General features: G+C 28.2%; 4 protein-coding genes and 1 pseudogene across 4 annotated transcripts in view; 4 read left to right on the top strand and 1 right to left on the bottom strand.

Moving 5' to 3' along the window:
- Positions 1-4,829, top strand: part of LOC145833565 (DNA-directed RNA polymerase III subunit RPC1-like) — a 5,514-nt gene extending 685 nt beyond the window's left edge. The window contains exons 1-3 of the mRNA XM_082940733.1: positions 1-3,128; positions 3,427-3,564; positions 4,527-4,829. The exon at positions 1-3,128 is cut by the window's left edge and continues 685 nt beyond it. Coding sequence (XP_082796859.1) covers positions 1-3,128; positions 3,427-3,564; positions 4,527-4,829 — 3,569 coding nt within the window. The remainder of the gene's footprint in view (positions 3,129-3,426; positions 3,565-4,526) is intronic.
- A 7,729-nt stretch (positions 4,830-12,558) lies between these two features.
- On the top strand, positions 12,559-17,171 carry LOC145834525 (UDP-N-acetylglucosamine transporter-like). The gene is made up of 3 exons (XM_082941971.1): positions 12,559-12,706; positions 15,553-15,703; positions 15,998-17,171. The coding sequence occupies exons 1-3, from the start codon at positions 12,606-12,608 to the stop codon at positions 16,745-16,747; spliced, it is 1,002 nt and encodes a 333-aa protein (XP_082798097.1). The 5' UTR covers positions 12,559-12,605; the 3' UTR covers positions 16,748-17,171.
- A 15,444-nt stretch (positions 17,172-32,615) lies between these two features.
- LOC145834293 (pendrin-like) lies at positions 32,616-47,822 on the top strand. Its single transcript, XM_082941689.1, has 17 exons — positions 32,616-32,680; positions 33,607-33,875; positions 35,607-35,791; positions 36,409-36,519; positions 38,643-38,807; positions 39,182-39,294; positions 40,065-40,187; positions 40,454-40,601; positions 41,245-41,358; positions 41,951-42,124; positions 42,541-42,717; positions 43,433-43,553; positions 44,195-44,264; positions 45,373-45,502; positions 45,823-45,877; positions 46,601-46,716; positions 47,216-47,822. Exons 1-17 carry the CDS (start codon positions 32,658-32,660, stop codon positions 47,237-47,239), a joined length of 2,118 nt encoding a protein of 705 aa, XP_082797815.1. The 5' UTR covers positions 32,616-32,657; the 3' UTR covers positions 47,240-47,822.
- A 16,937-nt stretch (positions 47,823-64,759) lies between these two features.
- Positions 64,760-66,245, top strand: LOC145833564 (glutathione S-transferase class-mu 26 kDa isozyme 51 pseudogene; annotated as a pseudogene).
- Positions 66,246-68,342: 2,097 nt separating this feature from the next.
- Positions 68,343-69,332, bottom strand: LOC145833563 (chymotrypsin B-like). Its single transcript, XM_082940732.1, has one exon. The coding sequence runs from the start codon at positions 69,330-69,332 to the stop codon at positions 68,343-68,345; it is 990 nt and encodes a 329-aa protein (XP_082796858.1).
- Between the last annotated feature and the right edge of the window lie 2,757 nt (positions 69,333-72,089).

Below are 72,089 nucleotides of genomic sequence, written 5' to 3'. Positions count from 1 at the left end.
AAGCGTACCTGCTTCTCAAGCAGATAAAAACTGAAGACCTCAGGTTCATCCTGTTCGATCCGTCGGGTCGGCCGGAAGACCTCATCGTGAACAACAGCGTGATTGTTCCTCCCAACACCATCAGGTCCTCCGCCCCTTCCATGACCGGCAAGGGCACGACCGAGGACGACATCACCGTGAAGCTGGTCGAGCTGGCCATGATTGAGACTAAAGTGTACAAGATGGACAAGGAGAAGGCGAACCCGAGCAGGAACCACGACGCCGGTTACAAGAGCAACGCGGTGCACGCAACCCTGATCAACGGAGCGCCGGCCGGGGTGCCATTCCACGTCAGGCAGAAGAAGCCTTCCAGGGGCGTGGTTCAGCGGCTGAAGGGAAAGCAGGGCAGGTTCAGGCAGAACCTGAGCGGGAAGCGCGTCAACTACACCGGCAGGACCGTGATCTCGCCCGACCCGCACCTGGGCATAGACGAGGTCGGCGTGCCGGTGCAAATGGCCAAGATACTGACGTACCCCGAGGTGGTGACGCCGAAAAACAAGAAATTTCTGTCCAAGCTGGTTGAGAGAGGAGACGATGAGTGGCCGGGCGCCAAAAAGGTCAAGATCTTCAAGGACGGCAAGGCGGAAATTACATACTTGGATTTCGCCAAAAAACACAGGAGAGAAAAGATCGTCAGGGAGGAGCTGAAGACGGGAGACATCGTGGAGAGGCACATGATCGACAAGGACCTCGTGTTGTTCAACCGCCAGCCCTCCTTGCACAGGATCAGCATCATGGCGCACCACGCCCGCATCGGCACGGACCACCGCACGCTGCGCTTCAACGAGTGCGTGTGCAACCCGTACAACGCGGACTTTGACGGCGACGAGATGAACGTCCACTTCCCGCAAACCGAGGAGGCCAGGGCGGAGGCGAAGGTGCTGCTGGGAACGAAGAACAACATCTGCACGCCCAAGGACGGCTCGCCCATCATCGCCGCCATCCAGGACTTCATCACTTCGTCGTACCTGATGACGTCAAACGTCGTGTTCCTCAACAGGACCCAGGTGACGAGGTTGATATCGGCCATTATGGACTGCGAGAACAACAAAATTGTCGACATTCCGTCACCCACCATTCACAAGCCGGAAGCGCTCTGGACCGGCAAGCAGATTTTCAGTCTGATTTTGAGACCGAACATGTATTCCGAGGTCAAGATGTTTCTTGAGACCGTAACAAAGACGAACAACCAGAAAAAAATGAACTTGGTGAAACCTGAGATCTGCCCGCAGGAAGGCTACGTCATAATCCACAACTCCGAGCTGCTTGCAGGTAGAATGGACAAAGTGACTTTGGGAGCAGGTTCTAAAAACAATCTCTTTTACACTTTGAAAGTTGACTACGGTCCGCAGTTCGCCGCTGACGCCATGAAAAAGCTGGCCAAGCTGTCTTGCGCGTTTCTTTCCGATCGTGGATTTTCCATCGGCGTAGGGGACGTGACCCCGAACGCGGCGGTGAAAAAAGAAAAAACTGAAAAACTGCAAAAAGGATTTGAGAAATGCGAGATGCTTATGGATGAGTTTAATAATAACAAGCTTACGGCGCTACCGGGTTGCACGGCCGAGGAAACTCTGGAGCTGAAGATGCTCGGCGAGCTGTCGAAGGTAAGAAACGACGCGGGAGACAGCTGCAAGAACCTGATGCCGGCCACGTGCGCGCCCAAGATCATGGCGCTGTGCGGCTCCAAGGGCTCCTTAGTCAACCTGTCGCAGATGGCGGCGCTGGTCGGCCAGCAGGCCATCGGCGGCAAGCGCGTCCCTTTGTGCTTCGACTCGCGTTCCTTGCACTTTTTCCTGGAAAACTCCAAGTCGCCCAAAGCGGGCGGTTTCGTCGAGAACAGCTTCTACTCCGGCTTGACCCCGAGCGAGTACTTCCATCACACGCAGGCTGGCAGGGAAGGTCTTGTGGACACCGCGGTGAAGACGGCGGACACCGGCTACATGCAGAGGCGGCTGGTGAAGTGCCTGGAGGACAACTCGGTGCAGTGGGACGGAACGGTGAGGGCGGCCGACAACCAGGTCGTGCAGTTCGAGTACGGCGGCGACGGCTTCGACCCGCTGTTCATGGAGGGCAAGGGCGAGCCGGTGGATTTCGACAGGGTGCTGAAGATGGTCAAGGTCAACCATCCTTTTAACAACAATGAAAAAGCGCTGTCTTCGGTAGAAATAGGCGAGCTGACCAAGTCCGTTTTGGAAAAGCAGGACGTTGTTGGTAACAAAAACAAGTTGTATTCTGAACTCGAGGGCTACATCCAAAAAGAGATAATAGAAAAGGTTGTTGCTTTTGAAGCGAGCAACGGCATTGCCGAACACCACAAGTGGACGATCACCACAACGCAGCTTGAAACGTTCATCAAAAAGGTTTGCGCCAAGCTGAGAAACGCCCTGATCGAGCCGGGCACCGCCGTCGGGGCAATCTGCGCCCAGAGCGTCGGCGAGCCTGGCACGCAGATGACCCTCAAAACTTTTCATTTCGCCGGCGTCGCATCTATGAACATCACGCAGGGAGTGCCGAGGATCAAGGAGATCATCAACGCCAGCCCGAACATTGCAACTCCGGTGATCCTGTGCGATTTGGAAGACCCGTTCGACCACGACAAGGCGACGATCGTGCAGCAGAGGCTGGAAAAGACAAATCTGAAAGAAATACTCGTCGGGCTGTCTATAAGGTTGTTTAGAAAAGACGCGATCGTTTTCATCCAGCTGGACACTGAAACAATGAAAGGTTTGAACATCCAGTTGAGCGCGGAGTCGATCAAGAACAGCATAAAAAGTCACAAGAATCTGAAGGAAATGCTGAAAAACGCCGAAGTGGAAGTAAGGGCGAGTAACCTGATTTCCATCAAGATCAAGGGAGGGTCCAATAAGTCAACTTTCGATCAGAATTTCAAAGGATTGCTGTGCAACTTGGGAGAGGTTCAAGTCTCCGGTCTCGCCAAAGTGACGAGGGCGGTGGTGGACAAGAAGCAGGAGAAAAGCGATGGTGAAAAGGAGCAGTACCAGCTGGTGGTTGAAGGCACAGGCCTTTTGGATGTGATGACCACTAGGGGCGTGAAATCACTTCAAACCATGACTAACCACGTCATGGAGGTGAGAAAAGTGTATTGAGTATAAAAGATAATAAAGTAGTTTTAAATTATTACAACTTTGGATATGTTTAGATATTTACTGTTTATATTTATTTAAAACTTTTATTTTTGCTAACTTGTTAGTAGAATATTGATGATTATTTAAACGCTGTAATTTGGATAAATAGTGTTGTTTTAACCACTAGGACATATATTCAGTAGATACAAGTGCAACTTTTCATTTAATTATAAAAGTAAAGTCACTAAAGCTTCTAACAATCAAAATACTAACCTTAACATTAAAAAAACAACCAAAAAAGGTGTACGAGGTGCTAGGAATCGAGGCTGCGACGACGACAATTTGTAAGGAGATCAAGTCATGCATGGATGAGCACGGGATGTCGATCGATCCGCGCCACTTCTCGCTACTCGCCAATACGATGACGTACACGGGAAAGGTAGTGTCTACTTTATACTTTTATGGTTTAAGTTGTAAGTTCCTTATGTTTGTTTTTAAACTTTTCTCTAATTTTTGTACATATTTCCAAGAGTTAGTTGATGTTTTTAACACTGTAAGGTACTGTTAATGCCACGTGTAGATGTCAAAAATTCACAAAGATTTTTTTGCACGAAGGGTCATTACTGCACGAAGACAATTTTGCAAGGGGTCACTTTTGCACGAAGGGTCAATTTTATTCGAAGAAACTTTTGCAAAAGTTAAAACTTTTTTTTTTATTATAACTGTTACCCCTAGCCATTATCCTTAGACGATAAGTTTTTATATCTTAATCTTCTTTTTATTGATATTTAATTTTTATTATCACTGTTACCCCAACCCTTACCCCTGGTCGATTTTTTCTTTTCCTTTTCAATGTTTTTTTTTGTTTTTAATTCTTTTTTTTCTTTTAATTTTTTGCTGTCACTGTAACCCCTAACTCTTACCCATGGTCAGTGATTTTTTTATTTATTTATATCTTATTAATTTATTTTATTCTCATTTTAGATTGTCACTCGTGCAAATTTGACCTTCGAGAAAAAAAAATCTCCGTGCAAAAGTGTCTTTGTTGCTTTTTTGACCCGTCCCCAAACGTCTTATCTGATTCTTAACTGTCGTTAATAGTAAACATTTTTATTCGCGGCAGTTAACATAGTAATACTGTATTATACTATATCTTATAACATTATTATCTGCAGTCAATATAATTGACATTAAGTATTTCAAAGTAACAAATTAAGTTTTTCTGCACTTTTTTAAATCTAACTGCAGCAGCAAAGCGGCTTGTTCAGAAACTAGCAACCATTAAAACAACTCTAACTTTTTTCCCCAAATTTTGAAGCATATATTAATTTTTAACACTCTGTGATGTTCAGTAGATTTTCTGCAGCATGGTAGCTTTCTATCAAGTTAACACTTCCGCAGGTGAACGGCTACACGCGCACCGGCCTGAAGAAGACCAAGTCCTCGGTGCTGAACAACGCCGCCTTCGAGACCTGCCACAAGCACCTCTTCGAAGCCGCGTTCAAGGGAAGACGCGACTCGCTGGCGGGCGTGAGCGAGAAGATCATCACGGGCAGCAGGCTGGACGTCGGGACGGGCAGCATCGGGCTGATACTGGACCAGAGGGATGAGGCGGTCGAGTTTCCCAGCACCCCGCTGCTCTTCGACCAACAAGAGTTTCATCCCGAGCTGGCAACTTTCAAAGCTTTGGAGCAAGCGTGTTGATTTTCGATGCAGCAACTATGCTAATGTAAAATGTTGGGAAAAACATAAGCTACTTTTATTTTTAAATTGACTAAACGATTAATTTTTTATAAAATGTATTTTGAAGAGTTTTTAATAAGTCTAGGTAAATTAAATTTATGAAATATTATTAGGTTTAAAAATCTTAATTAGATAGAAAGGTATTTTCAGATAAAACTTTTGGTTTTCGTTTCTGGCTTCTGTCAATACTTCAGTAGTTTTTGTAGCGTTTGGTAGTTAATACTCCAAGTATCATGGCTGTAGTTAGATTTACAGTTTGAGCTACTTTTCACTGGGTGCCAAGCTACATATAAACTGTGTTTTCGACTATAGAAAATCGATGTGCTTTTTTCTTTAGTTAACGACTTCAATAAACTAGTAATGTTTAATATGCGTTGTAATTTTTTATTTAAACTTACAATTAAAACTTAAATTTGTAGTTACATTAAAACTGATTACACCCTAAAGCTATCTGCAAGTATGATCTTTAAAGAAATTAAGGAATTGTTTTATATACAACACAATACGAATACAATAACTGAAACAAGAACAGTTTAAGAAATTTCCGTATACATTATGTAAATAATGTAACACTAAACATTTAAATTACGCATAAATAAATTCTATAACTGGTTTATAAGTTTTGAAAGTAAAACCGTTTTATGGCGCGTGTTATGTTATCCTTGTAATATGATACACGTTTTTTAGTTTACTCAAGAAATACATTATTTTATTGTAATAGATACCTTATGAAAGAAAAAGGAAAAGAAGTTACTTTATGTAGAATGTAAATAATTGTATGTTTTGTATATGTACAGTAACCTGCCAAACTATGTACGCACTTGCTAGATACTAACTATTAGTATGTTACAAACTTTTTAGCCGAAAACGTTAATGCAATTTTTATTTGGTTTGAAACAAAATAAATTATTTTATTTTTGTTTTTCTCGTAAACTTAAACTTATTTTTGTAAAAAACTCTTGAATTATTTTTTAAATAAATTTGCACCTAAAATTTCCTTATAGTTAACTAAGTTTATTTTCAATTTAAATTTGAATTGCTAGAATGAACTGTTGTAAAACCCTTAATTTTTTTAAAAACTTTTTAAATTAAGTTCTTTATTCGGTCTTTAGCTTGATGATCAAAATGTCTTTCTAATAGTCATAATGTATGTTTTTTTCAACGTTTTGTTTACAGATTAAAAAAATAAACATTTATGTTATTTAAAAAATTCATAGAACTTATAAATATTTGTGCTGGTTTAAGAAATCTTATAAAACTTTAATAAAAACTTAAAATTTACATAAAAACTATTTTCCTTTTTAAATTAGAACAAATTAATTTTTATCGCTTTTGATACTTAAATAAAAGGTTATTCACAGAATTTTTACTTTTATTAAAAAATAAAAACTATATGTTTTTTTTTTTGTTTGTCTATATCAAGGTCGGCAAACTGCAGCCAACGAAGTACTTTTCAGCTCAAAAAGTACCTTGTTTTAAACATAAATAAGGAAAGTTTATGTGGTAAGAGCTTTTAATTAGGCTCTTCTATTAAAAATTTAATTTTGTGCTTGACTAGTACTTATTTTATTAAATTTTTGATTTAAATTAATAATCTTATGTTTATTACTGATTTATCTTTTTAAAACTGCGGCCCAATGAAGACTTTTTACAAACTATGCGGCTCACAAGCAAGTTCTTTTATAGAAATTAATCCGCGACTTATAAAAGGCTGCCGACTCCTGGTCTATACGTTATAAGCTGTCTTTAAATTAATTTAATATTGTTTAGGCTAAATATTTATTACAAACAAGGTTTTGAGAGTGACTACTTATATTTAATTTTTAATAAAACTGTTCTTAAAAATTAAACTTTCTAAATTGAATAACCAATGTTTAAATTAATTCGCTTTGAATAACTTTTAGATGTTACTTAAATTAACGTCTTGGATAAGACATAAAAAGGTATCGGTGTGGAACTCGATAACCGAAAGGTTTTTTTGTGCACCAGGTCTTAGGACAAAATATTCTAAGCGTCTTTATAGTCTTTCAATAAATTATGTATATATGCAAATTATAGTTTTATTAATGAGTTTGAACATGATAGCATATCACATATTATACATATTTTTTAAACTTAAATGTACAAATTAAATTTTACTTTATAAGCTCGTCAGTCGTCAGAGATTAAAAAAAAATTATGGAAATTCAACTGTTCAAAGCAATAAGTATAAATGTGAGCAAAAACAAAACTTTAAAATAATAATGAAAACGAATTATTACTGCAGGGTAAAATCTAAGCAACTTACTAAGTAACTCATCACTTTTAAAATAAGAGCTATAAGTTAAAGTCTATAAGACAATAAAGTAATAAATCTTAACATTATGCGTATAGTTACGGTTTCAAAAAGTTAATATAACTGCTTTTCTTTAAAAACATAAACCATGTTACCAAAAATAAAGTAGAATCTTTAAAATCTGCCTAAAATTTAAGGTAGTTGTGTGTTTTGCTTTATAAGTTAAATTTAAATCAAAACTTTTTAAACAAACCTATACTAAAATTAAACACTAACATACATTAGCCTTAAAATATTTTTTTATTTGTTTAAATAAAATTTTATCTTCTCGTTTTAAATAAGATAATTTTAGTGTGATTTTTTTTCTTTTGTAAGGCTATGTAAACAAAAAATGTATAGTATCATTTAAATTAAGGAAAATTAAAAAGTAAGTTACTAGCATAAAATGATTAAAACTTCTTTTAAAACACAAAAATAAACTAATGAATTCCATTCTATATTTAGGTATTTATTTTTGTAGTTCATACATACTTTCGAGTTTCGACTACTTGGGTTTTCTTACTTAAATGTCCCTGGAATGTTTATTTATTGGAAATCACCTAAGTCGAACAAATCTTGATTATCAATGATTATCCATAACAAAAATGAGTGGAATAACATATTTGTAGTTCTCACAGAATTTTCAAGATTTACTAGTTATCAGTTAGTCTGCAGTAGCTTACTAATTATATAATTCGTATAACATTTCTTATGTGAGAAATGTTTTGAAGGACGTTCTTGGTTGCTGTTTTGCTATTATTTAAAAGTTACTCTTGAAAGATGAAAATGAACATTTGTGCTTCCTTTTTACTTTTGGAAATAAAACATTTTACCATTTCATTTATTTTAAATTAACTTTATTGTTATGACTCTTAAAAAAATCACTATAATCACAATAAAAATATATAAGGAGAAAAAATAAATTCTAGTATAATAAAGATCAAATAACTTAAGATTTGTAATCTAGATTTTTTAGTGAAGTATATAATCAAGTTTAGTTTAAGTTCATCAGTTATTAATTTATTTAAAAGAATTTTAGGTTACATACGAAAGTTATGGAAAAAAAACTGGATTTCCCTTATTTTTGTGTGCTTTATTCTCAACCACCTTTTTAACATATACAAGTGTTTATAAACAAATTGATTATTGAAATATACATAGTATATTAAAACTTTGTGTTTTAAAAAAAAATAATAAGAATTTAGATTTTGTACAAATGTGGTAATGTAGAGAAAAAGTATGAAGCAGTAGTGATGTTTAGTATTTTTTATTTAAAGAAGTGGTGAAAACTTTTAAATTTTTGAAAACCCTTAAAATTGATATTTAAAAAAAAAGTAAATAAATAATGTCAAATAGATAAAAGTTGAATAATTATGATTTAAAAGTTTAAATAAATCAATACAATAAACTGTTTGTAAATAAAATCAATTTCAACAGAACTATAATTTTGTAAAAGACTTTTAACATTTTTTGTTAAAGTGTCTGCTCCAATGCTCCACCCAAGGTAACACACCTGGTTTAAAGTAGTATCAAGCTTCATTTAAAGGGATCAAAGTTTTTAATGTCTAGTCCAGTCTCACTATATCATTAATAATCATCTCTATAACGTTAAATTACAGTGGTTTTAGATATTGATTTTTAAACTTTGAATGACTAAAAATAAAATTAAGCCTTTTATAAATGATTAATGAATCTTATAGGGTTAGAAAAAACCCAGAAAACTGGAAAAATTAGAAATTTGACATGTTAATAAAAAGAAAAAATTGGAATTTGAGAAATGTTTGTAAAAAACCTGGAATTTTGAACAAAAATCATTAAAAAAGCTAGAAAAACCTGGAATTTTAAATATTTTTTACATGTAAAATATTGACACTTAGACCAGATACCCAAAATCTATCATATAAAGTAAGTTTTGTTTCTATTATTTAGTTATTGTTTAATTATAGAACCAATTTATGTAGTATTACAGTATCTTTTCAATACTTTTTTACATTTAAGACTTAAACTTAATTTTGTCCTAGGGGTAGGGAGTACTTGGGTGATGTTTGCTGGACTAATGAGTACATATGATTTGGATGAGTTTTGGCTTTATTAAAAAGAATCTGAAAAAAAATTTCAAATAAAAATGTTTGCCACCCAAAAATCACATACTTGTCGATTTTTATACTTTAACAGTAATAAAATCACTTAAACCTGTCCTAGACTTATAATTTATGTCTTAAATGAAAGGTTATATTTATTAACATGTATTTAAAGATATATTAAATTCTTTTGATGTATTACGACATCATAATTACCTTTAATGTGCAAAATTTGTCTTCAAAATGTAGGGGTAGGGAGTACAGCACATTTTTTGGTCATATTGTTTTATTCATTAAAATACATATGTTTCAAATGTGTCTTTGCTTAGTTGAAAAGAATCTGAAAAAAAAAATTGCAGAAAAAAAAGTTGATTCCAAAAAACTGATTTCAGCCCCAAAATCATAAATTTTCCATTTTTTGACTTAAACAGTAATAAAATTACTTATACATGTCCTAGACTTATAAATTATATCTTAAATGAAAGCTTATAGTTATAGGCATATATTAAAAAAAATTCAACTGCTTTGTTGTATTATGACGTCATTATTACACTAAATATGCAAATTTTGTCCGTAAAATTGTAATTTTTTTTCTACTATAGAAAGCAAGTTCTTCTGCTTTTTTACTTTTAGTTTTTTTGATTTAGAATATAAAATGTGTCAAGTCAGCTAGGCAAAAAGATATTTCTGATGTAATGTCATTTCAATTGCATGTTAATATATTTATAAAATATATTTTAAATCACTTTCCCTTATTGTAAATTATGATTATTGAGAGCATTTTATATAAGTAAATACAATAACAATTAACTGATATGAATTAAAATTAAAAAATATTTGATAAAAAGCTATAAAATTAGAGAATTAAAACATTTAAACAAACTAACAAATTAAATTTTAATTTATTTAGATGTACAATACTTTTAAACTTTAATAATAGTAATTTGAAAACAATAACATACTTAACCTGAAAAAATTAATACAGGTAAACATTTATTGTTTAATTATATAAAAGGTCTTAAATTTAAAGAAAATGTTTACTTAATTTAATAAATTTATATGTGTTTTCTATGATATATAAGTCTAGATCTTTTACTCTTAGACAAGTGCTCCCAATAATCATAATTTCTAATAAGAGAAAGTGTTTTAAAATGTACTTAGTATATATATATATACATGCAATTGTAATGACATTACATCAGTAATATCTTTCTGCCTTGCTGACTTGACACATTTTATATTATATTTTTTCGACACTTTAAATCTAAAAACTTAAAACAAAACGACAGAAGAATTTGCATTTTATAGTAGAAAAAAAAGGACAATTTTACAGACAAAATCAGCATATTTAGTGTAATAATGATGTCATAATACAATAAAAGCAGTTGAAATGTCTTTAATTTATGCCTTCAACTATAAACTTTCATTTAAGATATAAATTATAAGTCTAGGACATGTTTAAGTGATTTTATTACTGTTGAAGTTGAAAAATCAAAAAATATGTAATTTTTGGGGTTGAAATCATTTTTTTAAGCAGCATTTTTTTTTTTTTGCAAAATTATGATTTTTTTAAAGTAGAAAAAAAAATCAAATTAGCTTTTGAGATATGACCAGTCAAATTTGGGGTGCATAATAGGTTCCCTATGGGAAGGGAAAACTAAAACAGCAAAAAAAGACTATTTTATTTCAAATCTATCTCCTCCTACATTTTTCAAGCAATCTTCTTCAAACTTTTACAGTCTAATAATTATACCATAACAAAAAAAAAGGTTAGTTTGGAATTAAAATACTTTGGAACTTAAATAGAATTTTTTTTTTGAAAAAAAGGACTTTTTTTATTTATAAAATTTAAATTTTAATAAATAATTAAATTTCAAAAGTAATGTTATTTCTTTTAATATAAGGAACATTTAATGAAAATTTAATGAAGATTGCTTAAAAAATGAAGGAGGAGATAGATTTTAATAGATTAAGTTAAAATTTCCTAGAAAATTGACCCCAAAAAATTTGCAACACACACACTTGTATTGGAAGTTTTTTACAAAAAATTAAATATCTCAAAAGTTTATGAAATTTTTGAATTCTATAAAAACTTGCTTGTAGTTTGTACTTAAAGCTTTCATATAAAAGTCAAAAATAATTTCTGTAAGTAAAAGTGTTGGACCCCCTCCCTATGGTCTTAATCAGTCATAAATTGTTATTGAGGTTTAGGATGGTGCTTATTATGTTGGAAGGTATAAAGCTAATCTTTAAAGTACTTTTTTACCTTTTCAAAGTTTGGAACTAATTTACTAATTATGTTCTGTGTATAAATTTACATCTTCAATTAAAACCAAAGGTGACTTCAGCCACGGCCATGAGAAAAAATGACTTAATTGGCAGTAGGCTGTTTTCACAGACTCATCAACAGCTACTGAAGTTTTTTTTACATTTGATCATTCTGATTGTTAGTAGAAGCTTCAACTGTGAATATTTTTTTATTGAAAAAACTCTTTATCACTCTGCTTTACCAGCCTTCACATTTTTAAGAAGAGTCTTTGCCTAAATAGTTCTTTTTTTGCTTTAAGACAGGTTTTAAGTATTGTATCGTTCTTAACTTCTAGAATAGCAGTTTTTGATAATTCTTCAGTTTGAAGTCACTTTCATGTTTGTATTTTTAGCAATATGTTGTAATCTATTGAGATTACTTTTTACCCCATATCTAGACAGCTTTAACCATCTTCTTTAATGGAGCAGTGCATAGTCTTAATAACTGGACAGTCTTCAGATTTACCAAGATTCTAAGATTTTTTACATTTTGTTAAATGTAAACTGATGATTTAGCTATTTTCAACAGCTAAATAAACTAGTTGTCCCAAGTGCAATTTAAGCTAAAGTGTTTTTTCTATTTTGCTCAATCTATAAAAGTTAATTTGTATACTTAAAGTAGATGATAATTTCACATTAAGAAAATTTAACAATAATAAATTATCTTAAACCCAAGGACTTTGAAAAAAAAAATTGTATATCTCATCTACACTATGTGTAAAAGCTAATATGTATATATCATGCTCCAAATAATATTTTTCAGGTCAAAATGTAAATGTTTTAGATAAAAGATGAGTTTTAATATTTTATGCTAGTGTCATTTTATTTCATTTTGAACTATTTTTTATATTATGTTCAGAATAGCTTAATTTTTAATTTAAATTCATTTTAACATTACTTCAGTTGAAAAGTTCTGCAGTGTTTAAAATTTTGTTCTTGTTAAAGAGTACTATTAAATTAGATTATAAATAATCATTTTACAGAGTTTTTTTTGATTACTTTTTGTCATAATACCACATCAGCCAACCCTTCACAATGAAAATGCGAGTTTTGATGCCAATACTTCTGGCTGGCCAGACTGCCTCAATGATTCTGATGACCAGATACACCAGAACAGTGCATGTTGAAGGACCAAGGTATTACAATAACTTGAAATGTTTATAAACTAAAATCAGTGTTACCACACACTCAGGCTTAATCAGTCTTGTTAAAAGCTATTTTAAGCTTAAGCTAAAGTTTTTTTATTTTTCAATTTTTTTTATATTTTTATTATTTTGCTAAATAACATGTGCTTTTAAATTTAGTATGATATTTTAAGTAATCAAGGTTGACTAGTGGTATTTTCTCAGTTTTTGACTTTTACTACCTGTTTTTATTTGTTTACAAATTCAATTATTGTCAGACTGGCATTTTTGCTTCAAAACCATGTGAAACATAAGGTTAATGAAAATAAAGAATCAGACAATTCAAGTTCTTAAAAAAATTGTTTAAAAGACCACAACTCTAAAAGTTGTACATGTTTAAAAATTAAAAAAGTGTTGTAGGTCTTATTAAAGGAAAGAGAAAAATATTCATTAAAAGAAGACTTTTATAAATGCTAGAAATTGCTATATTATAAAACATAATCTAGCAATTTCTCAATAATGAATTTTAAAAATTTTGCAAAAAATAATAAAAGGTTTGATGAAATCATTTACCTCCACATAAAATTTAAAAATATTTTCAATTATATATTACTTTTTAAATTGTGCCACTTTGTGTATTTTTTTAGAATCTGTATAGGTTGAATTCGAATTGTCATGCACCCAAAACACAATAAACTAAATAGTTATGTTTTAAATCCAGTTTTTTAATATATATTGAGTAATTTACTATATTTTGAACTATTTTTACATAATGTTAAGGTATACTCTAAATTTGTACAGCTTCGTTTTTAATTAAAACAAGTTTTAACATTACTTTATTTAAAGTGTTCTGTAAAAATTCTTGTTAAATAGTACTGTTTTATTAAAATCACTTACTATCAGATTAGTTTAAATAAGTAAAGTATAAATTGACAGATATATAGTTAGAACAAATACAGAATTGTTATTATATTAAAAATAAAAGTTTTGAAAACACATTTAAAATATTTGTATGTTTAGTTGTTCAAAAAATTACACTTAAATAATAAATCACTAAAAAACCTCTTTTAAAGTAAAATACATTGCCTAAAAAGTTCAACTCAATAGGTACCTAATCTTATAAGGAGTTCATGAAAAGAGACTTCTTTTAATGTTGTTAAATCTGTAAAATAGGTATACAAAACTAAAAAATTTGAAAAGTTCATAAAGTTATTAACAAATAAGATAATATATTTAAAGTTTAGGTATCATATAAAAGTTAAAAAAATTAAAGAAGTTGATTTAAATCAATTAACTTTAATAATAAAACAATATAGTATTTTTTAACTGTTTAAAACTGTTAAATTTTTGTTTTAAGCTTATTAAATGACGAAAGTGAAATGAAAAAGAAAATACAAAGTTAGATAAAAATATGTTGAATCAGTTAATTCTTTGTACATGTAAAAAATTAAATTTAAAAAAAATTAGATTTCTTGTTATGTTATAATTTGTGATGGAAAATCTAACCAAATTTTATATAAGTTCACTAGTTTAAATATTTTAGCTAAAATATTGTTTAGCATGTTTATATGTAATCTGAAACCAGAAATGCATTCTATCATGTAGTAAAAGGATAAAAAAAAGTTATTGTGCTAAAACAGTTTTACAAACTCACGTAAAATATTTAGATATCTCTATTTTTATTTGAAAAATTGTATTCAAACTTATTGAATAAACCAAGTGCAGTTTAAAAAACTACATATAAATTGTTTATTAAAACCTTCATATAAATTAGTGCAATAAAGTTTAAGGAGCTAGTATATAAGTTGTTATTTATTGCTTTATGTAAAAAAAAATTTGCCTTATTTATATACCATAAGTCTTAAAGTTTTTGAAAAACTTGGTAAAATTATTTTTGATTTTTTTTGAAAACATAAGATAACTAATTACATTACTACTTAATAACTAAATTAAGGCCATAGGGGGGGGGGGGGGGTAAAACATGTTTTTTACAAGTTGATCTTATTTTAAAGAGTATTTTCTAAGCTTGAAGATGCTTTTTATCGTTTTATAAAATTCAAATTATTTTTTGAGATATGACCAGTCAAAGTCGGGCCGCATAACAGGTTTCCTATAGGAAGGGAAAAATAAACCAGCGAAAAAAGACTATTTTATTTAAAATCTATCTCTTACTAAATTTTTCAAGCAATCTTCTTCAAACTTTCACAGTCTAATCTTTATACAATAACAAAAAAAAATTACTTTGGAATTAAAAAAAATTGTAAAAATATAATTTTTTTGAAAAAAAAACACTTTTTTTTAAATTTTTGTGATAAAATTTTTATTTTTTTACATTATTTAAATTCTAAAGTAACTTTTTTTCCTTTTAATATAAGAAACATTTCCTGAAAGTTTGAAGAAGATTGCTTGAAAAATGAAGGAGGAGATAGATATTTAGTGAATTTTTAAATTTCCGAGAAAATTGACCCCAAAAAATTTGCGGTCCATACGTTTGTATCGGAAACTTTTTACAAAAAACAAAATATCTCAAAAGTTAAATGATATTTTTGAATTCTATAAAAACAGGCTTGTAGATTGTATTTAAAGCTTTCATATAAAAGCCAAAGTTAATTTTTGTAAAAAAAAAAGTCCGACCCCCCCCTATGGCCTTAATTGATCTCATTGATATTAAACACAATATCAATAAATAAGATATTAAAATTAAGTTTTTGACAGTGAAATAAGATAATATATAAACTATAAAATATATAATATTAGTCTTCAGAATAATTAACAGCTCAACTAGTTTTTTATATGAAAGCTAAATCACCTATTGTTATATAATAATTGTTGAATTGACTACTACTTTTCAATTCCAGGTACAAATCGAGTTGTCTTGTGTTGGTGGCTGAACTGATAAAGCTGATTGCTTGCCTCGCCTGGGTCTTGTACAAAAACAAGTTCAACTTTATACTGTTCAAGAATGAAATAAACGACAAGATAATCAGGAAACCTCTTGAAACTCTTAAGGTTTAAAACTTTTAATTTATTAAATGTTTTAAATAAATAATTATTTTACAAATATGTTTTAATTTTTTTAACTTCATGATTGATTTATTTTCTAATAGTTTTTTACTTTCTAGATAAATCAACTGAAATATACTAGCTTGGACTTATTAGTTTTAGTGTTGATTATTTTTATAATTCATTGTAATTATTGTTAAATAGTTACATTACATAGTTATTCTAAACATAACTGCCATACAGCTGCATGCATATTCGACCAAGTTTTATCATGTTCACTAAAAGAATATTGTTTCAAAGGTTGCCGTCCCCAGCGGAATTTACGCCCTTCAAAACAACCTGCTCTTCGTGGCCATCTCCTACCTGGACGCGCCCACCTACCAGATCACCTACCAGCTGAAAATCCTCACCACGGCCGTGTTCTCCGTAGTTTTGATGAAGAAGCAGATCACCCGCAGGCAGTGGTTCTCCCTCACGGTTTTAATGGTGGGCGTCATGTGCGTGCAGTACCCCTCCGACGACAAGCCGACCTCCTCTGCCGGGAGCGAGGACGTGTCCCAGAGGATGATCGGGTTCGTCATGATCCTCCTCGCGTGCCTCACCAGCGGCTTTGCCGGCGTTTACTTCGAGTTCATCCTGAAGTCGTCGCCTCTATCGCTGGTCCTCAGAAACGTCCAGATGGCCTTTTTCGGCGTCATGTTCTCGGGCGCGGCGGCCTGCTACAAGGACGGGGCCAGCATAGCGAAGCACGGCGTGATGCAGGGCTTCAACGCGCCGGTGTACGTCGTGCTGACGTTGCAAGCCTTCGGGGGGTTGCTGGTGGCGTCGGTGGTGCAGTACACCGACAACGTGGTCAAGGTGTTCGCCGCCTCCCTGTCGCTGATAGCGTCCAGCCTCGTCTCCTACTTTGCGTTCGACGACCTCCACCTGAGCGTTCTGTTCGTCGCGGGAACGTGCCTGGTGCTCCTGGCGACTTTCACGTACGGTTACCAGCCTCAAGGGAGCAAGAAGGGCCCGTTTTTGCCCGGGAAGAGCGCGAAATCTGCCTAGTGACTCTTTTCAAGTGTTTGTTTTGTTTGCAGTTGCGAGTACGTGTTATTTAAGTTAGTACATAGTTTATTGGGTTGTTTGTAAAAGTTTCAAATATTTTGTTCATATGTTTAACTAATATTAGTACAGTTATTTTATTATTTTATTTCATTATACTATAATGCGAAATGGTATAATATTTTAAACGTTGAGTTCATAACGAAATTGAGTAAGGTGTTTTTGTTTTTAATTTTCGCTTCAACTAAGTTGGTTTTATTTACTCCAGTTTTCTTAGATGACTAAATTTCAGTTACTGAAAATACAATTTAAACAAGTTAAAACTATGTCATTCATTTTTGTGTTCGATATAGTTCTAAAATAATTAAAAAAGTTTTATTTAATCTGAATAGTTTACTTAACTGTGGTTTCAACTATATGTAGTACTTTTTCTCACTGTTATAAATAAAAATAATAAGTTATGATAAATGTTTTATTAAATAATAAATTGTGAAAGTAATTATCTTGTAAATAGTATTAAGCATTGTTCTAAAATTTATTCGTATTCTTAATTTACTGTAAATGTTTAAATCATTCAGTTTTATTGTATAGGCTTTATCTTAAATTCTTACATGCAACTATACAAAGTTATTGATTTAATATTAATCTGTTTAAATAATACAATATATTTAACTAAATGTAATACGGTTTTTGTTAATTCAAGTGACATAATTTGTTCGTACATTTTACTCTGGTGTGCTTTGGTGCAATAACTTACACCTACAAATTTTATTATTAAAAAAATTATTTTTGTTTTTTGTTGAGCATTATTATTTATTTTGCTGCTTTGAATTTAAGCTAATTTGAAAAAAAAAAATTGTAATGTAAAAACTTATGCTCTGTTTTGAAAGAAAAAATAAAGTTTTCTTTTACAATTTTTTTTTGTTACAAAAATTTTCCTTTGTTTTTAGTATCGCTTTAATCGCTTATGTTTTTAAAATAAACTGACTAGGTTTTTATTAAAATTAGTTTCGTTGTATCCAAGTGTGTTGTTTTCTTATATTTAGTTTTCTACCTTCTACTTTTTTCTAATATTTTTACTTCTTATTTATTTATTAGTACATGTACTTATCTTTTTGATTTCTATAAAACAAAGAATTATTAGAATAAACAAACTGAAATAGTAATAATTTCCGAATGATTTCAATCCCTGTTTTCTTTACTAGTTTGCAAAAACCGCATATTTTTTGGTTTTATGAGATTTTACGTAAAAATAAACTTTATTAGTCCAAAATAAACATTAATTGATATACTGTAATTTGGTTCTTTTAATTAAGTTTTAAATATCGAAAGAGTTGAAAACAAACTTTTAAAACAAAACTATTTTTTCTTAAACTTTTACATGTACATATTTAACATAATATAGAAAAAGATTAAGCATGAAATTTACTCAAAGTAAAACAATGCTACTACTATAACACACAAACAAAAACAGTGAAACCAGACAAATTTTTTGTTGATACTAACTGGTACTTAATATTTCAAATATACAATTTTTCATTGGTTGTCAACTTTTTATTTATTTCGAGAACTATCGTTTTAGAGTATAACTAATAATATTTTGTTTAAGTTGCTGAAAGCTTGCTGTATCGATTTTCATCTGGTAAGTTGGTTAATTTATTAAACATAAATTTAGTTCCTTTAGTTTCCTTTTAAAAATTATAACGAACTTAAATATAAAATTAATCAATATCTAAAATTGAAATAGTAAATTAACCATTTAAAAATCGGTTTAATAAAAGAACTTTACTTTTTAATTAGCTTTTCAAGACATGAAAATTGTTTAGTGATAACTAGGCAACTTAAAAAAAAAACTCTAGCTATTTTTGGTAAATGTTTGTAGTGAATGAATACTAGCGTTGGGGATATAAAAAATTTATGTTACAAAAATAAAACCCATATATAGTATAGAAAGTTATATAGACATATATGAAAGTTGTTGTTAATTTGGTTATTTTGATGTACACTCCATTTAAATTTCATATAAACGTCTAAGTTTTAAAACCTAGATAAAATACTTGTAGTATGTTTTGTTTAATACTTGTAACCATTTGCTAGTACTATTTCTGGTATGATTAATGTTTTTTAACATTTTTGTTTATTTATAAATATTTCAAAGTTATATTCCCATACGTTAAATATTAGTTTAGTAATTAACTGAAGCCTTGAGTAGAACCAATAGATTTTGAAACAAGTTTTTGTATGTACTTTGTTATTATGAACAAAACTTAACTTTTACAGACAAGGTAGTACTTTTGTATGAGAGCTAGATTATTACGTCATAATAATAGTTGTTGAAGACAATTATTACATTGTGCGTCAGAGTAAACGTATAATTGAAAGTTGTATGTCATAAGTCATTTGAAAACGGTTTTATTTTGCAAAAAAAAATGTTTTTAAAAACTTTACACGAAAATAAAGTGGGAGTAATCAAAAATATTATAATAAACTTTTCAAAATAGTTGCTGTTTATTTTTTACAGAATAATTGTATTGAGTAATAATTGTATGAGTAATAACTTATAGTACTTAAACATTTAAATGAATGTTTTATAGAAATTAATTAGAATGAAAAAACATGGGTGAACGATTATCTACAAGAAAAAAAAACCATTTTATCGACCATCGTGACTTTATTTAGAATAAAAACCGAAAGCTTATGGTTGCAAAATAAATATGATGTAATTTAACATACAAAGCTCTTCTTATTACGATCTGTCTTGTGTTAACAAGTGCTTTAAAACAGTTTTTTTATAGCACTACTTTATAGTATCCTATATTTTGTGCTAGAGTAGCTTGAAATTGTCCAAATTGAACTTTTTTTGTATCAGACATTATAAACATTTGATTAAAAGTTTACTTAAGTTAAACTGCTATGAATGTCGCAAGAATTTTTATCAAGTCAGTTTTATTAGTTATAGTTTTTGATGTTAATTACTTTTGTTTTCATTTAAATACTAAAAAGCAAAATTTTATAGTTATGAATATTTCAAAATATATATTTTAGTTTGTTCTATCTTAGCTTTACCATAAGTTTATACCTAATAAAAAAATATCAACATAATAAACTTTGCATTTATGTTGAACGATCGAAAAATAAAAAGGTGTAATATACATAAAAGCTCTATAAAATAAGTTAGTCGTCTAAAACATTTAAATAAAAAGAAAAGTTTTGATTAATATTCCCCATTATTTAAATCGAGTTCAAACTTGAAATGTACTAGATAGAAAACTTTTAGCATCTTTTTCACAGTTTAATTATTATGTATTTTATAAACGTAATCTTATGTTATAAAGTATTTGGTAAAATATTTAAGCAAGAATGCTGCAGGTATTATTTTATTTCATTTTTCAAAGAAGCAAGTAAAAAGAAAGAAAGAGGCAGAGGTCAATGCAGATCTAGTATGATGCTACCAGCTTTATCCAGCAGTGTGGAAACAACGACGGAAAAATATCAGAACAATTTCTTTTCCACAAAGACTTCAGTAAAAAGAACTGCAGTCAAATGAAACATTTAAACAAAATAACTAAATTTTACTCAATTAAACAAATTAATATACTGTTTTAACTGTTTTACTTACAATTTTTTTTTACCAACTTACAAATTAGTAAGCGTGCATGGTTTAAACTATTTTTGATTTTAATTTTTTTTATGTTTAATTTTAAAATTTTATGTTGTCAAGTTAACTATTTTCTTCTATATTGTTCAACTTTAAAGGCACGAAAACCAGGAACTAACTTAGTTTCCTCTACCTGACCAGCTGAATAGTCGTGTTGGTCGGAAGTATGCCACCATATAGAACTTGACAATCAGGTCATCGAACACTGAAGGTGTTGAAATTGAAATTGACATGGTTGCTTTCACAATTTCAAATTACTTGTTGTTTGTGAATATGAAAATGTGGACATTGTGACCGCTCACGAACCAACTTTTAAGTGCGAAGTCGAGTTTAAGGCAAGGGAAAAATTGAATTCGACAAAAGACAAACTGTCTAACAGAATTGTTGTTTATTGAACGACAAAAATAAGCTCTCAAAATAATTGGCATTGATATTTTTAAGTATAGAATTTATTAAAAGTTTGAAATGAGTTTAAGACGCTTTTAGGAAATTTTTGCTTTTAGGCAAAGTTCTAGTTTTGGCCACAATGGTGAATTTAGTGTAATTACAGATAATTCAGCGTTTTGCCTTTTTTCGTTGTCAGTTCTAAATCTTTCGTTGTCAACGGCAGACATTTCAAAATCTCTTAGAACTCTTTCAAATAACCTTGTCAAGCTAGTGTAGCATCTTGTCTTAAGCTTATCTACGAACTTCTTTTCAGTGTCGATTTTAGTACTGTTAGTAATCAATATCTTGCTAAGGTTTAAATAAATAAAAATTTCTATGTAACACTAATCATTAATCAAATCAAAAATAGCGAGAGAAAAAATGTCGAAATTGTCAGTCAAGTCCACATCAGAATTATTTTCCCTACTAACCTTTCCCAACTCCATGTCAATATGTTTTGATAAAAGTTTAGCCGTCGTTGAGACATTGATAATAAAATTTTAAAACTCCACATATATAGCTTCATTGAAACTTTTGTTGTTTTGAAAGCTATTGCATAGGAATCCGTCCAACCTATCTTTCAAACATATGAGATTTTGAATTACCTCAACAGCGTGTGCTTTGTCATCTCCTAGCATTATTTTCTTGCCTACTCTGTACGTATAAGACGCCACACATTTAAGTAGTGTTTCTAATCCTGCATCACTTCTGCTCAGAGTTGCGTACATGCTGGCAAGACCTGCAATTTTATTTTCCTTTAACATGTAATCAGCTCCATTTTCATTAAATACTATATATTCTATGTGTTGCAAACAATCAAGTTGCAAAAGTTTTTCAAGCCAATGTTTATAACTGTGTTTTTATTTGACTCTTTTGTTGACTCGTTGTTGTAAAAAACGCAGTATTCATTCTGTTCATGAGGTCGTTGAATTTATTCCATTGCTTTTCAAGAGCTATGAGGAAGTCGTCAGAAGGTGCTCTTAAACTGTTCAAAACTGAAGAGAAAAGGTAATTTTGAATATTTTCTTCAAAACTTTTATTCAAGCCACTTTTGTGACCGTACAGCAAATTGCAGTATGACTCTTGATAAATTTCATTAAGACTTTTAAGTTCCGTCTTGTTGTTTATAGTTTGATTATTCGACCGAAATTTATTTGCACTTTTTAAAGCTTGCAAAACACTTTTTTCAACGGGAAATACTTTGAACTCTTCTAAGCGGTTTAACACGTCTATACTAAGATGACTTTCTCTCGCTACTGACCTTTTTAAATTTTCAATCAAAAACAGTTGTTTTTAAAAAACTTCCTCCAGGAACATTTTGTTTACTTCAGTAAATGTTATCACAATTTTGCAGTTTGGGTAATTATCTTTTATTATTCTAACAGAGCTATCAGAAAACAAATGAACTTCAGCGTATCTTTTTGACTCTGAGTCGTGTCTTTGAGTTTTAACATCAACAACATCAGTGACTCCAATACTTTTAATTTTTTCACAATATCGTCTTTATCTGTGTTAAGAGTTCAATCCTCCAATGAATAGCGAGTACTTATTGCCGTGGTAATTATGTTTCAAATATTTGTACAGCTGGACATCAAACGAGTTAAATTTTCGACTATTTATACTGAAAAAAAAGTTCTAATCAAAACTGGTCGTCAATCAAAGTATTTAAATTTATTAACAAACCTTGGTTAACTATAAAATTAAGTGTACAGTTGTATAGTTTATCATTCTAAAGTTGTAGTTTAACTGTAGCTAAAATTGTACACGATTTAATTGCTTGGGTAAACGGAGTAATTTTTATTGAAATCACACAATACTATAAATTTGAGTTACTTTAAAAAACACAACTAGTTGAGTTAATGAACCGTAGTGAAATCATAAAAAACCTGAAAGTATTTAATTTAAACAATGTAGATATTTAGGATTCTAATAAAGTTTGTTGTTCCTTTGAACTTATAAATACTTTTAAATATTGCAAAAACTTTAGGGGCACTTTTCATTTTATAGCTCAGAAATAAAACTTCTAAATTTAATTCTTGTAATTTTCATAAAACAATTCTTGTAGAGAAAACATTATAAGCAGAAGTTAAAAACAAAGTAACTCTATCATAGTAGTTTGAAAATATATTTAATATTTTTTTATAAAAAAGATTTATTTAATTGTACTAATTTCTAATACTTTAGTAAAACACTATCCTCGGTATGCGTAGCAAAAAAATTTTTAGCTTAACAATATATAAATATTTTATAAGTTAGTAATTTTTGAATCTTAAAAATATACTTTGTCTCTTACAGTCGTATTTCATATAAAGTATGTTCTTTATTTTTATATTATCGAACTGTGTGTTTTTCTCAATTGTTAATATTACATTTATCAATCGAATTATAACATAGTTTTTTTTTTCATATCTCATTTTATTTTTATTCTTTTTGTAAAGCTTTTTTGTTTTTATTTCCTGTTCTAACTACAAAAACAAGTTTTGTAAAGATAAAAGTTTAAAACATATCACATTTATCAAATTTAGATATGAGTTAAGAACCGTTTCTATTTACTACAAAACTTGAAATCTTTAGTATAACTTAAAAAGTCATATACTAATTTTAAAGCCCTACAATGTACTTACTAATAATATACTTAAAATACAACTAAAAAGTTAATAAAGCAAAGTCATGCTTGAAGAACATTGTCTCTAAAAATATTTCAATCTAAATTCTTATTTGAAAACTATATAGTACCCAATAAACCTAACTTCAATTAATTTTTTTTTTACTAAGAGCACTATTGCAACTAAATTCAAAATCCCCTACATTTTTAGTCAGTATATAACCAAGTCCACTGTTACTTGCGTTTAAAAAAAATATATTAAAACTTTATTAAGCTTCAAATGAATTCAAACGTATTTTTGATAAAAAATCCAAATTTTTATATTACCATCATTGTTGTTGTTATAATCATTTTTATTATTATTATTTATTTAATTGTTATTATTTAAACGAGCATGGTAAATGTTTTTTAAGCAAGCTTTTAATGTAGTTTTAGTAGCTACTATGGCTTATAATTATTAAAATCTAAAGTATGCTTAACTTTATTTTGTATAATATAAATATAATTCTATGATAGATGATAAAAATATGTACAATGTCGCCTGTTTTTCTTTGAATAACAGTTTAAACGCTTTAAACTTTACAGTTTTTATAAACACTTGCAATGGTTTATGAAAAATAAAAATTAAAACATTTTATGTTTTATCATAGGCTCAATTTACTAAACGTTTAGTTCAATATATCACATTTGAAATAGTGTTAACAGGTTGCATTTTACTTTTTTTTTCATGCCTATTTATTTTAACTGTAAATTAACTTTTCATTGTAGTTTTAATTAGAATAGTTTTTGTTTAGTTTTTACAGTCGACCTTGAAATTTTAGCTCTGGCCTGCTGAAAAGAAAAGTATATTTCTATACTGCTATAACATTGACGGTTTAATTTTATTACTATGAGTAAACATAAGTTTTAAAAGTTTTTTTCTAAATCTAGGAAAACTAGATGTTATTAACGCTTAACTACTAACGTTAATTTTTTTTTGTTTAATTAACATCACTTGGTTTATGTTAAGCTTAAATTAATAAAAATAATTTTTATCAAAAATTCAAAAAGTTTTTAACGGATTGTGAAGTTTAGTATTAGTTTTCAAATTAAGATTTTTTTTTTAATACATTTAAATCGAAATGCTAGACTTCATCACAATGATATAGCTAACTTTATAATCACTACGAGAAAAATTAGTTTAAAAGTTTTTTTAAAGTTGTATAATTACAAAAAATATGTATGTACGTTTCTATATTCAATAAAGCTTGTATATTTCTAACAGATATTGATACTTAAATATATATTTTTTGTGTAAAAAGGTTTTTTTAAAGCAAAAATCGAATTTTAACAAGCTTTTTGTTATTGTTTATTTAGTGAATTTTTGTTCAAAAATTTAATATTTTTTTTTCGATAAATCATTAAATTAAATTTTATACAGAAAAGTTTAGTTTTAAACTTCTAATTTTTTTTAATTACGTAAAACTTTTACTATTTGTGAATTTTTAAAGGACAAATTTCAATAATCTAAAAGCAAATATTAACATTTTACAAAAAGTAAATGTTAAACAAGCATTTCACATACGTGCAGCTATTGTTTACTTTAGTATGCCGCATGTTTTAGTATTAATTTAACCTTTAACATACTAAGAACAACTTTTCTTAATTATAATATTTGCTTTATTTAAATACCTTAAAAATATACTAGAACAAAAGTTTTAAATATAAAAGTAATTAACTTTTTTATAGATAAAAATGATCACAATCATGAAAGTTTTAGATAATAAATAGAGTAGCTATTGCTAAACTTCAATTTAATTCTGCTAGAAACATGTCTCTTAATATTACTTCAATTATATTTTTAATCAATAAAAAGTGTTTCGGTACACAGTATACAATAATTATTTAATTCATTTTTAGTTTTTAGTTTTTGATTGAGGGGCCATTTATGACTTTTTCTAAAAAGTCCAACCTGCGAAAATATTTGTTGTAAATCAGGCCCGCCGACTTGAAAAGTTTTTAATCCTAAGTAAGTTTATTGAACAAAAACGAAAAATTGCTCAAAATTTTTTGGTTCAAGGATCTGGATACGCAAAAAGACCTCTCGGTCATCGAGTTGCATACCCAACTTAATCAAAATTATAATGGAAAAAATTTAACTATTTTGTATTAAATTTAAAATCTAAATTAGCTAGTTTACTTGTAATATTCGTTGAAATATATTTTGATAACTAATTAGAAAACGTATCTTAAAGCACTGTTTGCTTATTTTAAACTAAAATGCTAGTAGTAATTAGCCTATTGTTTCTTAAAGCGAATAATTTTGTTGTAAATACTAAAAAGATACTTGTTTGCTATAAAGCTATATAGCTGTTTTTGCAATTATTAGAAAGCTTTTATTTTACTACGACTAGACTAGTTCTAAGGTATTCTTACATTTTATAAAACTTGTGTTTAATTTTTACCATTTATTATGTGTATCGTTATTAATAAAAATACTGTAGACTATTTTTTTTTTGCAGCAAAATGTATTTGTAATCACATACAAGTATTCAAACTTAAACTATTTACAAGTTTTCAAGTTATGAAAACAAAAAAATTATAACAAATATTAAACTTTAGCCTTTTGCTTGTTAATCGTAAAAGTCATTTGAAAAAATAATTATATAATTGAAATAAAACACAATTTTAAATACTTTTACCTTTATTAAGCAAAAAATAATTTAATATAAATGTTAAATTACAAATTTAAATTCATATAAAATATCACATCAAATTAAAGTTAGAGTACGTACTTAAAAGCCTTACGAAATTTAGAAACAAACAAAATCACATGTTTAACATGCTCTTTCCACATTGTTTGAATGTGTATTTAAGCCAGGTTTCGAGAAATTTGTGGTGTACAATTTGGAATATGATGCTACATTGCTTTCTTAATTTAAGTTTTCGATAGAAAAGAATATTATTTTTACGAAATGAGTTACAATTAGTTTTTGATCTTAAAAGTAACAGATAATACAAAAAAATAACTTTTAACAAAAGTAATAAAATTTTAAGTTCTATTTTAGATTCGTTTTTGTTTTTATTTTACGCACTTTATATTTTTTTTATAAAATAAGCTAATACTACAACAAAAAGTGTTTTTGTAAATTTACAATTTAAATTATTTTGTCAGGACATTTCACAACTTTTTCAACAAATGTTTTCTACTGTTTGTAAAATAATTTATAAGGCTAAAACGAAAAGAACATACTATAAAAAAAAGTGTATTCGAAAAGTTAATATGTTTATTTAATTATTTTTAACACATATGAAACTTGAAAGCGTCACGTAATAGAGGATAGTTTTATTTCTTTGGAGAAACTTGTGTTTATGTTATCCTTGTTTTTGAACTATTTTTTAATTTACTTAAAAATTATCTGGTGAAAAGCTCTTTAGTAGCACTGGTGTAAATACCTTTACTTATTTCTTTTAGTGAGTTATTCATGTGCAACAACTTTAGAAGATAGTTTTGTTTGGTGTTGAATTTATTTTAGTTTTGTATTATGAGAAAAGGTTTTTAGTTCAGATACAAGAGCTATTTGAGTCTGAAATGTTTATTTTGAAATTAATATAAAAAATAATGAGAAAACTATTTAAAAGAATATTAATATCAGTTAAAGAGATATACAAGCGAATCTTATTTGAATAATTATTACTTACTTCTAGTATCAGTTTTTTTTTTCTTCTTATTTCTATGTAAACTATTTTATACGTTATGTAAGTCCTGGATAAGACGTTGAAAAGTATCCGTGGTGTGCGACTTGATAACCGAATGGTTTTTTCGTACCCCAGGTCCTAGGACAAAATGTTTTCAGCGCTTTATTTGTTGTTCAATAAACTATACTACAATAAAAGTTTGTAAAACTATAGACTACTTGAATAAAAACATTGATGTTTAAAAAAAATTAAATACAATCAAGTTGTTTCTTTAATTTTAATGTTAACATTTTCAAAGAAAGTTTGTTTTCAAGTAACTGTTTTTTTAAATTCTAAGTGTTGATTATAACATTTTCTGCTTATGTTTTGTTTTAGGTTTTGTGTACTTTATTTTTTTATCGAGTTCGACTAAGATTGTTAAGTAATCGATTATTAAGTTTGTTTAGTTTTAAACGTAGCTGTAAAGTTTTAACTTAATTTATTATTAAATTGTGGAAATCAAATGTCGGGAAAATCTCTTAAAAAAATTATTTCACAAACCCCCGTAGTTTTCAGTTTTATAGTGAACAAACAGAATAAGGATAGTTATTACAAAACAAAATAGAAGTTAATATTTTTAACTGTATTTAAATTAAACACGTAAATTTTTGTTGTAGTTAAAAATAATTAGCTATCATTGTTTTGGAAAAGCTATTTTTAATTTAATGTTGCGTTCTGGTCTTGCAATGTTAACTTGACGATAATTACGGCTCGCAGATCTCAATCTACCGAGCTTTATGCAGATCTTGCGGAATTCAATAGTATATTAGCTTTATTATTTTTATTTTCGATTATGAATTAACATTATAAAAACTTTCACTTATGTTAAATTTTGTGAATTCTAGTTTATGCCAAAAAATTATTAGATCTACAGTTTTAAGTTTTATAAATTATTAGTCAAACTACTTTTAGTATAATGTAGACATATCTTAGAAATTAATTTTGTTCGTTTTTTATCAAATCGAAAATACTAAAACTAATTCTTACCTTTTGATTACATGTATTTTTAGTTTAATAACCAGGTTTTAAAAGATTTAGCTAAAAGTTTTTAAAATCTACAAATTTCTACTTATAGGAATTTCATTAAAAATATTTTTTGTATAATAATTTTTTTCTAATTATTTTAAATTTTTTGTTACTTAACTATCAGTTAAAAGAATATATTTATTTGAAATCTTTTTTATTCTTTACGCTACTTACAATTCAAAAATAACTTATATTTTATTTTCGTGACTTTAAAACCGTTTTTTGTATTTTTTTTAATATTAATCTTGTGCAATCTATAAAATTTCTAAAAAGTGTTTTAGAAATTAAATATTTAGGTCATTTGACAAAATTTATTCACGTAACACAAATATTGATCTATTTGTTCACGTACTTTGAAGCATATTTCAAAATAATGCACATAAAACTTACTTGACCCAAATTACTTATGCAATAGTAGCAAATGATTTTGCAGAAGGTAAGTAAGTGTAATTGTAAAAGTTAGACTTATAACCTACTTCCAATGTGACTCTTATTGTAGAAAATAACCATGACAAACATCGATTGCCATGTATTAAGTCTACCAAAAAAGTACAAAAAAATTAAAAACCGGTAATTTAAAAGACGCTTTATTTTAAAAGAAAAACTATATAAATATGATACAAAAAAAAAGTAAAAGTGATAGAGCAGAGATGTAGTTTCATTGTAGTGGCTTAATATTTTTTTCTTTTTAGAAAACTCGTTATAAATGAAGCTTCCTTTGATCTAGGGGTGGGCAACGTAAATAGTTGACGGGCCGGATCCAGAAAAATATAGTCCTCAGCGGGCCGGATCATTTCAAGTTAGCAATCTTTTGGATTCAGCTGGATCTATTTTTAGATGCGGATCCCATTTCAAATATATTATCCGGATCCGGCTAAATACTAATTTTAGACAAAGATCTGGATCCGAATAGAAGCTAATTTCAAAAAGATTTGGATCCGGTTAGATGCTTATTGATCGGGTTTTTCAGAATTTTGAATCAATACATTAGTTACCAAGGTCTACAAGTATGAAATTTAATGTTAAATTTAGTTAAGTATTTATAATTCTATATATATTATTACTCTGGACCGAATTAATACTAGTTAGTCCTAAAAAAATTGTAATTTGGTTACTAAAAGTTACTCGAGCCTAACATTTCAAGCTAAAGCATAAAAAAATTGCTAACTATTCGAAATAAATTAATTTTGGAAATCCTTATCTGGAGTTTATAGGGATAATATTTTTTCAAAAATTAACGAACAATACAATATTAAACTACTGTTATTTAATTTAATTAAGCTAAAGAAGATTCATTACTTTTTTTGCATGTATAAAAGAAATAAAACAAAAAATAATTCTGATATAATAAACAGTTTTACCATAAAAAGCAAAAAAAATAAATAAAAGATCTCGATGAAATACTTAAGGTTTATTATGTATTAGAGTTGCTTGAATCTAGTTGCATGAAAGTTTTGGAAAATCTGCAAGTGCACTGAAATACCGATTAGGTTTGAAGATAGCTTATCCTTGTTAATGTTTATGGTCGGAAATGTTTGTTTTTAAATGTATGAAGTATCGAACAACACAACTAGTTCCATGGTCATCTTTAGAAGTTGACAAACTTTGGCTCGATAAATATTACATAAAACTTATCTAAAAATCTTATAAAAGCAACAAAAATTATATGTTTAATTTCAAATTTTCTTATTAACTTATTTAAAAAACAGTTAAGCCTAGATAAAAAATTATTTTTGCTTGAAATTTTAACACTTTTACTTTCAAAATATCAAATAGTTATAATTAAATTACGAAATTTAATTAAATTCTGTACTTTAAAAATATTATTCAAACAGTGCACCTAAAATACTTTAATAAGAGTACTAACATAAAATAACGAAATATTGAAACAAAAAAGAAATTAATATATATTTTTAGCATAACAAACATTTTAGTTAGTAGACTTTTAGATTAAGATCGATTTCACTAATTAAAATATTACTAAACGAAAAACTAAAACATAAAACTGTCACATTATACTTTAAATGTTAAGTTTAAAGAATTTAGCAAGAATATTACACTAAAAAGAAATCAATGAGACATTTTTGGATCATAAAAGTTTTTAACAAGTTGTTTAAAATCTAGAAGTTTATTTGAAGTAGATATTCTCAGTAATGACTGCAAATTGGTATCAGTAAGATTTGAACGCAGCTTACTTTTGTTTATTTACATGGTTAAGAATGTTTGTTTGTAAAAATATGTAGACTCAAACAGAACAAATAACTTCATTGTCATCTTTTTTAAATTAACAAAGTTTTACTTGTTAAGAAAGTCATGAAATCTGTCAATTTTTCAGTTTTGAACTTTTCTTTTTGTGTACTGCCACATTGAAGTTCAACAGTTCTAACAGTATTACTAAGTACATTTTCGGTGTCAAACGTCGACGTTGATGAAATAATGTCGAATCTTAACTTAATTGTTAAAATTCTGCAAAACGACGACAAAACTTATTATCAAGTGAAACTATTGTCATCAATTGGTCATCACTAAACTTAACCATATAATTAATCAAAAAGTCCTTAATGAAAAAACAATAGCAGAAAAATTGCAAACGGTAGTCTAAACTTAAAACATTTGACAAGAATTTAAATTTGAGCAGTTTGACTTTAAAAATTTGTCGATGTTTGAAAAGATATTTTTTTAACTTTTTTAAACATATAAAAAACAACTCAATACTTATCTGAAAAAGACAGCAATATTTGACACGCCTATTTTTTATGAAAACATTATGGTAGGTAAGATCATCAAAGTTAGTTCAGCAAACAATTGTTTTTGGATAATTTAAGAACGGATTACTTTAACTGACTTGAAACAGAACAATATACTATTAAAATAATGTTTTATGACCACAAATAATAAGCTATTTTAACAAACGTTTTCAGGGTCAAAGTCTTACAGTTTTGTTTAATGAAATAGTTCAAAAAGGTTTTGTACAAGTTTTGTAATAATTAAATTGACTAGCCTGATTTTATATAAATTTTGAAAATGCTTAGCGGGCTGGATCATCCACTTGCGGGCCGGATCAATGTTGTCCGCGGGCCGGATTCCATTTAAATTAAAAAAAGGTTTGGGGGCCGTTCATTTTCACTCGGCGGGCCGGATCCGGCCCGCGGGCCGTACGTTGCCCACCCCTACTTTGATCCTACAGTTCTAAAACTTGAATTTTTGCACTTTAAAACTAAAAGTGTAAAAAAGCATAAAGTTTACAAAATCTTAAATAACAAACGCTCAGCTGAAACCAAAATAGTTTTAAATTTTTGTAACCCTAAAATCTGTTTAGTATAAAAGCGGTGTGATTTAAAATATATAGGTTTGTTTTCATTTTGTTTTTGTTCAGTTTAGGTTAACTCGTCGTGAAAAATTAAAAAAAAAGTTTAGTAGAACCACTGGAAATGTTTTTAAAGATTAAACATTTAGTTTTAGTTTTTTTATTGCATAAGATCGTTAATAGTTAATAAATCGTTGTTTATCTTTGTTTATATTTTATTTTTATTAGTTAAAATTTTGTCATAACCTTAGATAATCAGTTTACGAATATGTCAAACTACTTAGACAATAGTATGAATGACTTATATGATTAACAATTTCAACCAAAATTTTTAGTTTTTACTTTAAAAAATTCAAATCTAACAAAATTAAGATGATAAGCCATAAAGCATGTAGAAAATTAAATTTTTAAATTACAAACAATAAATCCTCCTGTCTTAAGAAATTATGTAACAGGTCATTTTGTCCACAGAGGAAATTTCTGCTTCCCGCCTAAATAAGTTTTTGTTTACTTAGTAACATGAACAGCACGCATGCTACAGGAGAAAAAGTAGCACACTGCTATAGCATGTTGTTTCTACCTAGGTAAATATTGCAGCTATTGCATAATCCATTGCTAAACGTTGTTTTACAGTTATAAGAATTATTGATTTTCTTGTTCTTTGAAGTAAGGCTTGTCAAAAGAACTTGAGCCATTGTTTTTGTGTGCTTAGTTTTTGTAATCAAAGAAAAGAGTTAAAGTTAAACATTTTGGAGTGTTTTAAGTATTATTTCAAGTATAAGTGCAATATTACAATGTTTATTTCAAATAAAGAACTTTATTTAAGCTGATTTACTGCATGTTATAGTTTTTAAAAACATTATTTTAACACTAGCATTAGTTATTTAATGGAAAATTGCTAAATTGAATTGTCATATTTTTTTTTTGAAAGATTTAATAAGTATGTTTTAATTGGATTTTAATATGTATTTTTATTTACTGTGTTATTTACATTACCATATTAACCATAACTAATAGCAAATAAAATACAAAATTTTGAATTAAAAAAAGCTTTTGTTTAGTTTTACTTTTTATTAAGTTTATTAAAGTTTATATCAAGCTTGAAACAAATTAATATTTTTGGATCTTTTAGATTCTTTTAGATTATTTTAAGCACTGTTAACTATCATACAGAATGGAGTTAACACCAGAAATAAAGTGAGTTTGTTATTTAATTGTTTGAACGTATTAGTTTCAATTCATAACCCAACTTTTTTTTTCACTTAGAGTAACTCAAGTAATTTTTAAAATATATTTATAAGTTCAAGCTGCCAATTCCAAAGTTTATTGTGTTCAGATTATTCCATATTTAAAAATTTAATAACTTAATTATGTTTAAAAATAGAAAAAACAAGCATTTAATTCTACCAGTGTTCTATAAAACTTTTCAATATAGTTTTAAACAATCTAGTGGTAAAACATAAGTTCAGTTAAAAACTTACTATTGACTGTAGCTATTTTGTAAATAGTTATTCTTTTTGTTTGGTAGTATAACTGGTTAATTTACTATAAGAGTGGCAATACTGTATATTGGGTTAAAAAATAGTTTACTGTCAAATAGTTGTGATAATAACAAAAAACAAATTATTATAAAGTCCTTAAGATTAACTACTTAACTGTAATAAAAAACTTTTATTATAGTTTCAAAATTTTAAACTAACTAAAAGTTTTCAAAAGTTTCACATAATACTTAAGTTTAATATTAAATTTGTATTTTTACATATTTAGTGATCATAATAAGGTGAATATTCTGAAACATAAAAAAAACACATATAAAATTCATCATAGTTCTAGAAAAATTAAAATTATCTAAAACTGAAATTTTTGGGAAAAATAAATTCTCTAAGAAACTTTCAGAATACAATTTGGAGTTTTAAAATGATAAGGGTTATTAAATAATAAAATAAATTTAAATTCAAAATATCTTTTAAAGTTCAACTTAACTTATCTATTATACCTGTAGAAATTTATAATTTTAATTCTTGAAAAAATTTAATATTTCAAGTTTTTAGAAAAACTTAAAGAAAATGAAGTTTTTTTTTTCATACTAACCTTTGATTTTTTATTACAAATTTTCATCTCAGAAAACCCATAGATGACTATGTAACATATGAGGTAAAGCGCAGTGTCAAAAACAACTCTCAGCTGCATGATGAAATCATCAAGCTGGACAAAAACAAGCCTTCCCTTCAATCAAAAGTGGGTGATTACTTCAGAGATGAATGGACATTTTGCGGTTTCATCACAACTCTGTTTCCAATCCTCAGTTGGATAAGAAGTTACAATTTGAAGGAATGGTTTCCTAGTGATCTAGTGTCTGGAATCACTGTTGGAATTGTACACATACCACAAGGTATGTTAAAATAACTTTTGTAGTATTATTCTTCAATAGAAAAATAAATATGTTTTACTTATGAGAAACACAGATGACTGTTTAAAAGTTTATTTTCTATATTTGATATAGTTTTAAAATTTATTTTTTATATAAAATCTTACATAATTTGATTATTTTATGTATAACAATTTATTACACTTAAATTTTTACATTGATTACTTATTGCAAATAGTTTTTTTAAGAACATTTTAAATAAGTTTACTAGTATAAACAAAGTTTACATAATCTTTTTTTTTAAATTTCATTTTTGACACTTTTAATATTTTATTTAAATTTAACAAGCACAATGTATTATTGCAAGTATAACATTAAAACATACCAATTCAATCTTTTTAGCATAAGAGTTCACAATAAAAAAAATAACTGTTTGTGTTATCATATTTTTAAGCTATATAACTATTTTCTCAGCTTAAAAGTTTCATCCCAGTTTATTTTTAATTTATAGTACTATAATTTGTGTCTTTATTTATATGTTTTAGATAGAAAAATATTTTTAAAATAAGCTAAACTTGAAAAACTGTTATGGTATGTTTAGTGTTTTATACAACAAGTTAAAAATGGAAATATTTTAAAATTGTAATTAAAAAAAGGTTGAAACACCATTATTAATTATTTGTCTCATAATTGCCTCTGAAAATTCAGTCCTTTCCTTATTTTTAAGTAAGTTTTCACAATAAAATTCTTTGATGTGAAATAAAATTATACTTAATTGTTATGCAAATAAAAATACTGTTAAGAAATTTTTTTTTCGTAAAATCAAATTCACCTTAAATTTTCTTTGATCATTACGATTATGAGTAGTTATTTAATTATGCTTTAATCTATTGTTTAAGTGTATGTTAAACTTGTGTTTTTTATCAATAACTAATATTTACTTTGATTATGTATAAGTTCTCCTAAACTTACTGTAGATCAAAATTTGTTGGAAATCATTTTAAAAAACATATTAAATTTCTGAAAATTACTAGTCATAGTTTTGTTAAGTTTAATATTTTTGAAAACTTAATTATTTTAGATTTATAAATGTAAACATAGTTGTAATGTACACACTAATGTGGCTTTCCTGAATATTTAAAAAAAATTAAAAGATTAAAATTCTACTAATTGCTATTTTTTATTAAATTTAATATTGTTAGGAATTTTGTATTAAAAATTACTTTCTTGTAATGCTTTTGTTTTAAATGTTGCAATTTTTTATTATGAATACTTCTAAAAGAATTTAGAATATTTTTAAAAACATTACATTATCTTATTTTTATAACTTTAAATCTTAATTATTACTTATTGATAAAATTATAAAACTCTTTACAACTTTAACTGTTGTTGTTATTTTAGTTTGTGTTTTTAAAACTGGACTATGAATAATATTTGAAATGTTGTTGTTGTTTTACAACATCTGATAATGTTATGCTTTTTTCTTTTGTTTATACATTTTTCTGTTACTAATGTTATAACAAAGTTGCAGTTTCAAAACCGATTCTAGCTATATCAGTTTTAATGATATAGATGTTTAGTTTTTGTTGATGATTGTCTCCTCAATGTTATTGATCATTTATTGTATATTTGTATTATCTTCGCACAGGTCATGGCTAATTATCAATGAAATCTGTATATTTATGCTACAAGAACATATGCATATTATATTTTGCTATTTATGTAATTTGTTGATATGTTTTTATCACCACGCAGGTCTCGGCTACTCGCTGTTAGCCGGTTTGCAGCCAGTGTATGGAATATACTCTTCGTTCTTCCCGGTGATAATGTACACGCTGATGGCAACCAGCAAGCACCTGTCAATTGGAACGTTCGCAGTCACCAGCTTGCTGACCGCCACCGCTGTAGACAAGATCGCACCCAGGCCCTTGAATGTACAAGTCAGTGGTTGTTGAGTTGTTTTTAATTATATTTTTCAGTTTTGAAAATATTACATACTAATACTGTTTTATCTTGTTACTTTTGGCTTGTGATAGTATCATTTTTATAATTTTAAATTTTTTCATAGTTTTTGTTGAACTTTTTTCAAGTTTTGCACACTGTTAATTCTTATCAATGTTAAATTTTGTGTGTGTGAGTATTGTTGGTCAGTTTTTCAAGTTTTATTTGTTTTAGTTTATGCTTTCTTTTGTCTAAGCTTATGTTAACTTTTTTCTCATCTCTTACTTACCTGTTTAATTTATGATTTGGTGATTATACAAATAGTTTTAAGTTATAGAACCAACCTATTATTTACAAAGCGTTTCATTATTTTTATTAAAAACTTGACGCATTTATCAAAGGTTTTCATAAAATTTAGCGAATATAATTGTTTAATTAAATGTCTTTGAAAATTCAATTTTTTGTAGCTAATTTTGTCTAGATAGTTAGTGAAAAATATTTGTACTAGATACTACCAAACAGCCTTTTAAAGTAAATATAGAGCTTATTTCTTTAAATAAGTACAACTATCTTCTTTACAATATATACTAAAAGCATGTTACAAAATTTTCAACAGACATCACACGACAACGTGACAACCTTACAAGCAGTAATCACCCCTGAAAACATTGAAGCAACCAGAGTTGCCGTGGCTGCCACAGTGGCGTTCATGGCTGGAATATTTCAGGTTTGTTAGTTCAGGGTTCGTGCGCGTCAGGCTAAGTCAGGCTAAATCAGGCTAAATCAGTTTTTTTGAAAAAAGTTGAAAAACGTCAGGCTAAATCAGTTTTTATGTTTAAAAATTTGAGAATCTCAGTTTTTGTCAGTTCAAATGCATGAAATTTTTTAAATTAAGATCAAATTGAGATGTGAATTTATTTCTAAATAAAGACTTAGTTATTAAAGACAAAATCAGTCAGTATTTGTAACAATAAGTGCTTTAAACAGGGTTCGTGCGCGTCAGGCTAAGTCAGGCTAAATCAGTTTTTTTGAAAAAAGTTGAAAAACGTCAGGCTAAATCAGTTTTTATGTTTAAAAATTTGAGAATCTCAGTTTTTGTCAGTTCAAATGCATGAAACTTTTTTAATTAAGGTCAAATTGAGATGTGAATTTATTTCTAAATAAAGAATTAGTTATTAAAGACTAAATCAGTCAGTATTTGTAAAAATAAGTGCTTAAAACCTTTTGTTGAATCTATAAAATGATTTTAAGAGTCTTCATTATTTTGTTTTTAGGAGATTATATACGTCATAATTATAAAAATTCTTAAAAAAGTACAGTTTAAACATTACAGTTTAGTTCAACAACTTAGCTGTTTGTCTGAATTTGTTTACATGAGCTTTGTTTTTCAGAGCTTAGTTGGTTAAACTGTTTTAATTTCTAATATAAAGGCTTTATACCAAATACTTTTTAGATTAATACTCTTAGCATTGTTCATATATTTTATTTTCTGTTTATTCAAAGTTATTAGAGGTATTCACAAGACTAAAACTTAGCTTAAAGATATAAGTTTCATAATTAGTAGAATCATATTTTGCAAGTTAATGAGTTGATAGTAATTTTTATTTTACTCTTTTAAAATGTTTCAGTTTATTATAACGCTCAGATAATTTTACTTAGCAAAATGAAGCTTATTTTAAAATTTAGTTTTTTTATTTAAAAAGTTCAAAATAAGTGATAAAAGCATGTATTTTAAAAACAGGTATATGATAAACTTATTGTAAATTTAACGTTAATATTTTTCAGATTTAGATAATTTACTTTAGTTAGTTAAGTGATAGCATTATGTCAAAAGTTAATTTGAGACAAACTTATTTCATTGATAGTTGGTTGATAAATCAAGAGTATTCTGAATGGATAAAAAAATGCGATAACAGTAAATTAGCTTTCTACTGCAACTGTTGTTGCAAAAAAATCATGCTCTCTAATAATAAGCTATGGTATGAATTCATTGAAGCAGAAATTATAATGACCAGTTAAAAATATTCAAGTTGCTGAGTAAGCGATTGATAGATGTTGAAAATAATTCATTTAAATTTTTATTTCTTTAAAAGTAGTTTTGTGAATACTTTTATTGCGTTAATTTGCTAATTAAGACCCCCCGATACCCAAAATGCCTTCTGAAGGTGATTTTTTCTACTTTGAAAAAATGTCAGGCTAAATAGATCTCTGTCAGGCTAAATGAAAAGGAATTTCGCGCACGAACCCTGTAGTTGTTTATCTTTAAAGCTTTAAGGTTCGACTTTTTTAAAAATTTGTTAGGTATTAGAATTGAGAGTAAAGTTTGTAATGAAGCTCAACTTTATAATACTGATTAGTTTAAACTTAGATAAACATTAAACTGTATGATAAAAGCATATTATACTAGTACTTGTAAGATTAAGTATTTGTGTACTTGATCTTATAAAAAACTGACATCACTTGTAGTACAATTTTAATTTAATGGTCATCCCTTTGCTTACTTTAATAAAAATAATTATAGTTTGTTAATAAACGTTAAGCTATAATTGTTGTATTACCAATAATTAATATAAACGAAATATTTTGTTTACTTGAAAAACTAATAATTTTTTATAAGTTTCTTAAGTATAACTCTGATATAATCCTAAAGTATGTTACTTGAAACTTAAAAGTTTTAATGTTTGATTTTACTTTTATTATATGTGCTTTTTAGAGGTTATTTCATTGAATTTGTGACTTCATTCTTTAATGTTTTGAACTCGATGTTTTTTGAAATTAATAAACATAACTTTTTATTTATGATTATTATGATTTTACTTAATATACCTTATTTTTTAATTTATTTTTTAGATGATTTTTGGAATATTCCGTCTCGGCTTCATCACCTCGTTTCTGTCTTCTGCGGTTATTGACGCGTTGATCGCAGCATCCGCAATTTTCGTTGTGACGTCACAAATACCCAGTTGCCTCGGCGTGAGCGTTGACAAGGCCGAAGGTGTCGGTTTGGTTGTTAAGGTAAATTTTACTTATACTTAATTATTTATGTGCTTGATGATAAAATAAATTTAGTGTTTTTAATTCAATACAAAATTTTAGACTACCCAAGGAAATTAAATATATGCTAGTTTTTAATCTATTTCTTTCCTTCTATTATAGAAAATTTTAACAAATGGTATTTTTTTTGGTCTTTTTTATATTCAGGACAAACTCCAATATTTTTGTAAATAAAACTTAAAATTTGTATGTAAGTTGTTGTTATTATTAGTTTTATAGAATATAAAAAACTCCATGAAGTTTTTGTAATAAAAATAATCAATTTTGATTCAAATTTTTTACTCAAACTTAACAAACTGTATAAAACGAATAATTTATCAGCTAAATTATTTCAGCAATTGATAGAGATATTCAAGGTAATAGGCAATGCAAATGTGGCAGATATCATTATCACAATATTTTGTATCACTTTTTTAATGATTGGAAGACAACTGAATATACAGTTCAAGTTTGTTTGTTTTCATTGTTAAAAGAATAATTAGTGGTAAGTTTTCGCATATGTATTAATAGGGTTTGCCACTTTACCTGGAAAAACTTGGAATTTGAGAAATTAAAAAAAAAAACCTGGAAAAACCTTGAATTTTAAACAATTTTTACATTTTAAATAGGAAAACTTTGAATTGACACAAAAAATCTACCATATAGATAAAAAGTTTTTGTCATCATCAAAAATTTTTTACTAAAAAACACATTTGAAGAAAGCTCTACAGTATCTTTTCTATATTTTTATACTATTTAACACAGTTTTCTTAACCTTAAACGTAAATTCAAACTTAAAGTAGACCCAAAAACAAGTACTTTTAAAAAACCTGGAAGAAAAATTTTAAAATCTGGAGAAAATTTGCCGAAAGTCAGTGGCAACCCAGTATTAACTACATGCTGCTTTTGTTTTGCATTTATTTGACAGTTTTTCATTATTTTGTTTACATATTGGCATTTACAATTAAAATTATTATCTTTAAACTTCACTTACCACCTTTTTACGCTTTTTTTGAACTGATTGCTTACAGTTCTAGCCTTTAGTTAAATTAAATACATAACTTTTTGTAGTTTACAACAATTAAAATACTTCAAAAATTATGATTTTGGTATAGTACTTGTTTTTGAAGTTTTAAGCAATAATTGTAAAAACATGAATGTATTCAATTGAATTTCAACAACAGATTTGACAATTTTAATAATGTTTTGTCTTTTAATCAAACAAAGTATAAACAACAGGGATAGATTGAAAATTCCAATCCCATCAGATGTTTTGATGGTTGTAATCGGAATACTTGCCTCTTATTTCGGAAACTTTTATGAAAATTTTGGCGTTAGAACTGTTAACGATGTACCTACTGGGTAAGTGAGGAAGATTACTTTTTGAATAGTTTATGAATTATTTTTTTTTGGTTTGTTAAAGGTATTCTAAGTTATAATACAAGTTTTAAGTGTTATACAAGTAAATAAAACATTTTTTATATTAAGTTAATATATTTATGACACAGAATAAGTCTAATTATAAAGAAAAATAGTTGTTAAAAACTACTTTATCTAAATATCAGTAAAACTAAACTATATATTTTTCAATCAAAACACAATACGTGTACTCGATTATTACGTCACAGTTTTCTTCCTCCGACGCTCCCCAACATGTCAATACTCGGTGACGTCATAGCGGAATCGTTCTCGGTTGCCATAGTAGCGTTCGCGCTCAACATAGCGGTTGCTAAGATGTATGCCGACCGGTTCGGCTACGAAGTTGACTCTAACCAGGTACAGTTTGCTTGAACAAAAATCAAAATTTGCAAATCAGTTTTATGCCAGATTATCGGCAAATATCAGGATTTGTCAGCTTAGATAGTTTATAATTTCTGAACGTTTAATATAAGTTGGAAAATCAGTTTTTTTTTTTTTTGAACAAATTTTTATATTGTGAATATCTTTTTAAGTACATTTTTTTGTGGTGTATACAAAAATGTACATCAAGTATGTAGACTTATTCTAATTAAAGTATTCTTAATGTGCCAATGAATACAGTTGTTTGATTTCCACATTTAATAGAAAATAGAAGTGCATCTATTATTATGATGTTTTGGTTAAAGTTAATTTTTTAATGACTGTTAGTTATTGTGTGTTTACTGTCCTTATATGTAGATTTTATCTTTTACTAAGTCAATGTATGTATTATTATTACATCCACAAATAAAAGAATTTTTTTTTAGTAAAAAAAAAGCACATAAAGCCTTTTTTTGATTGCTGGAATATTTGCACAGTTTAAAAGAGCTTTGAATTTGAATTTTTGTTGTGCAAATGCATCAGTACAATACCTTATTAAGCTTTTTTTTTTGTTTTTCACAGTATTAATCAGGATTTTACAACTTTATTATTTCCATAGATTATAAAATGCATCTAACAGGAGCTGCTAGCATACGGTGCAGCAAATTTTGTGTCTTCATTTTTCTCATGCTTTCCGAGTTCAACTTCGCTTGCTAGAAGTGAAATTCAAGTCAACAGCGGTGGAAAAACTCAGGTTTTTGTTTTGTTTATAATTTTATACTTTTAATTTTTACAACAGTACCTGCACGTTTATAGTTTTATTTTGTTTTTCAAATAAACTATTAAAGTAAAAAAGTATTAGATAACTTTAATTTGTAGAAGTTAATAAAACTTTCAAGTTTTTTCCTAATAAACTTTATTTTTATTTTAACTTAAAAAGATAAGTTCAAAAGTTTAAAAAAAAAAAGCTACGTCGTTTCTTTTTCAACTTGTACACCTGCTATTTGATAAGATTACACTTTTTCTTTGACAACTCAATAACTTATTTCAAAGATGCACATAACTCAAAATACGCGCTTAACTCTGATGACTTAACAAACAACTGGAGAGTTAAGCGCGAAATACATTTTGTTATGTAAGTTTGAGTTATGTGTATCTTTGAAATAAACTTTCTGCTACTCGTCTACTTTATGTACATTTTAATTTCCCACTCAACAAACATTGTTGCTTTCAAAACCATTTTTAACGATAACTACGAAATAATATTAACATTTTTTTTGCCTAGTTTCTTGCTCAATGAGCGTGTTCGCTTGCATTGTAGCCAACTAAACAGCAAACGTGCACAGGTGGTCGGGCTGATAACGACCGTGATCATCCTGGTGACCATTTTGGCGCTGGGCCCGGTTTTCGAGCCCCTGCCCAGGTCGGTGCTGGCGTCCATAATCGTGGTGGGCGTGGTCGGCATCCTGATAAAGCTGACGCAGGTTCCCGAGCTCTTCAGGAAGTCCAAGCACGATTTTGTCAGTTTTTGTTTTTACAGAGTTTTCGTTTTTGCGTAAATGCGATAACAGTTTTGATAGAGTAGTTAAGTAACCTGTTAGTTTTTACATTAAACTGAATCAATTTCTTTTAAATTGATCTAATATTGTATTTGTAAGGTTATTAAGCACATGTACTACAAGGTGTTCATAATTTTAAAAATAAACTTTGACGTTACAAGCGGATATTGATCACTTTCAACAGTTAACATTAATTTAAATATTTTAATGTTTAAATAAGCGCTTTACTTTACAGTAAGTTGAACAATATTTTTTAGTCAAGACGTATGAACATAATAAGTTTTTAGTAAAAAAAGTGTTTTATTTTTAATTGAAGTGTATTCAAGTGCGGCCCTAGACTAACCACAAGGTCTTCATATTAAAAATATTTTTTTCAGGCGGTGTGGCTGGTAACATTCGCGGCAATACTGGTCATGGACATCAGCGTGGGGCTGCTGATCGGCTTCGTGTTCGCCCTGGTCATGTTCGTGGCCAGGACGCAGCGACCCAAGTGCGAGCAGCTGGGCCATTTGGACGGATCGAACATTTACAGGAACGCCCGCAAGTACTCGCCCGTTAGTTTGTTTAATTAGTAAATAAACATTATTGTTTATTTATTATTTATTACTTGATATTTATTTATAATTATTAAACATACAATAATAAACTGTTTATTTATTTGCACAACTGAGCGTGAAGCGTTTGGTTTTTGTTGATGTTGTGTTCATAATAAAAAGTTTCTTGGAATCAAGACAATAATAAAAACTGTACTGTTTTAAATTATTGTTTATGTTAAAAAGTTTTTTGGATTCACCAAGTTGAAAAAAAACAAAAACAAAGCATATACTTTATTGCACTGTTTTAAATTATTCTTTGTGTGCAAGAAAATTAAATGTACAGTTTGTTTTAGATAAAGTAGTGGGTTTTATTTTTGCCGATTATTAAAAACAATACAATGTTTAAATCTTATAGTAAACTATAGGAAACCTGCAGTAGTTATATAATTCTAAACAAATAAACGGAATGTATCGTAAGTAATAAAAGTTTAAAGAAAAAATTGTATTGTTTTTAATAATTTGCAAAAATAAAACCTAAATCGTCTCCTCAAGCTACTCAAGTTGAGAACTTTCTCTCGCTTAATTTAAAGCAGATTACAATATAAAATAAATTACGGAAAAATACACGTTAACTAACTTATGTTTAGCGACTTAGGAAGATCTTACAAATTAATTCATAGTAAAAATGTTATTTGATATTGCTACTCGGCTATACGAACATTTAATTTCACAGGTGAACGTGTCGGAAGGTGTGGTAATTTTCAAGTTCAACTCGATCCTTTACTACGCGAACAAAGACTATTTTGCCTCAAAAGTGCAGAAAGCTGCCGGCCTCGCAAACAACAAGAACAAAAGTGAGAAGTCTCAACTTTATAAACTTTCAAACATTTGTTTGTATTTTAAAACTATTTTTAAATTTAAAAACTGTATATCTAATGAATTGTTGTGAACTCGTTTGATCATTTTAATAGTATCTTATCAAAAAATTAATGAACATCCACGTTTTTATTAAGTTTAACAAAAGGGTTGATCATGCCAATTCGATCATCAGACCACAAGTTTCAGTAGACTGAGACTTGTGGTCTGATGATCGAATTGGCATGATCAACCCTTTTTTAAACTTGAGCTTGTCTCACGGCAAACGAAAGTCCAGGCTTCTGCTCTGCTGACTTTCGCCGATGTTTTTTGTTTTTATTAAGTTGTTTCTTGAATAGTTTTTAGTATGTTTTTTTTGATTACTTTTTTTTTTAAATTTTTAGATTAATTACAAAATTGGTTAAAAGTTATTTTTAAATAATAAAAACGAAACTTACAAAAATGCTAACTGTCCGCTTTATAGTCATATGGTCTGTTTGTAAAGATCTAGATTTATTTGGTTTTGGCTAATTATAAAAATTAAGCTGAAGCCTCAGTACATGATTTAAAATAGTGCATAAATTTTAGTTTACTAACTTGTTTTGATTAGTCAGTGTGCATGAAAATTTTTTTTTTCAAGGACCTAAAGTAACAAAAAAAGACTTGATTGAAGATACTCTGATTAAAAACAAAAAACCTTCCAGTAATAAGTTAGTTTTACATTAATTTTTAATAGTAAGTATATTTACATCTGAACAGTATTAATTTATTTTCTCCTAAAATGCTTTATTATTCAAGTTGATTTAGTAGAATTAAATATTTTGTTTTGTTTATATAATTTTTTCTTAAGTTAAATAGTATTGTTTTTAAAGATGTATAATCTTTAATTTTAATAATATTTCATTTAAAGACTATAAACATTGTTTGATTAAGATGTAAATTTTAAATTAAGTTTATTATATTTACGGTATTTTAATTCTTTTTAGTAAAAGCTGTTGTTAACAATTTTAAACATTAGTTTTGTGAGTCTTTAAGTAATATCACTTTAAAAATCTCCCTTGAGTAGGTTAATTAATTTAAAATAGAAAAACGTTCTTAGTTTTAATAAATAAAGTTATTTTAGAGAAGTCTATCTGTTTAGATCTTGTATTAGTAAACACCATTTAGGGAAAAGGGAAGTAAGGGATTTTTTTAATACAGAAACTAACGTTTGATCTTACATTAAAGATAAATTATAAGTCAGTTTTTGTATATTTCAAAAACATTTATTAACTTTTGAGATATATTCATTTTTGTGAATAGTTTACCACACAAACGAATTATTTAACTGCTAATTAACTCGGAAGTTTAAAAACTTCACTAAAATTTATCTTCTTCATTTTTCAAGGTATTGACCTAGAATTTTTAGCAAATGTTCCTTGCATAAGAGGAAACAAAAATCCTCTTCAACGATTTTAAGAAAAATGAAAAGTTTTATGACTAAAAGAAAAAAACACTATATATTTTTAAGTCAAACAATAATATTGTTTATTATTTAGTTAAGGTTGTACTCATAAAGTTTGAAAAATATAGCTTTAAAACTGTAGGAGATGATAGTTTTTTATTAAAATAGACTTTTTTAGCCTTTTTAACTTCGTCCTTCCATAAGAATCCTGTTGAACTCTCCGATTTTATTAAAAATATGGTAAAAAGCAACTGTTAGCTAAGTTAAAGATCTTAAAAATAAGACCAACATGTAAAAAAGTGCCGTACTCCCCCCTTAATAACTAACATGTTTAATATTTTAAAACGATTTTGTAGTGTCTTAAATTATTACAGCAACGCCAAAGATGACATTGAAAGTCAAACTAACAGTGACGTCACAAACAAAGTGGACGTTTGTTACTTAATAATAGATTGCTCCACTTTTTCGGTTCTCGATTTACCATCGGTTGATGTTCTTAAAAGTGTTGGTTGTGTTGGATTGTTTGTAATGAAAAAATTGTCATTTTAAATTTTTTTTAAATATTAAATAGTGCTAGTTTTAGGATTTATTCTTATTTTTAGGTGAAAAAATAAAGGCAGTTCAGCTAAATAAATCTTTTATGCATACCTTAATTCAAAAATCAACACTTTATTCTAAAACCGATGTTTTTATAGCCACAAAATATACCAATAGTAATAAACATATATCTAAAAATTAAGTTGATATCAGTTTGATTGTACAACAATTGTGAGTTTTTTGTTTAATCATAAGTTATTGGTATTAAATATATACTTAAATTTCAGTTGAAGAAGCTTCTTCACGAAAATGAAATTCAAATGATTTTGTGCAACATAACAGGTTATTTATTTTTGAGTCTTTAGTCAGTTTACTTCACATTTAAAGTCATTTATGTATCAAAAACTTTTTGTTTTAAATTTTATTAGTTAACTAATTTACATAGTATGTTTAACGGTTTTATGCATTTAAATGTATTGGTATGTTTTTTGTGTACTTTTCTTATAAACTACATTTTAAATTTAAATAATGTAAACAAACTTATTATTTGTTTAGTTCGTTAATAATAAAACTTTTAATTAATTTGTTAAATTAAATTATTACTAACATTTTTTTTTTCTCCCCCTTTAAAATGAAAATTTTACTATGCAGAAGGTGAACACTTCAAGTTTTGCATATAAATATTTTTTCATCAAGTTAAGTCTGTTATTTAGCCAAATTTTTGTACAGTTCAAAATTTATTAAACTTGTTTAAATTAACAGACACCTGACAAAATTATATAAGAAATAAAATTAAAACAGTTATTTTATACATTGTTACCCGCTTAATTTCGGCAAGCCTTATAAGTTTAAGTTTATTAATTGAAAATTAGTTAAAATGCTTTATATATTATTTACAATTAAATAAAAATACTATTCAAAAAAGTTATTATACTTTTATATTGATATTTGCTCTTGTAATTGGTAAAAAAATGTTTTTGTGTTTTGTTATTTACGTTTTAATGTACAGGATCAAAAAGTATGTATAATTAATATAATTCAGTTATTTATAAACTTTTTTATCAGATTCTGCGTTAAGAATGTTGGAAGTAAACGATTATTTTGCTAACAAGGAAGAAAACTCAATATTTCCATCTATACATGACGCAGTACTATATTGTGATCAGCAAGTTATTGAAAAGGTATGTATATAAAAATAGTTTTTGTTCTGCTATGTTTAATACTTTGTTACTTTAGGTAAAAGTTAGTTAAATTGTGTTTATAAAGTATATTTATTTATATACTCACCTAACTAAAATTGTATATTATATAGTAAAGTATTGCCAAATATTCTTGTCATTTTCGAACAAAAACTACACTTTTAAAAGCTTATGATTTAAGATTGGTTCATATAGATTAACTTCTGCCGTTAAAAAGTGTATTTAGCATAGATCAAAATATAGCTTATGCAACAAAATATGAAATTCAAAACATTTAATTAAGTTTCAAAAAGTATATGGTTTGTTATTGCAAAAAAATAGTTTTTATTGATTTTTTATTGCATTAAATGCAACAAAAGTAGTCTAATCGTACATTTTTTGGTGTTAAAGTTTTAGTCTTTAAAATACACTTCGGATTATCAAAAACAAAGTTAATTGAATAGATTATTGAAATATAAAGTAATTATGTCTTTGTTATTAGAAAAAGCTAGCCACAAAGATGTGAAACTTGAGAAAAATGATGAATGTCTTGGACTCAGCTTATTGACTAGACAATATTATTTTTAAAGGATTTTTTTTTAAAGGTGTTGCCAACTAAAGTTTTTTAAGTAATTTTTTTTTTAATTTTAGAATGTACTTGTGAATTTTAAAAAACTTAAATAGTACTTGTGGTACTTTTTGTTTTATAAAACTCACTTTTTAACTTGAACATAAATGTATATATATATTGTTCAAAAGCTTACTTTTTTATACTTTGAAACTCATTTGAATTTTAGACGTTTTAATAGTAAAAAATCATCATTTATAAGAACTGTGTTATACTAACAAGCTTAGATAATCAAGTTACACTGAGGATTTTAATGTTGCTGTAAAAATTTTAAAGTTGTTAAATATCTAGTACAAATAAAGTTCCTTTGCGGTCTAAAAAAAATTATGCTATTAATTTAACAATTTTTAAAGTATAAATCATTAATCACTGCTTTAAATTGTGTACTTTTGAATATTGTTAATTTAGTAACCTATTTATACTTATAATGCCTATCAAAGTCGAGAAAGAAATAACCTTATTTTACAATTTTAAGTTTTTGATAACCACACTTTTTAGTGAAATAATAAACTGTTTTTATTTGTGAATGTATATAAAAATTTCTTTTCAACGTTTTCTGTTATGCTAAGTGTCTTTTATTGTAGAATACCTTTACATCATTGTTTAATAAATGTTGACAAATATAAAATTGCTAATGTAAATATGTATTTTTTGTATTAGTTTTTAGTAATGTAGAGTATATATATTTATATAAATTAAATGCCTCAAGGTTGTTAGAAATGCAATTTATTATTACTGTTATTTAAAATAACAAAATAAACGTTAAACAAAAAAGTTAAACAAAATAAACCTGTCTATTTTGCAGTTTTATATATGGGCTCGAAATTTTTGAAAATAATGTTTACTATTGGTTAACTAGGTGTCCTCTTGAGCATAAGCATTTTGTAATAAGTAAATTTTTTTAAATACATTTTTTTTCGTTTAGTAAAACTTATACTTTTTGTAATCAGAAATATTTACGAGTGCCTTCAGTAAAAAAATAGAAATTTGTTGTTTTAATTTTTTAATTAACAGATAACTTTATGTTTACGGTATTTAGAAACTTTTTTATTAACTAAAATTTTATGCATCTATTATTAGAACTCTAAAAAGCTATTGAAATAAAATATCCAAAAAACTAAGAATTAATTATCTATTTACTATGCGTAAGTAATTGAACTAAGGTAATTAATTTCATGACAAATAACGGATTATGAAATACTTGAAAAACCAAGTTAAAACTATAGTAGTACAAAATCTCAGTCTTGTATGTAATCATGTCTGAATTTAATTTGGGTGGACTTGAGCGAGTGCCTATCTTTATCCATTTCCACCAAGTCATTCCTTCTGACGGCTGCAAAAAGCACCGGTGCACCTCTCAGCGCAGTTTATCGGGTGAGTGTCCTGGTCCATGTCCCTGGCTGAAAACTTCATGTTGTGTTGTTGTGCCAAGGAATCGCCTTGAATATTTTTTAAATGAAAAGTGATTTATTTAGATGAAATAAAGGTACACTTTGTTAATAACTTACTATTTTTTTTAAAGATTTTTGCTTTGATTGCTTTTAGTATTTTGTGAACAAATTGTTACAGTGCGTTGTTGTAAAAAAATTCATAATTAAAACGGCCTATTATAAACAAACCAGCGTCTAAAAAGTAGAACTTTTTGTCAAAATTCCACCTATAACCGTTGCCACTCCCTTCTGAAAATTTCCTGAAGAAATAAATATTTAAGGCCATCCATAGGGGGGTAAGCCATGTTTTTACAAGTTGGTCTTGTTCTATAGACTTTTTATTAAGCTTCAAGTTGCTTTTTACAATTTCAAAAAGTTCAAATTAATTTTTGAGATATGACCGGTCAAAGTCGAGCCGCATTATAGGTTCCTTATGGGGAGGGAAAACTAAAACAGCGAAAAAAGACTTTTGTTTAAAATATACCTCCTACATTTTTCAAGCAATCTTCTTCAAATTTTTATAGCCTAATCTTTATAAAATAACAAAAAAAAATACTTTAGACTTTAATAAATTTTGAATAAGAACACATTAAAAAAAATCTTTTTTTTTTAATTTTTGTGATAATTTTTTTTAATTAAAATTCATAAGTAACGTTTTTTTTTCTTACAATGTAAGGAACATTTCCTGAAATTTTGAAGATGATTGCTTGAAAAATGAAGGTGGAGATAGAATTTTAGTAATTTTTTAAATTGACCCCAAAAATTTTGCGGCACATTCGCTTGTATTGGAAATTTTTTACAAGAAATAAAATATCTCAAAAGTTAAATGATATTTTTCGATTCTATAAAAACTGGCTTGTAGTTTGTACTTAAAACTTCCTAATAAAAGCCAAAGTTAATTTTTGTAAAAAAAACGTGTTGGACCCCCCTCCTTCTCCTATGGCCTTAAAGTAAGTTTGTGACAATGAGTTGTACAGAATTTCACGTTTTTAGGCAATTAACTGAATGAAATTAATACTGAACGAAATTAAAATATTATTGTATAAGTATATATTTGGATATTTTTTTTAGGAAGACCGAATTAAAAATTAATTTCTCATCATCGAAATCGCTGTGATCAAATATTAACTCAAGATTGCCGCCCCTTGTCAATTCGTGAAGTAGCTGCAAACCTTTTAAGAATTTAAATAATGTTTTAAGAAAGACTAGAGTTTAGAAAAATGTTTTTTACTAAAGTCAAGGATTTAGTGTTTAAAGATTTCAATAGTAATATAATTAATATTTTTAACATTAAATTAAACCTCGTCACATCGTGTAATATTTGCAGAAGTTTTGTGTTGAACTCTATCAATTTTTTTTTCACAAGTTTTTATTTTAATACATTTTTACAAAACCATCAAAAACTTCCCTTCAAAATTTCTAAATCTATCAAAATAAGACTTGAAGCTCTGATAAAAATATTGCATTCCGTTTTCCCGATTTTGTATCATCTTGAAAATTTTAATCAGAAAATATGAAGCTAAAAACTTGAAAGTTATAAAACGAACCCACTCTATCATAATAAAATTACTTTATATCACATAGTTTAACTATTTATTACTAATTATCTAAATCTGGATTTAAAAGCTCATTTTCATAATCGTCACATAACCAAAATTATTTAAAAAATCCCGCCCTACTAGTTAAATGACTTTTTACTTGTTCACCATCTTAATCTGAAAATTTTCCATAAGAAGTAAAAATTATGTAACAAGCTGAAAAGTATGAAATTGCTTCACAATGAATGACTTAACAACTAAAAACCGCTATAAAATAGATTCAGATTTTTTAAGAACAAAGTGATCAAAATATTAAGTATAAAAAATAAATAAACATTCTTACGGTCCAACCGCATCCATCCGTCACTTGATAACACCTCACCAAAGATCCCTGAGGTCTGTTGAACTCGGGATATATACGGTAAGTTCCCGATTGTGAATGCGGATCGTCTTTGATGTCATAGCAATCACGTGAGCGCAGTAGAGAGGGGTCTTTATTAAAAGCGTTTTATTTATAATATCATCAAATATTTATGTTTAAATTCAATGTAATGTGTTTAATATTACCTATAAGTTTAAAACAATTTACTAACTTTGTATGCTTTTAAGCTGAAAAATATTGTACCGTATTCTGAACTGAATTATTTTTTTAGTAATATGTATGTATGTTTAAGTTTATAGTGTCATATATAGTTCACAAAAAAATCGGTAATGTAAAAAGTTATTTGTGAATACATAGACTTAGGTGATAAAAAAAAGATAAAAAAAATTTAAACCGGTACTAAACACAGATTATTTTAATGAAAACTGATTATCAAACAGTTTGTAGTAAACTAACTTTTATAAATAATATAATTAATAACAATATAAAAAAATAGAGGCTTTTCTACTTTTATATACACATTAATAATATAATAATTGTTATAAACTAATGCATATAATGAAATTAATTTTTATTTAAAACCAATAGTTTTAATTACTTATAAAGAAAATGTTTTAACTACCCTGAGTCATTTGATTGTTTGTTTTTGGTAGTTGAAATTTTACTGTAATTATTCCTGAATCAGGTGTATTTAACTGACAACTACACTTTTCTTTTTCTTCTAAGTTGGCTGTAACACTATAAGACTATTTTTATTTTTGTAGAGTCCAATTTATTTCTACACTAGTTAAAACTTATATACAATGTTGTTACTAATGAAAAATTGATACTTGAAATAACGAACCTATGTCTTTTAGATTAAATCTACTGATTTTTGTTACAAAAATGTATACAAAACTGAATTTTATGTATTGTATAAAATGTATCCATTATTTTAAAAGCAAATGAAATATAAACAAACATACATAATTTGTTTTTATGTACGTTCTACGGAAAAAAAAAGCTTACGTTTTAAACTTTCCATTTTTCTTAAAAACTAAACTAAAATAAAAATCAACCAACTAATAAAAACTCGTTATCAAAGTTTAACAGAATTGAAAACAACACAAAAACTTTAAAAAATAAACTTGAAGAATTAAACTGTTTATTTTTTTAAGCTTTATAGGTTATATAAGTAAAATCATTTACGGTATACTATCAAAATCCACCTGCGTTCAAAATCAACCCAATTTTTTTTTGATTTTATTTATTTATTAAATTATTTATTTTTTGCAGTTTTAAAAATTCTTTTCTGTTTGTTTTTCACAGAAACTGTTACCCCCAACCCTTACCCTCGATCAGTAAGCGGTTCTCGAAATTGACTGGGTGGATTTTGATCGGGTGGATTTTGAACGTGTCCCGTACTCACCAGCGTACACAACAGCTATTAAGGCTAAAAATCTAATACCTGAGTACTTCATTATGAAAATTTAGTTCTGTGTTGTATATTGAAAACCTAACACTTTTATACTATGCATGTAATATAATAATCTAGCAATATAAAATGCTAGTTATAGAAATATTAAAACTTTTGAGTTTATTTTGATTTAGTTTTAACATTTGTGTTTTTTAGCAACTCCATTTACAAACAAGGGGTTGCCAACTTCTGTCGTAACATATTTTACTTTTATTACTCGAAATTTCCACAAGTTTTGCTAAATTAAATTGTTTGATTGCCTTGCTACACCTATTCTATTGAAAAGTAAAAACAAAGGGTTTCAAAAAAAACCCTTTATATGTATTAAAAAAGGTTTAGAACAACACTATTTCCTTTTTGTATGTTAAAACAAATTGTTATTTTTTTATGCTTACCTGCTGTTATAACATAAAAAAACCATTGTTATGTTAGTTACAAAACGTTAATGGTAACTGGTGATTGCGTTTTAAAGCAAAAAAAATTGTTATTGAACATTTAACCCGAAAACTTTAAAACTTAGTATCATAGTGAAAGTTTCAATTACAGTAACCTCTCACATCTTTACGCACTCGTGACGTTACGCACTATCATTTAGTTACGCATTTTAGAGTTCTAATAAATTCAAAAAATAGAAACTTTAATTTCAATTCCTCAAAATTTTTATGGCATGAAATCTCATTCCTACTCAAAAAATCCATTAATATATTTTTAATACAATGCAAGACAAGTTTATCCTTATGTGGACAAAAGTAAAAATAACATAAAAAAATTTATTAAACAATTATTTTATAATTTATATATTTTTGTTCAAAAAGCGAAATCCATTACAGTACCAAATGCATATTTTTGTATAAGGCTATAGAAACAAATTTTAATATAGAAACCAAACCATTTCTTAATTGTAAACAAATGATTAACTATAAATTGAATTTGCTAAGTAGAAATGAATATTAATGTTAAGTATCAAATAAGTCGCATATAAATAAAGCTAAAGATAAAATCTAATTATTTTTAAAGTTAGTAAAATTTTTCTAAAAGTATTATTATTTTATATAAATTAAAAACCAATTTTTTTTATTGATGTATAGTTTTATCTTTTATTTTCAAATTTTTAAATAAAGTAAACAAATTTATAAAAGTGGGAAAGTATCCAGTCTGCTTTTAACTAGAAGCAATACCAAAAAAACAGCCATTATCGTAGATATACTTGGTACCTCTCGTATCTTTACTATCTCTCGCACCTTTACGCATTTTTTCTGTGGACACAATGTGCGTAAATAAGTGAGAGGTTACTGTACAGCTGTTTTTAAATTTGTTTGAAAAAAAAAACTCAAAACTCTATAAATGTAACATAGTAAAGAAAGTTTAACCAATCAAAAAAAAAAACATATTCATTTTAAAATATTTAATGCCTTAGAGTGTATGGTATTTTGGAAAGTTAAATTACTTTTGCATTTTTAATTTAAAATTTCAGAAAACTTTCAACAAAAAACAAACGATCCAATGTATCTTAACTGATTCAAACATTTTAAACGTATTCTTTGAAATACAAAAATCATAAACTTAGATAACATTAACAGAAATAAATAATTCTATTTGAAAATTTACACCTTAAATATTTTAACAAATATTTTTTGTGATACAAATTTATATAATTTTAGTTAAGATAAACAAATTGGTATAACTTTATTTTTTTATCAAGCTTTTTATTTAAAAAACTAAACTTGATCAATACAAATATATTAAACTAAATAAAAATATAAAACTACTTATTATCCAAGTATTATTCATTTACCATAGTTGATTTCATTAGTATTTTGAAATATACATTACACTTTTATGACTGTAATACGTTTAAAAATAAATATTTGAGTAGATAGAAAACTAAAACTCTTAATTACAAATGTTTCTTACAGGAAAAATTAGATTTGTTTTGTTATCTACATAAGATGATAATTGATAATTTTAATAACAAGTATAAGTCTGTTCTGAACGTATTGTTTAAAACTTCTGTTGAAAATAAACATCTGTAACGTTTAATGATTGAATTTTTACTATAGAGATCGGACGTAGCTTGTTTAAAAAAAAGTTACTTGTTTTTTAATGACCTTTTGCTAAAAAAGTTTAAATTTCTTCTTACAACGTATAATAGACCGATAAATTTGATATCACATACTGTTTGAGATATTTATAAATGATTAAGGTTTTTTGAGAAAAAATAGAGTATCTTATTAATATTTAGTAATATATTAATATTAATAACCAATGTATAAGTATTCAAGACAACGACAATAGAATATACATTTTTCAAGTTTAATGTGACAATATACTTAGTGAAATCGTTGAGTTGATTGTTTATCTAGCAGAAAAAGTTAAAAATTTTGAATGAATAGTTTTATTTTGAAGAAACAAAAAAGTAACTGTTACAAGCAAGTATTTAACATATTTAAGTACTATTGCTTATAGATTTAAAAACTTTTATCATCTAAAATGCTAGTAAAATTTTTTTTTCAGAGAGTTATTTTAAGTTACGAGATAATTTTAATCTAACTGAAGCTTTAAAAAGGAAAACTGATATTATAAAAAGTTATATAATTTACATGTAAATTAAGCTATCTAAAAACAAGAATAATGTATGTAACAAAACAAAATAAAAAATAACAGTTTGATACTTTAACTAAAAAAAACTTAAAATCTAGGCCACAAAGTAAAATTTATTATTAAACACCTTAGTAAATGTTGTAAGTAAGTATAAATGTTTTATGTGTCTTATTACAACAACATTTTAAATTACATTTTAAATAAAAGAACAAACAATTATTTACTTCAACCAAGCACAATGTTGTTTTTTGAGTGTTTCTAAAACCTGATACTTTGGCCTATATGTTAAAGGACTATACAATTAAATTAGATTATTTTTTGAAAGATTTAAACGTTGTTCGTTTATTTTGAATTTATAAATAAAATAATTTCAATGAATAGTTTAACATACTTTAAAAGTTTAAAGTTATAATACGTATCTTGCAATAAATGTTTAATAAATTATGTTGTTCAAAAACGAAGTATATTGATAAACTTCAATAGAATTGCAAGGTTTCTGATTATTTATGATAAAGACAGCTCTCTACCGCGCCCACAGGATTGCTTTGACATCAAACACGCCGGTCCGCTTTCGAAATCGGGAATTTACCGTATTTACCCCGAACTCAGCAGGGATTTTTGGTGAGATGTGATCAAGTTACGGATTGAGGCTTTTGGACCGTAAGAATATATTTCTATTTGTTTTGTCAAGTTTTGTAATTAAAATAAAACCTTTTAACATAATCATAAATAAAAGATCTTTTATCTTTTCAATTATTTAGCTTGAAGTAAAATTATTATAACTTTTAAGAATGATTTTTAGTCACAAAGATGACATTTGAAAAAGTTTTAAAGTCATGACATTTAGGTCTTCACAGATGTACAACACATAATAAACATTTCAACAAACAATATTTTACTAGTGCTGTTTGTAATATTAAGAGCATGTATTCATAAACTAAAAATATGTATACATAATAAATTTTGCCATTGAAATAGTTTTTTGTGCAATACACACAGCTCTTTGCATCATTTGTTTTTGATAAGCAATACTATACTAAAAAAAAAGCTTTCATGACGTTTTTAGTTTTAAAGATTTTTTTTCTACTTGACAAAAAACACCTTTTTAGCAAAAAAAAACCTTAGTGTGATGACTAACTAAGTACTGCACATTTTTAATTACGAATTACGCCACATAACTACAACTTTAAGGAAGTTTTTTTTTAGGTTTCGTTTAAATTTTTATCATGTGTTGCAAAGAAACCTAGATAAGTAGTTTATAAACAGTTAAAGTGTCGTAAACTTTTGTTTAACAAGTCAAAGTTAAAGCTTTATTTGAAAAACTAACAGATTTTTAAAATTTCATGTGTTTACAATAAATTGTAGCTTTTAATATGTTCTTCGTTTCACAAAAATATGATAAGTTATTTCTTTTAGTTATAAATACAGTAGTGTATATTTAGACTTCCTATTTGTATTATAATTTAGAAAAGAAAGTTGTTAGTCTAAATAAGAAAAATAGTATGTATATTTATGTTTTTTTTAGTAATGTTGCTTTTTTTATTGACGGTCCTTTTATATTAGTTTAGTAATTAAATTTGTAAATTAGTTAAAACCAATTTAATAAGTAAAAATGTTTTTTTAATAACAAAAACTTATGAATAAAAACTTTTTGAAATTGAGAATTTTATAAACCAGTAAACAAAAAAAAAAATTACAGTTATATTGGAAAAAAAATTAAATAAAGATATACAAAAAGCCTTAAGAGGTTTAGTTTTTCTTAATTTCATTGTAACAAATTAAAAAAAAACTAACACTTCTAAAAGTTCTTATTTGTGTATTGTGTAAATAGAATGTTTTATATGATGCATTTATTAGTGATAAACTTTTTTTAGTTTTAATATTAGTTTTTAGTATTAGTGTACGATTTGATAACCGAAAGGTTCCTTTGTACACATGGTCCTTAGACCAAACTTTTTGAGCGCTTTTTTTCATCGTTCAGTAAACAATAAATATTAAAATTATACAAGCAAACGTTAGCACTTTAGGTACACTCAAATTTTATTGTTTTAAAAATCGGAACACTAAATTTTTATGTAAATTGTGAAAACAAATTTGTAAAAGTAGCAATTTCAAACATTGCTTTAACATTTTAACAAGTTTCCCGCTAATAACTTATTTTTTATGTATAAACTCTGAACATGCGTTCTAGTTGAACAAACTAACACTTTTAGGTACAACTGATATTATTGATAGTAATGAGAAACGAAACAAATTTGACAACTTCTCATTTCTACAATAACACCTGGATTGTCGCGCAAGTCGTGACGTCACTGCAAATTACGGCAATTTCTCTCATTTTGTTCCGCTTCATCGCGTACCTCCGACGACTTCGCAATGTCGCGCCAAACAGCGGAAAAGACACAAAAAAGTTTTTATCGCTGGCAATTTTGAACTTTCTGCTCACTCTAACGAGGTTTTCCACTTGCCAGGCGGCTATCGTTTCAGAGAGGCTGACGTCAAAAAAGCCTGAAGTTTCTGATTTGTTTTGCGAGGTCACCGTCGACGTCTCCACAGTTTCTTACTCTTTTGCTTCCCTCTCAACGTACACCTTTTATTTTTACCGGCAACACGTTTTGTACAAGCAGCCGACGATGCGGCAGCTCAACACCAAAAAAGTGCGAGCTTTAAGGTTCGCTTCAATCGCTCTACTAACGCTGATGAGCTTGGTGGCGAGCGTGATATTTTTACTACCCGCCAGATTTCAAGCGTCCGAAATCGGGTGCGTGATGAAGGCGGGAACGGACCAGGGGCTTTTGCCGAACCTGATGGGTCTCTTCATCAGGACTTGCATCCATTTGATGCTCTTCAGCTTGTTCGCCTACCCGTTGATGCTGCACTACCAAAAATCGAAAAGTTCAAGTGTGAGCGCCAGCAAGCGGAAAGTTTTGCTGGTGATCAAAAACGCTGCTTTCTCCATGCTCTGCTGCGTCGTTTCCGATTTGGTGGCGCCGGTTTTGGTCGTGGCGGTGATTCCCCAGCCCGCCCCCGCCACTTTCGTGAACAGCCTCTATGACGTCAGTGCCATGATCAACGTCATTTCTATAATATGCTGCTTCGATAACAGCAGGAAGGTGTTGATGGGATGGTGCAAGACGAACAGGGTCAGTTACGTCACAAAGAGGAACTTTGAAACAAACAGGAGAAAACGTTCTTTTGGAAGCAAAGGCCAGAATGTGTCTTCAGTTGAGAGACAGGGCGTGTCTCCGTTAAGGAAGAGGTCGGAGCTCGAAACAAACGAAACTGTTGTTTAGCTTTGTGTTTGATTTGTAAAAACTTTTTTATTTTATTTTTGTTTTGTAGTTGTTTGTTTATTTTTGGATATTAAAAGCAGGAACAATTAGTTGATACAAGTAAAATTTTATGAAATGAGTTACTTACTAAGTGCTTTAGAATAATTTTTAGACTGTTACCGATAAACTTATATTACTTAAATTTAAAGGACAATTATTATACTTTTATATTATTTTTCAATGAATATATTAAGAAAAAATAAAGTTTAAACCATATACTGTATAAATTTATATACGTATTAAACATATACTTGTTTTTTTAATTTGGTTCTACACTGTTCGATACATTGAAAACATTTGTTAAACATTTTTAAAGGAAACAAGTGCATCAAAGACATTAGAGTCAAGTTTTTTTATGCATACAGATAACATCGAATTGAAAGCTTTATCAAACAAAACAAAAATACTCTACTACGTAAAATACTAACAATAAGTCTCTATCCAACATAGTCCCGTGATTTATACCTTTTTTTTTGCTCTTCACTTCAAATCTTGGGATATCTAATGTAATTTTCAAAAATAATTTGAAGGCTAAGCTTGCATACTCTCGGGCCGCAGTTTGCCGAACCCTGCTTTAAATTAACCTCAAAAATATAAACAGATATAATTTGAGAAAAAACAAGGTGTATATAAAACGTTCTTGATAGCAACCCAAAAAGCTTACGCAATAAAGGTATTAAAGACGTTAAAAGGCATCGTAGTGTGCGATTCGATAACCGAAAGGTTCTTCGTGCACTAGGTCGTAGTAATAACTATTTTGAGCGTCTTTTTTTTTGTCTTTCAATAAACTTCATATATTATTTGTTGCCATATCACTAGTTTTTTCGAGAAATGTGAAAGAGCTTTTAAAATATAGAACAAAAAAGTTTTAAAACTAGTTCAAGACTAAAACTTAAAAGTTTTGCCATTTTATGTTGTGCTGAGTATTGTTAACATAGGTCTTAATGAAATACTTTTCTATAAATTACTAAAAGATAAAATACTTCAAAGTTTTAACAATGTTTATGATTTAGTTAAATTGGAAGCTTTTTATGCCTTGTTAGGGAAACCTGTTATATGTAAGAAAATTTAAAAACATAGTAAAACAACTCTTAGTTACTGTTTATTTAAATATTTTTTATATGTGAAAGTATAAGTTTAAAAAAGATTTTTTACAATCAATTAAAAAAATATTTTATAAAGATACTTGCCTGTAACACATTAAGCTAAGAAAAATATTTTTTATTTTGTATGTAACTGATGCTTGATTAATTATAGTGCTATTAGCTAAGTCAATATAAATTATATAAACAAAAATAGTTAAACTTTATAATAACGAGCCTGTCTCTATTTCTAACTAAATTTTTAACTTCTAAACAAATAAGTAGTTATAATCTCATTTACTACTAAAAAAACAGATCTTGCTCTTTTATTGTGTATCAAGTATTTTGTTATATAAAAAAAATTAAGCTAACTTTTGAACGACTAATTTGAAACTCTAATAAAAACGCATTAAAATAAAAAGATCTTAAAAACAACTAAACTAGTAAACAAATAAACTAAAAGTAAGTCGCCCTATATAAAAACTAAAAAAATAATTAAACAAAATGTTAATCGTAAGTGTAAAGGTTTATGTCTAAATGATGTTTACTACACCTACATCACATATCAACTCCTACCTACATCATACATTTACTTTGAATACTTTGATTTACTCAATTATGACAGCCAGCTTGTCTGATTATTTAATCTTTAAAATTTTAATTTTTATTGAGTTGTGTTATTAGTTTATACTAAACTGAATTAGACATTAAATAACTACTAATAGTAAACATTACACTAACTAAAAGCACTTATTAAAAACAATAGTTGTATAAGCAAAATTAGATAACAAACCTATAAATTACATAAGATAAAAGTACAAAAAGCTTTAAATTTTAAGTGTTAAGCAATAAGGTAGCTAATTAACTGTATAGTTAACTTTTTTGTTGACAAATTAAAGTAACACAAATTTAATTTTTGTAGGTAAAGCTAATGCTTTATTATTGCTTATTTTGTGAAATTCGCTTTTAAAAAAATTAAATTTTATTGAAAACTACAATCAGTTTAAATATTTTCAGCCCACAAATATTTTTTTCTGCAAAGTGCGACCCGCGAGTTAATTTTTCTGGAAAAACTGGCCGGCAACTTACAAAAAGCTGCCGAACCCTGAATTAAATAGATTGTTAGAAACTATAACACAATAGATTTTTTATCGAAAATGTAAACAATGTTTAAACTAGTGACGTAATAATAAACAAAGTGTCTATACTTAAAAATAAAACTTACCATCATCGTTTTGAGGAAAACAATGACAAATTTGTAATAAGGTCTGCAAAATAATTTAAACAAAGCACAAATCATGGTCAATGAGATTGTAAGTTACTTTTTATTAGCTAACAATATGTTTAAAAAAAAATAGAACAGTTCACTTGTAAAAGTGACTAGAAACTCTTAATTTCACCAAAGATTTAAATAATAAAAGCACCTAAACAAAAATCAAAGTTGTGTTAAATAGTTGGTAAGGTAGCAGCAAGTTAGGCTTTTAAAATAGTGAGTCTTACACTTTTTGTCATTCTACTTCATGTATACAAAATGAAAGAATAATATACCTTTATCAGTTTCAAAATAGCTTATACTCTCAACCAATTAAAGCTTACAATGCCAGAACAAACATTAACTCCAAACAGATTATTTTTTATATAAATGCGTTTTTCGGCAAACGAAAAACTATTAGAAGCTCTTAAATAACTCAAACAATAAAGAATCGTTGATCATGTTTTAACGTTTACTTAAATTCAGATGTGTGCTGATTATATGAATCAGGAGCGTAGCGTAAACTAATCTACAGGACTAAAACTTCATTTAAATACTATTTTAACTTTTATCTCTTACATTTAGCTTTGAATAATTTAAACTACTTTTTTTAATAAAAAAGATGGACCAAAAATAGTATCTTAAGAAAGTTAAAGTGTTGCAGACTAGCTGGGATGCAAGTCGCACTTAAAATGTGCAAATACAGCTGTTGCTGGTACTATTAAAAGTATAAGCTATAATGGTAATTTTTTTTACATGTAACTTTTTTTTGTCTTATTATTAAGGGTTTTAATAGTTATCTTGTAGGTAAGGGTTTTAATATTTTCAAATGTTAAAGATGTTTAATCGGTAAAGGTTTTTTTATTCAATTATTTTAACGATGTACAAACAACTTAAGATTATATTTTGAATATGAAGTATAGCACTTGTCAGTTTATAAGCTTGAGGTATAACTACGACTTGGAAAATATTTTCTAAATTTATTATGTATAATTGAAGATTAATAGCTTGTTTTAAGACAAGTATAGCAAATTACTAATTCTGTAGCTTATGTGTACAATCCTAGTACAAACTTCTTTTGCATACTTTGAAAATTTTTATTAATTTACCTAGACAAATAATGGAATTTTTAAGCAAGTAATGGTGATTTACGAAATTTATTTAAATGATAACTACAAAAATTAAGTTTATAGAAAGTCAGTTTAGGATTAAAAGGGGCTGTTGTATAAACTTTGCTATAAATTAGAACTACTTCTATTAATTAAATGTCAAAACTTTTGCTTATCAGTTAGTTTCTATTTAAATAAGAATTTTAGTTTAAGCACTGATGAGCTCTTAGAGTGAAGCACTGTTTCCGTAATAAACTTAATTTTTTTTAATCTGTTCTCCTCGTAAAAGTTCAGACCTTTGATAAATGTTTTTTAAAACAACAAAACATATAATATTTATCAATCAGAATAAGTGGGGTTAAAGCTGATGGCTTTGTTAAACATAATCGTATTTTTTTTATAGAGTATCTTTAATCTATTATAAACTAAGCATGAGTTAATTGTAAAATAATCTGTGCTCGCTTAAGTCAATTTTTGAAAAACTTATCCATTTCCTACATATCTTATGCAAACAGGAAACGAATGCAGCGAATCAAAGCGCAGAAAAATCGAGAAAAAAGTTGAGGTTCATCGCGCCAACCGAAGTCAACGAAGCGCGCGAAAGTCGTCCAACCGAAACCGAGAGCTCGGAGCAGGAAAAATCAAACTTGCTTACTAGAATCGAGCGGCTCGGAAGGGAGAATGAGCGCTTGAGGAGAGAAGCGGGCCGATTGGAGGGCGACATCGAGCGGTTGAAGGTGGAGCGCTTGATGGAGGCGAGGAGCAGGGATTACTGGGAGACGGAGGCGAGGAGGCAGCACGAGCAGGCCGTCTTCAGCAGGAGACAGCTCGAAGAAGCGAAGAAGAAGATGGAAGATGACCCATTGGAGAGCACCAGGGTTGTTAAAACGGGAAATCACCTCGATTTGGGAGGCGGTGATTTTGGTGGGAAGAAGGAGCAGACGAAAAAGATGATAAAGTTCGACATGCGCATCGAGAACAACGAAAGTTTCGGGAGTCTCACGTCGCTTTAGTAGGGCCTGTTTAGAAACTTTTGTTGTTTTTTGATGCTTTTAAGTTATGTTCCATAATTTTATAAACATTTATTTTAATTTTTTCAATCTTTGTTTGTACATTTACGTCTATTTTAGTTTTTTGCAACTAAACGTAATTTAATATAATATTCAATAGATACTGTTTTTATGTAATACTAATTACTCTGATAATAAATCATAAGTCTTTTGTCTGTGTTTTATTACTACATTGGTGTCATCGTTATATTTATGATTAACAGAATTAGCTAATATAACTTCTATTTATTATTACTTTTAAGTAACTGTTATACTTTATTAGTTGCATTTTTTTGCCGTGTTTTAACATATATTTTTTTATACTAATACGTAATATCTAGTAAAATCTTTTAAACGTATTTGTACTCAAAAACTTAAAAAAAAATTTTAATACGAAAATTTCGTAGTTTTACTGCTACCCACTTTATTAAACGAAACTGAATAACTCAACTAAGAAAAACATAGTATATCAGTTAAAGTTCAGTATTACTGCAATCGTTCATAAATCTAAATATGAATTAGTTTAAATTAACATGGGTATTGAAGTGTGTCAGAACTATATTAATCAGTTTTTAATTTTTATAACATTTCAAACTTTTTCATAAATTCAATTCGTAAAAGATTATAAAACAAATTTTTTTATACGTTAAACAAGCTATTAGTTTTTATTAAAGCATTTAGCATACAAACAACTTTTTATCAGTTTTTTTTTGTGGTAGCGCTATTAAATTAAATACAACTAAGTTATAAAAAACATTCTTAATGAAACTGTTTAAAGTGCTAACTAGGAATTAAAAAAAAAGTTAGCGATTTTTTTATACAAGGTTGCAACATATTGAAAAATAAAGCATACTGAGTCACTAGGCCTGAGTCTATAGCTAAGTATGTTTTTAAAACCAATTAAAAAAAAAGGTAGTAGAAACCTAAATGTAGAAATTAAACTTGTAAGCAGCCTTCAATTTTTGTTTTGAATAAATTAACTTTTTTTATAATTACTTTTATACGAGTATTTAGTAACAATATAAACAAGATTTTAGTTTATAACACCTACGCTAACGAGTTGCATTGCAACTATGTAAAATAAATTTTTATATTTTGCACATTTGTCTTTAACTTCAAACCAACCATAGAGAAATATTATTTATTGACCTGCTATTACAACTAACTTCAATGAAATTTTAACAACTTATTCTATTGATAGAAAAACACACCTACGATTGAAAACTTTTGATGAATTGGGTCAAAAAAGAACGTTTTGGAAAAAGTCTAAAAGTATAAATGGTTTGAAATGAATAAAGTTATAAAAGCAATTAGACTTTGAAAAAATTTAACGCTTGGCTTAGTTCAGATTACGGTTGTATATATATCTTTATTATCGCATAAATTACGTTATTTAAATTATTCGGAACTGTTAATGATTAACTGCTTTCAGCCAAACAAGCACAAAATATCACTTTTTTGATTTTAAAAGTCAAACATAAGACGTTGCTGTTGTTGCTATTTAAACTTTACATTTTATAAAGTTGTTTTTATTGTTTAGTACTTCAACAAATAAATCAAGATTTTAGCGGTTTTATTTTTGTTAACAAGAGAAACCTTTGAAATAACAGTGTGGCAGTTATTTAAACAGCTGATGTGATTTCGAGTGACATAGTTTTTATACAGCTGCTTTAAATTTAAAAAATGATGTTTTTTGTTATATGTAAAAATAAAAGCTGACACAGTTTAGAACTTTTTTTTTTCAAACTAGCATGTAGTTTACATAAGCTTAAACTAAAATCTCTTAATTATAGCAACTAAGTATGTGACGTTATTGGTACGCATACCCATACTTTAATAAATCAATGATAGTTTTCATATCGTACATAAAAAACGCAACTACTAGTTTATTTACCATGATAAGATTTAAAGTCAATAAATTTTTAAAGCTTTAAAACTAAAAGAAAGCTGCAAGTTTATTTTACTCAACAGTTCAAACGTTCAACAAAAATAATTTAACCTTTAACTTAATAACTAAACAGTCTGAAACAAAAGACAGTTTGCAATCAAAATGTCTTTTAAATGATCTATAAATGCTTTCACAATCACAACTTGACCTCAAACTCTCAAGTTGTTGACAGTTTGTTCACTGAAGTTTAATTTTTCAGCCTAACAATATCTCTCAATTATATTTACTTTCAAACCACAATGCCAGTGACGCTCAAGTACTGGGACCTGAGGGGACTCATGGAACCCCAGAGGTTGATGCTGGAGTATTTGGGAGTCGATTACGTCATGGATTACGTCACAACCACCATGGAAGAGTGGTTGGCGGGAAAGTACAATCTTGGGGTCGATTTTCCAAACTTGCCCCTTTACACTGACGGTGATGTCAAAATGTCGCAGAGGTAGTTTGTTTGTAAAAATGTTTGATTAATTAATAAATAATTAAGTAACGTTTTTTATGGAAGTTGTAACATTAACTAGTTTATGTTAATGTACTTGTTTGTTTTTGTACTGTAAACATCTGCAACATTAAAGTTTTTAATACATAATTAAAAGTATTGTTGTATCATATACACTACTAGTGCTTTTCTAAGAGTGTATAGAAATAATCATACTGTGCATATAAAATTTATGAAGGTGAAACAAATTATTGACGCACTTTTGTCTTTTTTTAATATAAAAATTTTGTATAAACATTAATAAACAACTTTTTAAAAGTTATGTATGTATAAAGGCATTCAGAACATAAGAAATAAAATAGTATTTTTAATATGGTTTGAATATTTTATATTTTAGTGTCAATAAAATTTGTTTTCCAGTAGTTTAGTCTGAAAAGCTTTTGAAAAGGTTAAAAACTACAGATACGAAACAATAATGTGCTCAAAATACAGTGACTAATCTTAAAAATAGGAGTTTTTGTAGCTCATTTGTTGTGTAATGCCAAAATAAAACTAATTATTAAAATCTATTAAAAATTAAACAAAATGAAAATTTTACTTTTTTTTTTAAACTATTTAACTTATAAAATTAACTATAATCAAAAAAAAAACCAAAAAAAAAAAAAAAATTTAAAAACAAGTCATAAGCTACTATACTATAACATATAAGATAGCAGTTTTTTATAGTATGTTTAGATTTCAAGAAAGCGGTAAGAACTTTTCATTAACTCAAAAATACTTTATTTCATAAAATAAATTAAAAACAAACTTTTATGCATTTAAAAAAAAAATTCAGTTTGGCCATAATGAAGTTCATAGCCCGCAAGTACCAACACGGGAAACTGTACCCGGAAGGGGAGGACGATCTGAGGCGGGCCGAAGCAGCCGAGGGGTTCCTCATTGACGTCAGGACCGCGTGGATCCACCTCTGCTACAACCCCGATTTCGAAAAACTGAAAGACGACTTTGAACGGGAAATCCCCGACAAGTTCCGCGCCCTCGAGCAGGTGCTGATTGGTGGGGAGTGGGCGGCGTCCAAACTGTCCTACGTCGATTTCGGAATCGCGGAGGCAATGGACGTCTACCAGACCCTCTTTCCGGGATGCTTCGACAACCTGCCCGAGTGCAAAAAGTACCGGGACAACTTTTTCGATTTGCCGCCAATAAAAAAGTACCGGACTTCTGCGAGGTTCAAAAAATTCCCCATCAACGGGCCTCCCGCCGCATGGGGAGGAAAAGCTCAACCTTAGATTGTTTTTGTTTTAATTAAATAAACAAAAAAATTTTACAATTAGTGTTTTTCATCATACTTAATTTCAACTTATACTTGTGAATCGTTTTTAAGCAAATGTCAATAATTTTTTTTAAATTGTGCATAGTAAAAATAAGATAGAAAAACTTTTTGCTTGTTCAGCTGAAAGACGTAAACTGTCATTAAAAGTTTTGCAACTACTGAATTTTTGTTGGAAATTCAGCTTGAAAATATTTTATGACAAAAAAGTGTTAAAAGCATTGAAATTCATTGTTTAATTTAAATACCATTTTGTTTAAACCTGAATACGTAGCTTTCAAACTGTCGTTTTATCTTATTGAGTTTCTGTTTCACTGGTCAAATAATTAAACTCGCAAATTTGTTTTTCTTAAGTATGTTAAAATAGTTTGCACGGTGAAATTAAATTTTCTTAATTGCTACAAACTATCCTAATTAATTTTATTATTGCAGAACAATAAAACTATTTTTAAGAACTATTTTAAAACTGTTTTTTAAATTGATATTTAAAAAAAGTTTAAATGTTTCTTAAACCTTACATTTAAGCGAGCAAAATAACCAAGACTTCAATCAATGCAGCAATTAATCCAAGTGTCTAACGATGCGTTCGTCCTTAGTGAGCTAAATCAGTGGCATTCACATAGTAATTAAAAACTATACACACTAAACTAGAATAAAACTATTTTGTGCACCAAAGCGTCAAAAATCCCTAAAATTTTAATAAATGTTTTCAAAATTTACCCTTAGTATCTAGTAAGTCTCAAAACACCACCGAAATATGCATTAAACCTTTTTTTTCGCTTTTCGTCGGAAGCTTTGGAATATCTAGTGTAAGTTCAACAATTTTCGTCGAAAGTCTGCAGAGCAGAAGCCTGGACTTATTTAATTTGCGATTGATAGATTTATTAAGTTCAACTGAAATTTTTCCTATTACAAAAGTTTAACTGATCGTAAAAATTTTGCATTGAAAATAAGTACATGTAAATTATACTGATAAAATTTTAAGTTTGATAAAAATTTTCATTTTTAAATTCATTAAGAGGTGTTGTAATTAACACCTAAGAATGTAAATAAATTAAAAGAATTAAATACGTTGCATATAACCAGATTTTATTTATCTATTTAGTCATATGCAGTATGAATTTAATAAAAAACTGATTTTGGTATTTGGCAGGCATTTTAAATAAAAATATTTCAAGCTCCAAAAGCTTTTAAAAGCTTGATTGTTTTTATTTTTATTTTGTGTTTTTAAGTATACCAAGTTTTATCTAAACAAAAACTTTAAACTTTTCCAATCGCCTCGTACCGTTTGACATAATTTTCGTTGTAGAAGACATGTTTTAAAAATTGGTTTTAATTTATAAATGTGCTAGAATCTTTGATTTCTGGCTACAAATTTCAAATACCGGTGCAATAACTAGAACGAGTAAGTTGAGTTACTTCAGTTCTTTCATTTATAAATTTATATTTATACCATGGTTAACTTTGTTTTAAAGCTAGACTAGAGTTTTTTTTATTGTTTTTTATTAGACACTTATTTTTCTGGTGCACAACTATTCAAGTTCGGACAATTCAAATTCCGAAAGTTCAAATTCTTAAGAAAAGTATCAAAATAGCCACAGTTCAAGAAAAAATATATAAAAAAAAAGCTACGCAGGACTAATTAGTACCAAAAAGTTTTTTTTTTCTTGTCTTGCAAAGTTAATTTGATTTTTTCAAATATGACTAAAATAACTTTCAAATCATGGTAACTTTTAATACTTTTAAAACATATTTTATATTTATTTTTGTTATCATAATAGTATTAATTGGACCTACGTGTGCATTTTTTTTCGAGCTGTGTTACTTAAAATCTTTTTGTTAAAGAATTTTAATTGTCTTTTTTTCAACTGTCATGCAACCATAGTTAAGTTCATTAAAAAGTTAGACTAGATTTTTTTACAAACTTTCATCAGATGTTTATTTTCCAGACTACGGTCATTTTTTTCATACAAAAGTTTTGTTGTACTCGTGGCGTTTGTTTAACTTTAACATTCAACTACATCAGTGACGAAAACATCAGTTGGCTGCTTATCCTTTAAAAAAAGTACTTCAACAACAACAACCCTCCGGCTCCGGCGACGATGTACCGGTAGTTACGGACGAAAAAGTTTCCTTCGTGAGTCTTTTCGTCGATCCACTCTTTGATTTTGCGGACGTCCGTACCAGTGCTCGGTCCTCTAGGGCCGCACTTGATGCTCACGTTGTTGCACCCGTAGCTGTGAACCGCGAACACCAACCCGTTTAGAGGGTGTTCCCCCGCATCGAGAGCGCAAACCACCGGGGCGCCGGAATCCCCGCAGGCAGCTTGCTCGCACCTTCCCTGGTCGCAGCCGTAGCAAAACTGCAAATCGTCGTTGAAAACGGCAACACCGTCGACTGCCGCGCGCGCGCACTTTTCGCCTTCCAAAAGGTGGACAGTTCCCTGCATTGCGCGCCTTGGCTTTTTGCTTAAAAGTTGACTTTCGTTTCTGACTTTGACAATTCGATTACGTCCCCATCCTTGCACAACGCATTTCGCACCATATTTAAACTGCATCCCGGTTTCTAGCAACTTTGCAAGCGCAACAGTTTCCGTTTCAACAAACGGTTTTTTCGTATAAATGAGAGCTACATCGTAAATTCTAGTCGTTTGATTGTAGTCCCCGTGTATAAAAATACAATTATCTTTTTTTTCAATTACACGTATTTGCGTTTTATTACTAGAATCGAACCAGTCTTTTGTACCAGCCTTAACGGTTACTTTTTCAACAGTGTGCAACCTTTCGATCCCATTAACTTTTTTGTTTTTATTATTTACCATATGAGCAGCAGTTAAAATCCAGTTCAGTTTTATAATGGTGCCGGCCCCTCTAGCAGGCGTTTCTTTTCTTTCCGCCCCATTCAAAAAACTCTTGAGCACTTTTAACTGCACCAAGTACTTCAGTGTTCCGTCTTGCGCTTTTGTGTTGCTGATTACTTGTGATTCAGTTTGGAAAAGCAGCAAGAAGATTACCAAGAAGCAAAGTGTCGTTTCTAAAAACGACATTTCAAGAACTAACCAACAAAATTAAAACAAAGTTTCTAACATCGTTGTTTTTTACAAATTTAAAGTCAAGTTTTTGCATTCACTGTTATATGACGTAGTTTTGTAAAAAGTTTATGGTTTAAAAACTTAACATTTCAAAATTAAGCAAAAAACCCTTATTGAAAATAAATATTACGAGGTAACAATAAAATTTAAACAAAATGTGTTACTAACTAAACTCAAGGATTATCGTAACCCACAATTTTTCAAGGGTACTTACATGGGTGAGCGTCAGAATGGCACAGCGACACTTAAGCACGGTGGGTCCTTTTTGAAAAGTGGGTCACTTTAGCGCAGTGCGTCAATTTTGCAAGGAGTGTTATTTTTGCACGAACTAAAGCTTTTCAATGAGCTTTTTAAAGTAGGAGGATTTACAAAACTTTTTATTCAAGTGACCAAAAAATAAGTGTTAATAATTTAATTAAGTAGGAAGTTTAAGCTTGAATTAAAACATTTATTTTAAAACAGCTAATAGTTTACTAAGGAAAACTAAATGTATTTTTTAACACTTTGTAGTTGTGATAGCATTCTATTACAAATCAGTTATTTAAGGAAATATTAAAATAATTTCAAACTAAAGTTGTAAATTGCGCTGGAATTTTCTACGAATCCTATGCGTGTTTACTTTTAATTTTTTAGTTTAATTTTAAACACGTGCTTTGTATAAAACAAAGTTAAAATATTCATTATTAAAAATTAAATACTGAAACATTTTCCAATAAAGATTTAAAAAGGTTTGGGTTGTGCAAAACAAGAGTTCAGTACAAAAAAAAAGCTGCTAAAAAAAGACACTTCAAGCAAATATAGAAGAACAAAAAAACGATGCAAAATACAAAGCTAAATTGACGTCAAACAAAAGTGACTTTACGTGCAAAAGTGACGCTCCATACTAAATAACGCCGTGTAAAAGTGACTCAAGGTGCTAAAATAATATTTTCTGGTAAAACGTTGTGCCGAAGTGTCGCATCGTGCTAAAATGACGGTCTGACAAATGGACACTACGAGCTAAAATGAATCCGTGGAAAATTGATCCACTGTGCTAAAATGACGCCGTGCAATAAAGGCCCCCTTTCTAAAGTGACGCTGAGCAAAAAAGACTCAGCTTGCAAAGTGACGCACCGTAATAAAATAATGTTGTGCTAAAGTGACTACCGTGCTGAAACGACGCCGTACAAAAGTGACCCATTGTGCTTAAGTGACGCACCATGCAATATTGACGCCGTACAATTCTGATCCGCTCCTACTTACATATCAGTCAAAAAATTAGGATTAGTCTTTTAAAAAGGAAAACTTAATCTAGTTTTATTTCTTGTAGCCTAAAAGTTTTTATTTCAAGAGTAGATATTCTTATGTTTTTATGTTACCTTAGTCATTTTTAAGGGTTACTACATAGCATAGCAGAGTAATTGTCTGCTATTGTGTTATAGCATTTGTTTATTGTAGTATAAATGACAAGTTGAATTGTGTTTTTTTAGTATTTTAATTTAACACTAAAAAACGTAGTCAATTTAGTGAGTTATATAAACCAAAACTTTGAAAAATTGAAAGCAAAAATGAGTACTGATGTGGTAATATCCAGGGGCGTTGTGTGGGGTGTTGCACAGCCACAACCCAACACTTTAATTTTTTTAAGAAAATAAAGTAGCTATAATGCTTTATTTATTTTTTAAAACAAAATCTCTTATAAAACTGCAATTTAGACAGCGACCATATTGCTCACTTCACTGCCGCAAATGAAGTCAAAAAAGAAAAATTTCTTCAAAAATAACCGCAAAATCAATATCTTGCGGCAAGTAAGCTAAGTTGAAAATTCCCTAAAACAATACAGGCTTAAATATCATTCCATCTTAAGCTATTATAAACAAAAAATTAAAACTAATCTAAGCAGAGCAGAGACAACTCGAGCAGCGGGAGCACCAGCAACTTGAGCAGGGACAACTCGAGCAGAGACAACTCGAGCAGAAGCAAGTCGAGCAGAGGCAAGTCGAGCAGAAGCAACTCAAGCAGAGGCAACTCAAGCAGAGGCAACTCGAGCAGAGGCAATTTAGGCAGAGTAGGGGCATTTCGATCACCGGCAACCCGGATTTTTTTATTTCTGCACCACCTAAGAAAAATACCACGTGACGCCACTGGTAATATCATTGTAAAAGACGTAAGAGAGTCTGCTTCAATATAAACAAACTTTCAGTTTCTATATAATTTAAATAAAAAAAAGTTTTCTTCATATTAATTTATGATCTACAAGTAACTAAGAGCATTTAAACTTAACCAATTAACATTAAAGTTAAATAGTAGTTTCTAGTTCAAAATAGTGCGTATACTTCATTTATTTACTTATGCTAGTTATTTTCAATTAAAAACTTAATTCATATTTATAAAATTTTCCTAAAACAATCGGCTGCAAAAAGTAACAAAATCATTATGACATCACAATAAACTTTTACTTAAAAATCTTAGACCACACAAGGAGAATTGGAAATTAACGTATGTTTATTATATGATATATTGATATGTAATAATAAATTTTGTGAATTCAATATTCTTTATTTAAAAATTTGATAAAAAAGCACAAGTATTTCTATATATTTGTTTAAAGTTCTTTGTCAAACAATGTTTGATTAAAATATTCTGAGCTAAATTGTTTTATTAAATTTTCTTCTCATCTTTTTCATTAGTCGCCCGGGCTCTAGGAAACCAGTCTAAACACGTTTCTGATTC

Source organism: Thalia democratica, chromosome 4 (assembly GCF_965202585.1).
Source record: "Thalia democratica chromosome 4, ktThaDemo2.hap1.1, whole genome shotgun sequence".
Lineage (NCBI taxonomy): Eukaryota > Metazoa > Chordata > Thaliacea > Salpida > Salpidae > Thalia > Thalia democratica.
The sequence above is the reverse complement of the archived record's forward strand: the minus strand, read 5'-3'. Positions and strand labels throughout refer to the sequence as shown.

Bases quoted from the DNA above. Each gene is read 5' to 3' on its own strand.
- LOC145833563 (XM_082940732.1), bottom strand. From the start codon at position 69,332: ATGTCGTTTTTAGAAACGACACTTTGCTTCTTGGTAATCTTCTTGCTG.
- LOC145834525 (XM_082941971.1), top strand. From the start codon at position 12,606: ATGAAAATGCGAGTTTTGATGCCAATACTTCTGGCTGGCCAGACTGCC. The intron at 12,707-15,552 runs GTATTACAATAA...TTTCAATTCCAG, and splicing joins GTGCATGTTGAAGGACCAAG to GTACAAATCGAGTTGTCTTG. The intron at 15,704-15,997 runs GTTTAAAACTTT...ATTGTTTCAAAG, and splicing joins AACCTCTTGAAACTCTTAAG to GTTGCCGTCCCCAGCGGAAT.
- LOC145834293 (XM_082941689.1), top strand. From the start codon at position 32,658: ATGGAGTTAACACCAGAAATAAA. The intron at 36,520-38,642 runs GTTTGTTAGTTC...TTTATTTTTTAG, and splicing joins TCATGGCTGGAATATTTCAG to ATGATTTTTGGAATATTCCG. The intron at 39,295-40,064 runs GTTTGTTTGTTT...TATAAACAACAG, and splicing joins CAACTGAATATACAGTTCAA to GGATAGATTGAAAATTCCAA.